Below are 59,588 nucleotides of genomic sequence, written 5' to 3' on the forward strand. Positions count from 1 at the left end.
TGGTTGTTATTTGAAAAAACAAACATAAAAAACTATCTTAAATAGGAGAAATTACTTTGTGCGGACGTCGAACACAGTTTTCCGTCCGTATGACAACCAGAATGCGCTATGTCAGTAATGCCAAGCTGGGTACCGAGCAGTACTAAGCTGGGTACCGAGCAGTACTAAGCCGGGTACCAAGCAGGGGCTGACGTGGAGCATTCTAGTTGATCTCTGTACGATGTTCAGCATCCACACAAAATAATTTCTCCCTAATTAAATAGACCCTTATTTAGCCATGCATTTTTTTTTCAACTGTATTTGCTTCTTCAAAACACATAACTTTTGGGTGTTTAAGACAACAATCTCTCTCTACTTATATTTTTTTATTAAAAAGCTTTGTTTGTAATGATTTTCTTCCTGCATTTTATAATAACTTTAAAATTCTTAAATGTAGCAAAAAAATAATAGTAAAAAAGCCGTCCCAAATGAAGCTTAATTAGCTTTCTTACTGTTTTTAAAGCAGTTTATTAGTATAAGAAATTTTTGAAATAAAATTTTTTGTACTAAAAAATTGCTTTAGAAAGCAGTGAGATCAAAATTAATGCTTTGTGTACATATACCTGCTTAACTCACACAAGCTCAGAAGAACCAATGCAATGATGTATGAGATGAATTATGAATATTTATTTGATCAATTATCCATATATTTATTTGATCGGATATGGATTTTAATATAATTTTAACATTTAAAAAATTATGGAATTAAATTTAGGATTGCTGGAACTTCTCGATGAGACGAACCTAATGACATAAAAAATGATTCGAGTTGAGTTCAAATGGACTCAAATCAAGAAATTGATGTGCGGTTTAAAATTTAGGATTTTAATTCGAAGAGCAAGAGATTTTCGATTTTGCAAGCTTATATTCAAAACGATTATTTCAAAGAGAGGAATCCAATGAGTCCAAGATCACTTAATTCTAAGAGCATTAAGGCACTTGAATTTAAAAGAACGGTCTATGATTAAAGGAATCAAAACGAGTCATTTAATCGAGTGTTTAGATATTAGGGCTAAAATTATCTAAATACTACTCAGTAAAATTATAAATAAACTCTTATTCTTGATAGCTTGGAGATTTGAATAATCCTAAAAAATTTTGCTCAACAATTAATGCTAATGAACATTGCCAACAATCATCACAACCTGATTAGGTTATCTGACCACCATTATCTGGCAATTGATACTCAACTATCATCGTTCGACCCCCATTACTCATCCGCCGTCATTCATCTAAATGCTATCATCTAATTGTTATAGTTTGACTACCGTCATCACCATTCATCACTTATCCAGTAGCTATAACTATAAGAGACCAAATTAGTGTTTTGTCCATACATTGTAATTAGGTGTTCTCCAATTAAGCAGATGGATGGCTTCTGTAATCCCTTATATAGTGAATTATTTCAACTTAAGTATATCTCATCAGTTTTCCCCTTTCCAGGTCTTTCATATAAAACTCTGATGTTTCGAGTGCCCTTTCTTTTTTATGTTTGTTTGTGAAATATTTATGCAAAACTAAGACGTGAGTAGGGGTGTCAATTTCAGGTCACGGGTCAAGTTCGGGTCGAAACCGGAACTGACCCGGGTTCAAACGGGTCGACCTTACAAACAGGTTTGAAATTCGAACCCGGACCCGACCCGGCGGGTTGTCGGGTTCACCTGACCCGACCCGATTTAGGGTTCTGCCGGCGCCGGAACGTCGGAATGGCGGCGGGCGGACGACGGGCGAGGGGGTGGACGACGGGCGACATGCGAGGGCGGTGGCAGCAGCTATAGTTGATGATATCCGACATACATTTCAAATATAATTCACTTTTAGCTTTTTTTTTTTTCTTCTAATTTTTATATTCTTAAATATATAACTTAAAAAAATTAAATATTTCACTTTTATTATTGAGCACTGTCGCTGTTATACAGCTATAGAAGCCTGGTAACAAACGATGGATCCAAAGTTCAATTCAACAGTCCTTTGATCCACTCTACAAGCCTATAATATAACCTTTTGTTACTTTCCTGATGTGGCTTTGATTCTCTCTTTCAAATGGAAAAATGGTGAAATCAGTGGTAAAGCAATAATTAAGGCTTCGTTTGAGACGGCATTTTTACTGCTTCTTGAAGCAGATTTCTAGTATAAAAATTAAAATTTTTGTACTAAAAAACTGTTTTAAGAAGCAGTAAGAAAGCCGTCTCAAACGAAGCCTAAAAGCCCAACATTGTTATCCATATTATTATGGAGATAGAAGTAGCCTCCTTGATTTCATTTGGGAAAGCTTTCTTACTACTTTTTAGTATAAAAATTAAAAAATTTGTACTGAAAAGCTCATCTCAAACAAAGCCTTTATCGATTTTGCCATTACTTGAGCAAATATCCTTTGAGGACTTGTTGTATTTGTAGCTTTTAAGGGATGAAATTAGGGTAATTTCAACAAAAAGAATGGACGTCATATGTGAAGGTCTTAATGGATTTTCTTTGATCGATGTAGATGATTATCTTTTTTTAGTTTGAAATAAAATGAATGCAATATAAAGTCCAACGATAATCGTGTTTGGTAGCCGGCGGCGAGGGACAATTAGCAAGACAATACATGCCGCGGCGACTATGCTGGCCAACGATTGGCAATATCAGTCGGAATGCAGTGATGGCAGCCTGGCAGGCAGTAGTTGGTGAAAAATTTTTTTGCCGAAAAGGAATTATTTTAGAAAATATAAAAAATCAAATAAAATTTTACTTTCTCATCAAATTTAATATCAAAATTTTAAATATCTCATATTTAAAATATTTTATATTTCATTTTCAACCAATCAAATAACTTATAAGAAAGTGGTGCATTTCCATGTGCGCTCACATGCATCCCTCTTCGCAGTCCGATCAATTTGTAACCGGAATCTCTGGTTTATGTCCCCACTTATTACCTGTATTGTTAGAACAGCAAACACCATAGCCTCCCAACCAAATTAGTAGAATTTTGTAAAAGTACACGTGGAACCTTATGATAGGATATCAATCACTGTGTACGATTTGGGTACTGGATTACTGGGAAAGGAAAAGGACACGTCAGCTTTCGCTGCCACGTGCCAAACCAAGCCCGAAATTGCGGGGCCCGCGGCTTCCACCCGTGATATCTCCTGGTTGCAGCGGTCCATTTGGCTAAAACAATGCGCTGCAGGGATGGCTACACGAAACTATTGGGTATGGCGTGGACGGTAGTTAAGACCGGTAGTACACGTGGCGAACAAATAAACCAGCTGTACGCTCTTTCGTCGGATTATTCACGAGGAGATTATTTGCAATTTGCCAATTATTAGATGAGATAAAAAAATAAAATAGCTCAGATATATTGTGATTCAAAATTGAGGGATATATTTCTATTTATATTTATTTATATAATGTTAAAATTACTAAATTACATCAAAATATTATTATTATTTATTTATTTTAAACAAAACAGTATCACAAATGATTATTTGGCTCATTCTTAATTTATCATTTTGTCAAATGCCATCAATTTTATTTGGAACAATTTTCTTACTATTTTATAAAGTTAATTTTTAATATATAAATTTATTGGCTTAAAAATTATGATCTACCATCCTTTACAATAGCCAACTATTTAAAGAGGAAAATAGAACTATCTAGACTAAGGAATGTAAACTAATCCCTAAGCATAATATAAGCAAAGATGTTCCTACATCATTCTCCCATTGCGTAAAAAAAAGGCTCGACTCCGTCGAGACGCATTATTGAAAGAGAGGTTGTTGCAGAAGACAGATTCCCGGATCGAAGATTTTGTTCTCAATATTTTCAAAATTAGCAACTTTTCTCTCCATTGAAGCCTCGGGTACAACAGATGCAAACTTTGCCATATTGCAATTTGAATGCTGCCTAGTAGCACTGAGCAGAGCCCCCCGCGTTTCTGAATGGGGGCCATCCGGAATGGAGTTGATCAAGTTCAATGCCTCTTGCAGGAGATCAGCACGGCCAAACAGATCAACCATGCAGGTGTAGTGATCAGGCCCCGGTTCAATGCCATGAACAGACCTCATAGAATTTAAGTAATGATTCCCTTCTTCAACTTTGGTACAGTAACCATATATGAGAGAACTGAGGGTGAGGCCATCTGGTTCCAAGGAGCACCCAGCCAAATCTTTGAATAGTTTTATGCCTTCCTCTAAAAGACCAAATCTTATATGTATAGAGGCTTCTTTTGCTGCTCGAAGGCTAGAATCCTCTGGTGGAAGTAGCTTACACAAAGCTAATGCCCCCACGAAATTCCCAGATGCTGTCAACTGTACAATCTGGGCACCAACAGGAACATGTAAGAGACCATAAATTGAACTTCCTACTGCAGCAATAGCACAGTTATTACTTTGTTGAAGGAGATGAACATCCCTGAGAACAATTGTCTGAACCAAAGGATATGGAGCATAAAGAGAGCATATCTCAACATGCCTAGGTAGGCGAGCTAATCCATATGGCTTGTGGTTGACAATAGAGCTGGGGGCCTCAGACCAACATATCCTGCCATCTTGTATAAGTTTTCCATTTTGGTCAACAAAAACTCCAACGTCATCCTTTCCTAAGATAAGCTCCCCAGAGGGAAGAGGAACAACTAAGGGAATGCTCCTTCCAGAAGAGAATACTTTTGACGTTGCTCCAGTCGTACTGTTCAGTATTATGTATTCCTTCCCAATCCCCAAGCAAATGTTTTCACCACACCATGCCATAGACTTCACCTGATCGGATACACCAAACTCCTTAACCTCCACAAATTCACGACCACCTAACAATCATAATTAAAATCAAGTCGACCTTTTGCTAAGGTGAGAAAAAGACGAAAAACCAGCCGCGCACCATAATTTTGAATCTAAAAACGTGTTATTCATCAACCCACGATTAGTTGCATGTATTAAAAAATAAATATTTAAAAAAATAACATTCTTGTGCATGCATACTATTTCACTTCCATGGCATTCACAATTTACAAAAGCATACCCGTTCCCTTCAAACATATGCAGCAGTTTATCTTAACAGGACACATTGCCCTGAATCAGAAAAGGATACAAATAAATAACAACATTTATCGCAGAACCAAACTTACAGCAACCTGCACAGTTCATCTCTTACTCTAAAGCTATGTGACTATGTCACCTAAATATTAACGCTCAGTCAAAATGGCGAATAAACCCTTTCGTCGATTCAAAAATGGTGGTCGGGCAAGGAAAGGTTCCATGTGGGGGTCGAGTGGTGGAGGTTTCTATGGTGGAAATCAGGCGATAGAGGTCCGACAATAATAGTCAAACAGTGACGGTTTCTGAGTTTCTGTGACACCTCCAAAATCAAAGTGTTATTTTAAACCAGTCTATCCAGACTTAAGTCAGATATTCCATTGAATTTTTGTGTTTGAACTCCTTTGCATGTGTTCGAAAATAATCTATGTGCATTAAAAAAGGTCTTCATGTGTTTTGGAGTGAATTTAGGGGGTTATGAATGCATGTTTGTGAAATTTAGAATTTTCTCCTATAGCGCTCGTCGTGGTGCTTTAAGGAATTTGGAAATTAATTCAAAGTTATGAAATTTTGAATGTGCACCTTGGCGCCAACCCAATTTTTTATATTAAAATTAACATTTTTTTGCTATTTTGTCTCGTTTATTTCATTGATTTTGGAGAGAGAAAAGATGATTTGAGCAACTTTGGGTATTTTTTAGTCGTTAGCCCCGTTCTGAAAGTTGTTCAAATCGAGGTAGTTCACATTATGCTAATATAAGTTTTCAAAAATATGAAAATTTTCTAATTTTTTTTTATTAAATTTATATTTTTGTTATTAAAAAACAAGAACTTTGCACTGATAAAACTTTCAACACGCAATTTTTTTTATGTTATACAAAGTGAGATTTTGGATATTTTCTAGAAATTTTACAATTTTAAAATATATGCAATTTTTATTTAATAAAAATAATCTAAATTCTTAAACTAGTATAATTAAAATCTTATTAATGTTTTACACAATCTCTAATCATTTGATTTTTTTTTAAAGTGATATTTTTGCTTAGTAAAGGTTTTTGTTGCTTGCCATCAAGGTATGTTAGCAAATTCTAGAATATATTTATTTACACATTAATCACTGCAATGCATTAAAATATGTGCCTAATTGATTGAAATGAATAATTATGTGGAGATTTGAAAGGAGTGAGGAAAGTTTTGTTCTGATAATATATGTGTATTCTGCTTTAGAGTTGTTGAACTCTGTATATTACTCAAAGTTGTTAAACTCTATATTATTGAACTTTAGTCATTGGTTCAATGTTATTGAACTCTATATGTTGGAAGGCATAAGTGTCAGAGTTATTTAACTCTGTTAGTTTAGAATGATATATAAAGTACTGGTGTATTTTGCCTAAATTTTTTATAATTGCTTTTATTTTTTTGCTCAGTTTTGATTTTAATACTTAGTTAATATTTAATAAAAGAAATATTTAAAAATTTAGATCGGTATTGTGGCTTGTTGAGTTGTTTTAGCTCACAATGATTTTGCGTTTTAATTTTAGGGTCTAGAATTTGGTTGGGTAGATGTTTAGGATTTGATTTAAGTGTGTATATGTATTATTCTATTTTAATTTTTGTATACTCATAACTAGCTTTTATTATGTTCTGCTCAGTATTCTCCTTTCCATAACATATGATATAGCATTATTATTATATATACATTTTGATGTGAAATTAAAGAAATTTTATGGATAAGTGCGTATTAACACTTTGGATTTTTTTTAATAGCTATGTAGTTTGTTTGTTGTTTTAAAACTTTAAATAAGAAGAAGAAATCTAAAAAATATTTAAACCTGGACATTGGGATTTGCTTGTTACAACTCAATAAAATAAAATATTTCCTATCAGTGGGTCTTGGCGGTTGGATTGTGATAATTGGGTGGTGGAGGTCCAATAGCAGCGATCAACTAATAAAGGTCCAATGATGATGGTATGGCAATCAACCAGTGAGAGTTCACTAGCTGTGGTGCTTGGGTGGAGGTCCTAGGTTCTTTATGCCTTTAAGTTTTCTTAAATCTTTAGTGAATGATCCTCCTCATGTAGAGAGTGAGTTTTGGGATTGACATGCCCTATAAATATGAAGAAAATTCATAACACTCTATTAGATGATATGCATTGTGTCCTTCTATCATAGATTGTTTCTTCAATATTTAATGTCTTAATGACATGAAAATTAAGCGATTCTGAGCTTTTTTGGATTTATCTCATTAGGTTGTACGATTCAATCATAAGTATATTAAATTTAGAGATCATTTGGTCAACTAATTAATGTTCTAAAGATTTCATTTTACTTGAGGCCATTGATTTGGATATGTCAGACTCTGATTGGACAACATTTAGTATTATTGAGTTCATATTGTTGAGACGTTAAGTTTGACTATAAGATTGTCAATGTCAAGAGTTCGAATGATTATAAATTTAATCTTAAAAGTTTTACATTCAAATAAGCCTTGAGATTTATGCTTGATTAACAAAGATTTTTGATGGCATACCATAAGTAAATGTAAAAGTTTCAATATTATTTTAAAATGATATAAATACAATATGAAAGCTCCCTATGAAAACATTATCAAAATAAATCTTACTCATTTAATTTATTATCAAATAAAAATTATATAACTTTTAATTTTTTAACAAAATATATTACATTATCTTAAATTAAATTCAATAACTCTTTTTTATTATATGATAGATAAAATTTTTGATGAATTATAATTTATAGCTTTGTCACCTTAAAATATTCATAGAATGATTCAAACTAACTTATAAAGAGACCGCCATTATCTAACTAAAAAAACTCACTAAATGATTATTTAAATTTTAATACAAAATAAAATAAAATTATATCTCACCCAAAATAAATTGAACAATTCTAACACAAAGTCAATAAATTAATAGACTTAGGGTCTTTTTTAGGTAGTTTTCTTGCTTCTTTCCTTTTCAAACATCAAACATAATTAATTTCGTTCGGCTATTATTTTCACACCATTTTTCAAAATGTTCTATTGTGGAAAGCTACTTTTTGACAACTAGAGTAGCAATAGTGATTTCTTTGCAATAATTTTACAACCAACTTTATAAAAAATTACAGTCATCCCAAATAGACCTAAAATTTTAATAAACTCAAGAGAATCTATCAATTTCAAGCGATAAAAATTTTACTTTTAAATTGTTAGGGGTACTGATATTTCTTAATTTAATAAAATATGAATAGTATTATATATATGCTTAGTAAATAATTTTATATTGATTTTTGCTTCATCCAATTAAAATAGGGGCTCTAATTGTATGTAAATCATCTTTAAATATTAAAGAAATAAGACAACTTAATTAAGATGACCTAATGAAAAAATTGATCACAGAGAGTTTTAAAGCCCTAAGATTTATTTTGAGATATGTGCAATGCATAAATAATTTATGTTGTAATTATCTCAAACTAAATCAAAGAACTTTAATGCTTATTTTGATAAAATATTTAGTCATCCTATCTTGATATAATTTTTTGTAAACAATTTTTTTCTTAGGATGAGATTTAAAAGTTTTGAATTTACTTCAAAATAAATATAGAATAAATTATTTATGTAATGCACTCATTACAAAATAATTTCAAAAATTTTAACGCTCATCATTAACATTTTTTATCGCAAATACTTAATACAAATTTTTTCCATTAATTGTGTTTGGGATAAGGGACTATTGGACATATTCTCATTGCTTTACTTTTTGGACAAAAAACTACAATTTCATTTAGCTATTGTTTTGTTGATGTTTTTTCACTTTATTTTAGAGCTTTTACTAGTAAATAGTTGATTTTTGTAATTAGAGAAGCTAAGTTGATTTATCTATAACAACATCACAATCAACTTTATATAACACTATAGCTGCCTCAAACAGACCCTCAATTAAACTATAAAACTTTTAGATTTTTGTATGTAAAGTTTAATTTTAGTGAAAATGAAATAATTAAATTTATATTTATAATTTTCTATTCAACTTTAATGAAAATGAAAATAAACTTTTATTAAGTCAACATTTTGAATATGCAACATTTTTGAATTATGTGTTCGAACTTTGTTCAAACCATGCATGGCCAAATATAATTCAAAGCTTATTTAAATATGTTTTAACCATGATAAAACAAAGTTCAAATAAAGTTATAACTAGATTTGAACTAAGGACCCTTTCATGGTGAAGTTATGTGGTGGCCAATTATTTTTTTATGGCAAATAAAGTATTGACAATATTGTATTCTATGAGAGAGAAAGAAAGATTTTTATTGAAAAATTAAACAAATATTTGATGGTACAAAGAAGAATTTTACTTGAAGATTGAAATTTTATTTGATGTACCACTTTAATATAACGCAATCCATAATTTCAACTCCTCAAATTGGCCTATTAATAGATTATGACCTTGCTTTTTTTTTAATAAGATATTTATATTCATTCAACATCAATCACTCAAATGTGCATGTATACATACATACATACATATATACATATACATATACATATATTTGTGCATGTATATTGCTAATGAGAATGATATATAGATTAGTCAATCCACCATCTTTTGCTGATGTATATGGTGATATGGACATACCACGTACAGATGTACGTGGTGTTGCAAACATATAAACTGTAGATGATGATGGCTTCATGAATACTTTAATATTATGATATCCAATGGAGATTACAATCTTAGTTTTTGATTTACCTAAAATTGATAATCATGTGAGAACTTATTCTTTAGGTATCTTGGGGCTAAAATCAATAATTCAATATACGAAGAACACAAGGATAACTCCCATACAATGAGGGCTAGTACTTGAAAGTACCTCTAATTCAATTGATACTAGCATAATGACATTATGCTTACATTTATCCTAAAATTGTGTAGAGGTTGGGAAACTTTTTGAGAGCAAAGAAGGGTTAAAGAGGATGTTACATCTATATATGATAAAAATGAATTATAGTGTTTAAGGTTAAGAAATTAAATAAGTATCTATAGTGTATCTATTGCACTTTTAACAAATATTAAAGAAACTTGTGAGCTATAAATATATTTGAGAGTAGAAGCCATGAATCATAACACATTTGCACTTTGGATGTTAGTTTGAAAAACTAATGAAAAACTCAACCATAGCTCAGTGAACAAATAATTGAGGACATAATCTTCGATTTTAATCTTAATTTAAAGCAAATGAAGATTATATTAATATGAAGAGGGAATATATTATTAATTTATCCTATGAAATGGTTTAATAATATTCTTAGTAATTTATCACTTATGTAAGTGGGTGCCTCAACACATCATTTCAAAATATACCATCTTATATACTTATTCTACAAAGAGAAAACTCATGAATAATTTTAGATCATCGTAATAACAATGAAGAACATTTCAAGTATGTTTACTTTTCTTTTATGTGTTTGTATTCAAGATTTCAAAAGTATCTATAGACAAACATTATAAATACATGTTGTGACTCGTGATAGCGGTGCCATAGATGAATACTCAGATTTATTAGAGGCATTTGCATTAGTTGAATTAGAAAACATTCGTTGCTTGATGACAAGACTGAGGGAGCCAAAATGCATGGTAGAAACTAATAATTTATTTTTTATTGATATAACATTATCAATAATGTTTTATCAACTATTTCCTTATAGGAACATCATGGAGCTTGCATATCACTTGGCTTCAAAAGCTTATAAAAAAACTATAGTTTCATTGCACTTTGACAAAATGCATGGCAAGAACCCAACAATAGCTACTTATTAAGAGAATAAAGATGACTTAACATTGTGGACTTGTGTTTGTTCCTTAAAAATTGATACAACTTACATATATACCCCTTAATTTCATGCTATTTATATAACTAACACCTAAAATTTTAATATTACATGTCTACCACCTATAAAATAATTATGGTTCCTTGAAATGAAATATTAAAATTTATTGGGTGGTATGTGTGGTAAGAATGAAATATATGTGTAATATATTTGTTAATAAAATTTTATATGAATGATATGAATGTGATATTAAAATTTTAAGTGTTAGATATATAAATAACATAAAATAAAGTGGTATGTATGTAATTTTTTTTTATTTATTATTCTTTTTTTAAGTGTGATGCAAATCACCAGCACTCACTCATGGAAAACACCGAAACTCGGAGAAAGAGATGCAGAGCTAAAACCTGAGAAGGATAAGGCAGAAGATAATAAGCAACTGCACGAACTCTCACAATCTCCAATGGCGGAGTCATCTCTCAGTTCTCCGTTCCAATCATCTATATTTTCTCTCTTTAGGCCCAAACCTCAACTCCTCACTCGGCACTTCGTCGCCCGACGGTCTATTCCCCGGCCTCCACTCTTCCGTGCGATAGCCGCCTCCGGTCCCGCTGCCATTGATACTACCAACGGCGCCTTAGTGACATCGAAAGCAAAGCAGGAGCCCTTGGAATCGTCGCTGTACGGACGAAAGTACTTCCCCTTAGCCGCGGTTGTTGGGCAGGTGAGCCATGTCTGCAACCCATTCACTGTTTATCTGCGTATCGCCTATGGGGTTAGGTCTTTGATTTTTACTGCTCTTGACTTTGTTAGATGCTCTCTATTTATCTTAATTTTGTTGTAAATGTAGATCATGAAGGTCGGTTCTTTCTTTTTATATGCTTCATTTGTTCATATGGACATTTCTAAGCAATATGTTGGATCCAAATTTGTTGATGGATGGCACCTAAATTTATTAGCAAGCCTACCTGTTGAGCTGAAAAGTTGAACTTGTGACAATGGAGAGTAGATGAAAGTGCTACAATATGCTTAAGAAAGTTATAAATCTTAAAGTGGCAGAGTATCTACTATCAATCACAAAAGATCAAGATCTAAAAGTACAATACCCATACAATATTATACATCACACTAGATGCGTGTCTCCTCCTGCCAACCTTAAGGAAAAAGAGGTTGGAAGGATTCGATGAGCGGCTTTCGGATGAGTTTAGTAGTGCTAAGTGGATGAGGGCGAGTGTGCTCGGGCGAGTTTTGTGGGTGATTATTGAGAGGAAAGGTAATCAGTGGTTGATGTACTTTCCGACTATGCCAATGACTTGTGTGTGATCTCTTGGAGCACCTAAGGAGAGAGATGAGTGAGGTGTTGTATTGGGGATGGAGAGCACTTGAGTTTGATGGTTACGGTGATGTAGGTGAAGGTTCCCATAAGTAGACACTTTATTGTAGCTGAATTTGGTGAGGATGATCATTTTGCGAGAGAGTTGAGTGCCCAAGGTTGCACTGAGGAGAAGTGAGTAATTGAGGTGGTGGTGTAACATCTATAGCTACAATGCTATGAATTGGTCTGAACTCTGTCTGATAAGTCTTGTATGTTTGAATTCTCTATTTTTTATTTTTCATACGTACGTGAATATTCTTTATGTGTATGAATGCATAAATTCTCTTCTGGAGCATGTCTCAAAGGTCTGTGAGTGTGAAATATAAATTTTGATTTTTTTCTTGGGAGCGCCGTGATGCTGGGGGTGGCGTTACGCAATGTTTAAAATTGCGTAATCGGGTATTAACGCGTTTTTCGTTCGTGAGGCGAGGCGTAAGCCTCAAGGCGTTTTGAGACGTAAGCCTCAAAATCAAAAGATTACGTAAACATAAAATGATAAATTTTTTATATACTAATGAGCAAAAAAATATAAAACATAAAAAACCACAAGTTATGAAGTGAAATCAAAATATCCAATAATAAGATAATATAAAATATAGTCAACTCAAATTCTATCTTTCCCAAATCACAGTATTCTTTTCATTAACATATAATTCCAAAAATAAATAACAATAAATACAAAAATATGCCGGACAGCCGGGGGTCCAAGGGAGTGCTGCCCCCTGGCGGGGTCTCGACCTTACGGGGGTTTCCAGGGGTAGTGCCCTCGGAACAAATTTTTATTGTAAGAGTAATTTTGAAGTTCTGCTTATTTTTAAAGTTCGTAAGTCATTTGTATGGAAATATACCGAGCGGTACCAAGCATGTACCTAGTTGTACGCCTGTACCGAGGATGTACCTAGTGGTACCAAGCATTATTGTACCGAGTGATACCGAGCATGTACCTAGCGATACCAAGCGGTACCGAGCAGACAGACCAATTGTGGAATCTTATTAGGTTAGGACTTTTTTTAAAAAATTTAAGAGGTGGATGCCTCTAAAACATGAGGCACACGCCTCAATGCCAGCTCTCATTGCGTAGGCTTTGAGGCTTAAAACTATAAAATTGCGCTGAGAGGCGTCTCTTATTGTGCAATTTTAAACCATGGCGTTACGACACTGAGCTCTCTGTCATTTTGGTCATTTAATTAGGGTGTTGCTGCATTGGTTCTAGGCGCTAAGGCTTCGTGCTCTCTGTTTGGCTAATAATCTATTGTAACGTTGTGCTACTATGTTTCTGAGTGATGCGGCATTGATCATAGGGCTACAAACGAACCAAGACGAGCTGACCTTTAGCCTGTTCGTGTTCAAGTTCGTTTGTCAAAATTGTGCTCAAGCTTAGCTCGAAGCTCGTCGTGTTTCTTGGACAGCTGTTCGAGTTCGAGCTCATATAAAACAAGTATGTACGAGCTTGGTTCGTGTTTAGTTTGAACTTGTTTAATTTCAAGCTTATCGAGCATCTCGTTTAACGTAAACAAGCCGAGCCGAATGTATGTATATATATATATATATATAACATTAGATTTAATTATTTTATTTGTTAAATAAGATATAATAATAATAATAATAATAATAATAATAATAAAATATAATATTTATTTTTAATTAAATAATGTATAATTGAGCTTTTTAATCGAGCTTCTTAACGAGCATATTCATGAACTCTAAATGATGTTGTTCGTGAACATAAACGAGTCGAACGCCAGGTTGTTCAAGATTGTTTATTTTGCTATTGAGTATTGCAAAAGTTGTTCAAGCTTGTTTATTTACATTATTAAACGAACATAAACGAGCTCTTATCAAGCCGAGCCACGAGTTGCTCGTCGAACGCTCGGTTCATTTGCAACCCTAGTTGATCATATATTTTCTAAATATTAAAATTCACTAAATTTTTTTTGTTACAAATCATTTTAATCCCCTTAAGCTGCTGGCTAGAGAGAGAGGAGGGTTTTTAGAGAGAGAGTCTATTTTTGGTTGCTTTGGATCAATTTCATCCATTGAGGCAGTTCAGAAAATTGTTCGGGTGGAGATACATTACGATTTGCTATCTCTATTTTTAATAATTTGAAGTTTTTGTGATTTTCTGAATTTTGAAATAAAATTTTCGCGGAAAATGAGGTAGATCTGATTATTGGGAAAACTTTTAATGCGTAACCTTTGATATGTCGTAGTTAACAATATTCTACTCATTCTGAGGCATTAATTGTGGCTTTTCATTGGGTAGTTTTGAAAATATACCATTTTATTGATTTAAAAAAGTATTATGACATCTATAAAGTGTTGTTGTGCAATAAAAGCTTCGAAACATAGTTAAGAACAATCTGTAGTAATATGGTGAAATTCTAAAAATATTAAATTTTATATGTGGCTTTTCCCCGAATATCTGATTGTTTGATTATAAATGAAATACTCTGTGAAAGAGTCATTTGGTCTATATTTAAAAATGTATTTATTTATATGTATATATTTTTGGAATGTATAAATTTAGATAAATTATGATGATTGTGGTAAGTTTTGATGTGCTAGCATAGGGAGTCATAAGTGTCTGAATTTTGATATTTGTTGGGAGGTACAAGTGCCTGAGAGAGATTCATTCTATTCTAAGATATGAATATGAAATGTTTATTGTTTTGTTTCCTTATTGTTATGCTATTTTGATTAAAGCTTTATAAACATCACCTAATTCTATATGAATATTTAGTTATTTTGAGAAATCTAGTTGGACTTCTGTACGGATGAATTTACTTCATCTTGCCATTTGTATTTCATTATTGGTGATAATTATTATTAAAGACCTAGGTAGATTGAATGTGGCATGCAGAGTTGTGATTGCTCATGCCTGCTTTCTGCATCTGTTTCACTTCAGGATAAGGGGGAGGGGCAGATAAGTTGGTAGAGGCTGCAGGATTTGAGTCTAAGTTTGTATAGGTATGTGTGGTTGGATTTTGACGGCCATGACTTTTCTGTTATGTTTTGTATTGTTTGAACCATATATTGTTTGTATAAAATTATTTTGATTGTAAATATTTTTTAGATGAATGAAAAATCTTTAGATGATGAGTAATTGTATGTTTTAATTGAAGTTTAGTGGCTCTGTTGTTTGGAAAATTTTTGGGATCTTTTTATTTCTCTCCAATTAGATTTTGGAATTTCTATTATTGTCACGATCCGACACAATATGGCATGTTCTGCTTGTGGGTTATATTGGGTTGGATTTTGACAGGTGATCTAGTCGTCCAGGTATATGGCGAGTTGCTAGCCTTATGAGGAATCCCCAGTTTGCCCTGTAGAGTGCATGTTCTTTGATAGTCCCGGGCGAGTAATGCCTATTGATTACTTTGGGCGTGTTCTAGGCGAGTAGCGCCTCTTGGAATGTTAGGCGAGTTCTAGCCATAGAGAACAAGTCCATATATCATGACTTGCCAGTTACTTATTGAATACTTGGGGATGCATGTACGAGTATACACAAGCAATTGTTTTTCAAGTAGCCAGTACAACTTTTTCTCCTCACTCCCATCTTCTTGTGATAAAGACAACACCTTTTTTTCAGATTTTCTCCACACCGTTGATCTCTAACAGTTGACTGTGTCCATGTCGTTGGCTGGCATCTACCTTCTGCATTTAATTCAGACTTTGTCCTCTGTACTTATATAAATATATATTAAGCTGTAGTTTGTATTACTTGAAATAAAAAATCTGCACCAAAATATTAATTATGATTGTCAAAAATAAGATATTTGTAAAACGTTAATTGATATGCATCAAATTTAATAAGTTGAGAAATATAAGCCTGAAAGTTGATATTATATCTCTTCCCTTGGAGCAAAGAGTGTCCCTCATTAGCGTTGTTCATTACAATTGTTGCTCCCTATGGGACTTGTTTCTCAGTTCCGCAGTTCTCATTGATTCCAAAATAAAGAGGATGAAAATATAGTGAGAAATTAAATGAATGAAAAGCTACCTTGCAATTTAATACAATCAGTGATCATCTATAAATAAATCTAGTACACTTCCATTTAAAAAAAAAAATGAAATCAAAATAACTACCTCCTGACTCGTTACAACTACTTAAGCCGCATATAAGGAAAAGAATAATGATAATTTTTGGGCTTTTGCACCATTTCAATTTTAGATGCATTGCTAATTTTTTAAAATATTTTTTCATAATAAAATCTACATTTTCACCACCATCATTTCTCATGTGTGAAGAGCCATTCAAATATGTAGAATTGATGTGGGAGAGTCACCTACTCTTAAATCTCACTCAACTATGTTTATGGCTATCAAAACCATGGGAGATAGAAATCGCACGAACCCCTTAACCAGTGTTGTTATGACTTATTTGATAGTGAGAATCAAAGTAAGACCAGAATTTGGCTTGAGACACAATGGCCAACATATATTTTCATCCCCAAAGCTTTAGCTTTTGAGTGAGAGTCATCCATTAGTATTTTTCCGCCAACTTATCTTTCAATAAATTTATGTTTAATTAAGCCTAATATTCTCATATGCCTTAACAATAAATATGTTAAATTTTGTTAAAAAAATATATGATTGTTTGATATAGTGTTGCCATACATCTCTTTTTAATAATCAAAAGGTGCTGTTTGTCCAATGGTGGCATTGGTTTCTAGTCTTGACATCTTTCTATGGCATAGGATGCAATCAAAACAGCTTTACTGCTTGGAGCTATTGATCGTGAGATTGGAGGGATCGCCATTTCGGGTAAGCGTGGAACGGCGAAGACCGTTATGGCTCGTGGATTGCATGCTATCCTACCTCCCATCGAAGTGATATTGGGCTCTATAGCAAATGCAGACCCGTCCTGCCCTGAAGAGTATGGTTACTTGAAACTTCTATTCCAGTTTCTCTGCGAATGGTTTTTGTTTGTGTTTGTTGGAACCATAAATGTTGAGACTATTGAAGATGCTGCGTGCTTTGCTCAAGCTACATTTCATTAATTCAAGCTAAGTTCTTGGCAAAGGTTTTAGCTCTTTATTTTTTGATTGGGAACTTTCTCCAACTGAATTTCTGTCTTCAGGCATTCTGCTCAACTATGTGAATTCAGGTTTTGCTGTTATTTGTCTTGTTAATCTAGATTTACTATTTTTCAAAAGCTTAATTAGTCTTGGAACTGGCACTGCGAGTTATTTGCAATTGAATGGCAAGATTATCTTTCTATTTGTTCTTTAATACTGGCGTTTTTGTTTGTCCCTGCATTCAACATGAATGTGGCTTCTTATTGATATAAAATATGCTTTATTTTGATTCATGCTGTTCTGTTGTGCTTTTGTACCTAACACTAGGTGGGAAGATGGATTAGCTGAACAAATAGAATATGATGCTAATGGTAATGCAAAGACTGAAATTGTCAAATCACCTTTTGTCCAGGTAAATGCTTATTGAGCTATCTCCGGATTTGACCGCTTTCCCATTTCACTTGAACTCATAAAAGCCGGCGGTGTTTAAATGCACCAGATTCCACTTGGTGTGACAGAAGACAGACTAATAGGATCTGTTGATGTTGAGGAATCCGTTAAATTTGGGACAACTGTATTCCAACCTGGACTTCTTGCTGAAGCCCATAGAGGTGTCTTATATGTCGATGAGATTAACCTTTTGGATGAAAGTATTAGTAACCTACTTCTAAATGTGCTTACTGAGGGGGTCAATACTGTGGAGAGAGAAGGAATAAGCTTCAGACATCCATGCAAGCCACTTCTCATTGCTACATATAACCCAGAGGAAGGTTCTGTACGTGAACATTTACTTGACCGTATCGCGATAAACTTAAGGTACTTATCTTCCATTGACACTCCTATACTGTATATTAGCTTCCAAGTTCATGAGTTCTTCCCCTGGTTAAAACGTGAGAAATACCAATATTTTGAAAATAGAATATTTCCTTGCAAGAGTTATCACATTGAAAAACAATCCATACTTTGAAGTATAAACAGTAGTTATTTTTCTTGGCCTTATAAGCTATCGTCATATGCAGTGCAGATCTTCCAATGGGATTTGATGACAGGGTTGCGGCTGTTAGCATCGCAACGCAATTCCAGGAATCTAGCAACGAGGTTCTCAAAATGGTTGATGAAGAAACTGAATTGGCAAGAACTCAGGTAGTCTGGCATTTAGATTTATCTCTGCTGCAATATTAACGAAATAATTGCACCATTTCCATAAGAATTCGCCTGTTAAACTGAACTGGATATGAATTTTGAATACCTTAATAAATATCAGAAGTATGTACTTCATACTGGTTTCTGAAATGTTTTGCGTGCATGCAAAATCATTCAACCTTTGATACCTCAAGCAAAATGGTTCCGTATCCTACTTTATGCTTTTCATTGAACAAAACAAATGGAATGGTCTACCACTTTCTGAATGGTTTCTGTTGTTGGCATTCTGATTTTGCATTTATATTACAATGTCTTTCTGGTCTTTTTTTTTTAGAGACTTGTGATCCACAGCTGTTGGTCTTATTTGTAAGGTCCATTTTGTTGCTGATAGGAACCCAAAGAATACTCTGCCTATCTAGAGACACGGTTGACTCCTATTGATCACTTCAAGGAGATCGCCTTCCGTTCTCAAAATGAAATAAAAAAATATTGTTGCTCAAAAATAAATCTTTAGAGCCATTTCATCTATTAAGGTTAATGCTGGTCTCAAAAAAAAAAAAAAGTTAAAATGAGATTGACTTGTTCTGAATTCATAATTCTCATTTCTCTGCGTTTAGTTCCAAAGATCTACCAGGTTTCAGGTTTGCGTTCATCTCATTATGGTTCTTTCTGGGGAATGTACTAGATTCCATGTGGAATAAGAGCCCATTGAGAGTCCACTACTTCAAGAAAGAGTATTAAAATGCTAACTTAATATTATGTCAAATCTATTGCAATTCTTGAATTTGAATAGCTAGATTAGTTTCAATGATATCATGAAACTAGCTCTTTGATGGTTGGCTATTTTTTTCTGATTGTTTTTTATTATTATTATTTATTTATTATTTATTTTTTTCTGATTGTATATCGCTAAGAAAACTGGCATTAGATTATGTGTTTGAAAGAAAACCTCAAATTAGTTGGAAGAATATGACAAATAATAACTAGCTGACCATCTACAGTACTTCATGTTAAGTGTTTTGCATAGAAAGGCCGAGCAATCACCTTTAATTAAAATAATCAACTGGTGTTACATATGCTCAAATTGAGGAAGAGTGCTTAATTGCAACAACATTCTATTTTTCTTGTGCATCTTTTGTTAATGATGCTCATAATATGTTACAGAATCAGCTTGCCTTAATGTAAAATATTTAAAATATGTTTACATCACCGAGGTTTGACTTTCTATTCTATGGAGGAACTAAATGCTATTGACTTAAAAAAATATTCATTTATTATTTTTTGTTTTGACTTATTTTATTGCTATAGCTATGGAGTAATGCATGCAAGTTTTCTCGTATAGAAGTATTTGATGATTCTGCTCTGACGTGAAGTTTATAATTGAGCTTCTTATAGGCTCTGAGTTATTTTCTTCTTGTTCATTGAAGCAACTGAAGTTTATTATTAGCTTTGGAGCTTCTTTCTTCATTCGTCACCTAAGTTTTGAGTTTGGTGATGCAGATCATTTTGGCCAGAGAATATTTGAAGGATGTTACTATCAGCAGAGACCAGCTTAAATATCTGGTTATGGAAGCACTTCGAGGTGGCTGTCAGGTTTACTTTATGTGCTTAGTTTCCCTTACCTTTAATAAAATGTATTTTATTTATTTGAACTGACCCTTAAAACTATCATTGATTTACTCTTTAAAACTATCCTTCATAATGTACGCAGAGCTTTCATAGATTGTTATTTAAAACTGTCCTCCTAAGGGCTCTAAACCTCTCCATTGCAAATATAAGCTACGTATAATTTTTCAAGGTGGAGAATATTTGTAATTGCCTGTGAGTAAAGCATTGATTGTAAAGCTTCTCTCTTTTTGTCCAGTTTACTTATCCTGACACTAAAGACCGTATTCAATTAACTAAGATACATATATTTATATCATGTTAGGCTGCATAGTAGTTGAATTTTTGTAAATTATGCTTTATATATGATGAATTGAGCTGACCCTCTTTAAAGTTATCATGATTTGGTTACAACCAATAATTCAAGCTATGAAATCAATTTGTCAGGGGCATAGGGCTGAGCTATATGCTTCTCGCGTGGCCAAATGTCTGACTGCGTTAGAGGGACGCGACAAAGTCGGTGTGGATGACCTGAAGAAAGCTGTTGAGTATCTTTATAAGCCAACTTCATTCAATTATTTTTCTGACCCTGACACAGCTGTTTTGATCTGCATATTTTGCAATCTAGGTAGAGCTTGTAATAATTCCGCGGTCAACTAGCAATACCAATCCACAAGAGCAGCAAAATCAGCCACCGCCACCTCCACCTCCACCGCCTCCTCCACAAAGTCAGGACAAATCTGAAGATCAAAATGAGGAAGAAGAGCAGGAGGTTTGTTAGAAAATGGGCATGGGATAGCAACGTTTTGAGTCCTGTTTGTTTCTTTTATGACATGATTTACTAACATTTTGTTCCTTTCATAACCCTTCTTGATTAAACATAAGAGCAGGAGGAAGAAGACAAAGAGAATGAACAGCAGGAGCAGCAAATTCCAGATGAGTTTATTTTTGATGCTGAGGGTGGCATAATGGATGAGAAGTTGCTTTTTTTTGCACAGCAAGCACAGAGACGGAGAGGAAAAGCTGGGAGAGCCAAGAATGTCATTTTCTCTGAGGATAGGGGTCGATATATTAAACCTATGCTTCCTAAGGTCAGCTTCCCTTACAAGATGTATTCAATATCTGAAGTAGTTCCAGAGGTCTGTTGAAGTACTTTATGGTTTTTCTATTTGGTATATCTACCAAAAAACTAGTTGGACAAACCTCGAGCTATGAGCTTTTGCATTGTTTCATTTGCTTAAATTCTATTTAAGTGGTTTCTTCCGCCTTTCTCAACCCTGGAGAAAATAGGAATATTTTGGGACTAGTATACTACCATAAGTCCCTGTTCAGTTTCCCCAAACGATGACTCCTTAACCAATGGTTTCTTTTAAGTGAGTAGCTATGCTAGATTATCAGCCTACAAGATATTAGAGTTTGAACTGGCATTTTTTTTGCAAACATGTGAAAAAACGACTACAATGCATTCTGATGAAAGAAAAAATCAAAGTGGAATAAAAAATGGAGCATGAAGTATTTAATTCCTCTTCTTATTTCTTTTTGTATAGCTATCTACCTACCTACCATTATTTTAACAAGAGGGGAAATCATAAGAAAGGAAATACATTATTCCTGATAAAAAATAAAGAAATAATTATGAATTAATATATATTTATTTTATAAAGTTAAACAAGTCAACTATTTACACATCAAATTTCAGATTTCACACATTTTGGAATTCCAGACATTGAAACAAAGATTCATTGTATTACCACCATGGATTCCTATGCCACCGTGTGGATCTTTGGATTGCCGCAGATTTTTTCTCTCCCACCAAGTGGAGAATAGATATTTTCATTCCTAGCTTGCATGTAATTTCAAAATTCTTGAAGTAGGTAGTCCTTCAATAATGAGGTTTGCAAGATTTTTATTTTAAGGACTTGAAGAGGTGCTATTTAAATTGCTGTTGAAATTTTCTTTAATGAAATGTTTGTCTGCCTCAATATATTTTGTGCGATCATGTTGTTCAAGATTTTGAGCAATATTGATTGCAAATTTATTGTCAAAATTAAGTCTCAAAGATCATAACATGATTTTGTGATCATCAAGCGTAATATTTAAGCCATATGATTCCATAGATGCCTTGATCCATACCTGTAAACTCAACTTCAACACCATAGTTCATTTCTTACTTTTCCATATTGTAACCTGATTACTTTGAGAAAGGTGCAGTAGCTAATCATTGACCTTTTGTCCTTAATTATTTTAGCATAGCTGGCATCTATAGAGACTTGAAGGCCAAGTTTTTATTTTTATTTTTCTGAATAAGATTCCTTTGCTCAATGTAGCCTTTAGGTATTGAAGTATCTTATGAACAATTCATAAGTATTTCTCTTTTGGATCATGTATACATTAATTACCATACAAATATCATAGAAAGTAGCTGGCCTTATGTTGGATAAGTAAATCAATCTCCAAATTTTATTTATTTTTGTCATCCTCAGTCTACAACACTATCATTTTGCTCTTTGTCCAACCTCAGCTTTGGTGCAAAAGGCGATGCAGTGGCATCGCTATACAATACTGCATCGCTATACAAAGTATTAGTTAATTTGAAGAGATCCAGCATATTTCTATTGAGAAATAATTAATAATATTTAGAATATGCATCTTTGATCCCCAAGACATATTTCAGACACCCAGTTTCTCGAAACTCAAACTCTTTTGTAAGATTTCTCTTGACAAACCAACTTGTGATGATCCACTGATTTTTCTATAAAAATTATACCAAGACTTGCTTTGTAAGTACCAACGAAACCGAATGTTATCCAAATATGGCATATTGATGTTGATACTGGACTTTCACCCTTAACTATGGCTTCAATTATGGGAATTTTTGCTTGTTGTGACTTGCGGCTATGCTTTTGTTCCCTCAAGTACTGTAGGTACATGTGGCTTGTGATCCCTTGCAATCTATACTTGTGACTTCGGTGTCTTTTGATATTCTAGTGGTTTCCCTGGTACATGATTTTGATTTGTAGATTCAATTATTTATAGGCCTCTCAACTTAAGATATTTACTGACTCTAAATTCTAAGTTTTTTTTAAATTGCAAATTATGAGATATTGCGTTTGTAATTAAGGGATACTTAAGTCATTTCAAATAGGGATTTAAATAATAATTATGCCAACCATTTTATTTCTTCTTTGTGATTAATTGTTGGTTGGATGGGAATCTCGTAGTGTATTGGAATTTGCAAGTGCTGATTATGAAATTTCAAGTAAGCCATCTTCTTGTATCAATGTGAAGTTTGGATTACTATTTTGGTGATTATTTTCCTTCACTGTATTCTATTCTAGATTTTAATTATGGAATCACTTGTGTGATTGGGATTCACTTGTGTGATTGGATCTAGGAAAGACTAATATAATTTATTTTTCTAATTGTGGTGCATTTTTTTTATAGTTTTCCTTGATCTTGAATTTCTATGCTAACTTTCTATTTAGAATATCATTAAATTATCATTTGCATGTTTTCTAATTCCTATCAAAACGGAATATTTTTTATTTTAATTGATGGTCTGTGAATGTTAAATTTAAATTTACCTGCATGCTTTTGTATGTTACATAATTTAGTTCTATTAGGAAATCCTAAAACGTAAGAAGTCTTGCATCACTATCATTCATGAGATATTCTGTCGCTCCCTTATCTAAAATCTACATCACAAGATAGAACACTTAACCAACTCTAAAAAATTTTTGTTCTTCATCAAATTTGCGACCTCTTGCTTTAGTACTATGGTATTATTTAGGAATACTTTGGCCTAAAAACTTGATCTTATTTTTTGCAACGATGCATTCATATTATATTCTTACTCTGTTTTTTTTATGATATTAGTCTTCCTCTCTATCAGTTTTCTCTTAATGTATGATATTAGATCATACTAGAGTTATCATTGTAATGCTTGGCATCGTGGCCAATGGCTTCTGTAGGGTCCTGTGAAAAGGTTGGCTGTTGATGCAACACTCAGAGCTGCTGCACCGTACCAAAAACTTAGGAGGGAGAAGGACACGAGAAAGAATAAAAAAGTATATGTGGAGAAAACAGATATGAGAGCAAAAAGGATGGCAAGGAAAGCTGGTGCCTTGGTAAGTTGGCTTTCATAAAATTAATAGTATTTTTTTGTTTGCCTTCTTTTCTTTGTCCGGTGATTTATTCAAGTATTCTCAAACGATTTAGTCAATGAGATTTCTCTGAGTTTCTTCCTTATTTATAAATAGCTTTGCCAAAGTTGCTTGAAATTAAACGTTGGCAAGGCAGAATAAAATCTCTTGATTGAATGCACCTGATTATTTATACCAAAAACATTTTTATTGTAGTGATTGTTGCATATATACCTTTCACAGGTTATCTTTGTGGTTGATGCTAGTGGAAGTATGGCGCTAAATCGAATGCAAAATGCTAAAGGTGCAGCATTGCAATTGCTAGCAGAAAGTTATACAAGCAGAGACCAGGTTCAAACAAGTTTTATCTATAAAATATCTCAAGATTCTTGTATATCAAAGGAATGTGTTGCTGCATTTTATGAATTAATTGAAAGGTTTATTTATTTCTTTCTTTTGGGAACCTCGAACTTCCTTTTGTAGATCAGCAGTAATAGCTTTATTTAGTTAATTATGATTTGTATGTTCTCAAATAGACCTTTCAGTTATAGAACTGTTTGTGGTTTTCCCTTGGAACTTTCACCTTGAAAGGTGGTATATGCTCTGTTGTTCTAACGAGCTAAGTGCTCAAATGTTGATGGTCAGGAGGATCCTTGTTGGCATATGAGTTGTGCATGGTATAATGATATGAGATGGTGTTGACCACTGACCAGTCACAAATGGCCCACCTACGTATGTTCCACCCAAACGAAAGGCTAGTTCGCTCGTAACTTCCCAAAGGACACAACTGCTCCGCTCGACTCGCTCTCAATTAAAAGATACGCATGGAGTAACCGATGCTTTTAGGTGTAAATGATTATGCTTTTTCATAGTTACATATTCTTGAGGATGCTCAGCTGATACCTGGCAAAACAAATTGGAAAAGGAGCCAACTCCTTAACACCATTTGGCCTAGTTCATGGTGCGTAGGATTCCATTTTCTGTGTTCATGGGGAGCAAAAGATGCTTTTAGGTGTAAATGATTATGTTTTTTCATGTCACCAGTCTGGGAAGAGGCAGCAGGATCAATGACGTTGATCAAGACTTGCATTAAGAATCATTAAGGTTTTGTTTGGGACAATTTTCTTACTGCTTCTTAAAGTAGCTTTCAGTACAAGAATTAAAATTTTTGTATTAAAAAATTGCTTTAAGAAGCAGTAAGAAAGCCGTCCCAAACGAAGCCTAAATCTCACTTTTTGTCTCAACTTTGACTACTGTCAAGCGTGTTGTACCAATCTTCCATTCTTGATGAAGCAACAAACCTCCAGAGTTTGCTTAGCCAGAATTTTTGTTCTTCTGCAAAAATCTTGCCAACAAAGCAAGTTGAATTGTGAAGTCACCAAAATGCAAATTACTTCGACATCTAGAACTTACTTGGCAAAATTATAATTTGCATCTCTTCAATCTAGTCCTATTTGTTGTATATATGGTTTCTTATTAATCCTGTCAAGTCGTTATTTCTCTAGCCTGTTTTGCTGGCCTACAGCCTCATGGAACCTGTAATTCAAACCTATGAAATTTCCAAAACGAAACTGTATTTTTTTATCAACAGGTGTCAATCATTCCCTTCCGTGGGGATTTTGCAGAGGTTCTACTACCACCTTCGAGGTCAATTGCAATGGCAAGGAAACGTCTTGAGAGACTCCCTTGTGGTGGTGGCTCTCCTTTAGCTCATGGTCTTAGCACGGTATCTTATTCTGCAGATCTTTTAACTTTTTTTTCCTAGTTTTTTTTTTCTTATTTACATTTGTTACCTTCACATTATTTCTATGCATAGTAGGCTGTTAGAGTGGGGCTAAATGCTGAGAAGAGTGGCGACGTTGGCCGTATTATGATCGTAGCCATTACTGATGGAAGAGCTAATGTGTCATTGAAAAGATCCACTGATCCAGAAGCTGCAATTACTTCAGATGCTCCTAAACCCTCTGCGCAAGAATTAAAGGTTTCATACAACTTTAAAAAATATTAAATCAAGAGTTAAATCCTAGAATTGTCCCCGCCTATTCATTTATAGATAATTTAGGCTTCATTTTGGACGTTTTTCTTAATGTTTCTTAAAGCAATTTTCTAGTACAAATTTTTTTTAATTTTTAATTTTGTACTAAAAAGCTGCTTTAAGCAGCAGTAAGAAAGCAGTCTCAAACGAAGCCTTAGTCTTCTTGCGTAACATTTCTTCAATTTAGTCCTTTGTCCATACAAAATCGATCCAAAATTATATGAAACTTGACCTAGATGAGCCGGGATTCATAAATTACGTGAAACTTGTTTCAAGTTCAAAGATTCAGGGAAGATTAGTAGAATAATCCATTTTTCATGCTCTTACCTCCCAAACAACCTGATTCATGATGATTGACATTTTTATTATTTTACAATTTTCTACTCTCCAAGGACGAGATTCTTGATGTGGCTGGAAAGATATACAAGGCTGGGATGTCGCTTTTAGTTATAGACACCGAAAACAAGTTTGTATCTACTGGATTTGCCAAAGAAATTTCTAGGGTCGCTAAAGGTATGCTTCTCCAGACTCTAGAATAGCTTGAGAGAAACATATTTTTATATTAAAGTTTCGTTTGAGACACTTTCTTACTACTTTCTAAAGTAGCATTTTAGTACAAAATTTTGTTTAACTAAAAACTATTATAAACAACAGTAAGAAAATTGTCTCAAACGAGAAAAATTATTCTGTGGATGCGGAACGCCGTCCGGAGACTAATCAGAATGCACTACATCACCCTTTTACTGTACCGCGCTCAGTACCGCTCGGTACCGCATCATCCGAACGTAGAGTTGCGTCTGATATCCGCACAGAATAATTTCTTTATCAAAACCTAAATTGCAGTCCGACCTAAATCCATTGCTCTTGCAGGCAAGTACTACTACTTACCAAATGCTTCTGATGCTATTATATCTGCGACAACAAAGGAGGCTCTATCAGTATTAAAGAGCACTTAATCTTACTGAATATGTTAGAAGCCGATGTCCTTTATAATTTTTCAGGCAAGGTTTGTGATTCATATCCCTTGACAGTTTCATCCATAATTTTGTAGACAACTTCTCTGAAAAATCATTTAGGCTTCGTTTGGGACGATTTTCTTCCTGCTTCTTAAAGCAACTTCTTAGTACAAGAATTAAAATTTTTGTACTAGCAAGCAGTTTTAAGAAGCAGTAAGAAAGCCGTCCCAAACGAAGCCTTAGATTCAGCAAAACAAGATTTTTTAGATAATGGCAGTCTGTGTGGTTGCTTCAGATGCGATGATCTGTCTCCTCTGGTTGTTGCAGGTAATATTGAAGCCATAGCCCTCTGTTGAATTTTTGAAACCCTTTGAACTGTATTGGTGTATCTCTTGTTTTTTTTTTTTCCTTTCCAGTTTGAGAAAGAGATGGATGTTCAGTGATATATTTTTATAAATTAATTACGTTGAAATTGGCTCGGTAAATTAGTAAAGAAATGTGAAATTGTGAACTAGAAATCAAAGTGATTTTATTTCATTAATGTTACTTGAAATATTTATTAGGATTTTTTTTTTTAATTTCACGTTTGCAATCATCTATTTTGTTTGATTAATTTCAGGTTTTATTTGGGGCAGTTTTTTTTTTTTTTTTTAAAGTAAATTTTTATATAAAAATTGTTAATTCATAAAAGTTTTGTATTAGAAAGCATTTATAAAAAGCAGTAAGAAAGTTGTTCCAAGCAAAGTTTTAGGTTTCGTTTGCGAGGGCTTTTTTACTGCTTCTTAAAATAAATTTTTAGCATAAAATTAAATTTTTTGTACTAAAAAATTTCTTAGAAAGTTGTACCAAATGAAGCCTTAATTTGTGCTTTGTTATATTGAGTTTTGCACATAAATTTGTGATTATGCATATAATTTAAAATTAAGCAATTTAGCATAAATCTTAATGTCTAAATGATTTATATAATTTGATTAACAAATGATGAGTCAATGCATCCTTAATCTTAAAAATTATATAATTAAATTTGATAAATCAATTAAATAATGAAAACCATCTATTGTAATTTATTATATAAATATAATAAATTTTATCTAATAAATTTTTTTATTATATTTATGTAGTTAGTTTGAAGAGAATATCAAATTCTATTTTCTAATTTATTCATATTAAAAAATAGAAAATAATTTTATAGTTTTATCATAAGGGCCTAGATGAATTTAATTGATTCAAAACATTACTCATGCAAATTTTATGTAGGAAGATTCATAATTTTAAATGCATGTTTTCTGACGTTCATTTCAAAGTCCACTAAAAAGTTAAAATGGCGAGGAATGAAAATAATTATATATTTCTAAAATAAAAAAATACATTTGTAAAATAACTACTCTCAATATATATACATATATATATATAATTCAAGGTGTTTTGAGTTATAAATTTATATTCAAATGAGTTAAATGAGAAATAAATTGAAATTGATTTAATTTTAACATTAAAAAAGAAGTTATATATTTGCTCAAATAGATTCTATTTGAAATAATCCAATTACAATTTTAAATAATTAAAGAAAAATCGAGTGACATAAGAGTGAAAATAAATGACCTGATATGATTGATATGATAATTCGATAATGACCTAATTATAAAATTTTTTATTTGAGTTGAATCAATTAAAATTATAGTTGAGATTAGGGGTGCGAGTTAGATTGAACTCGACTCGATAACGAGCTTGCGAGTCAAACTATTCGAGTTTCGAGTTTGAGTTCGAGCTTTTAATTGAGCTTGTACAATATATGAGTTTAATTTCGAGCTGAGCCCTACTCGACTCGAAGACTCGTCGAGCAGCTCGATTAATTAAATACACCGATCAAACGGCCCGTAGTCATTCCGTTGTCCGCTCCCAAGCCTCCGATATAGTGTCTCGCCTTGATGCCTAGTTCTATTTTGCGATTCTTGATTCTTGAGAGCTTTCGATTTTGTGACGGTTGTGACCTGCGAGGCTGTGATAGTGTGAGAGATTCTCCATCTGTGCCCTAGATAGACGCCGAGTGATTTCTTGGGTAAGAAAATATAAGGAGCTCCATTTCTCTAACTAGTCATTGCCCTAAAGCTTAGTAAGTTCTTGTCGAGTGTTATTTTTCTTCAATTGGATTTGAAAAAAACCAAACTCTCTGTGACTTTAACTAATTATATTATGTGATTTTCATCTATTATCTCACTCTTGTCATCTGGTGCTTTGCTCCTGCTGGCTTTTGTTACTTTCAGTTGTCGTTTGATTTTATATCTTTTGAGGTCTGTTAGGATTCTATTTTTTGTGTTTAATGATGGTGTTGTTCCATTAATAAGCAGAACTTCTCTCCTTGGATGGTCGATTGAGAACCAGGGGAGTGAGGTGGTATGGTAGGTATTGTCGGTTCTCCCTTGAGCCCCCTTCTCTGTTCGATCCTGGTTCAATTTGTTATTGGATTTTCTATTTTTTAAGCTATGATGTTTTGTTGCCACTAACTTGAATACATGATATATTGCCTTGCTATTGCTGCTGCCTTTCGAGTTTCGATTCTAGTTCGTGTTGTTGTTGAGTTTTCTAAATTTTAAAGTCTCGTGGGATACTGTAATTTGCCATGGATGATGATGATATTCCCTTAATAACCAACCTTACTTTCTCCACTTGGATGGTTGCTTGTTTTGCAACCAAGGGCGCATGGGGTGCCTATGGAAGTGCTGATTATACTTGTTTGATTAATTTTCTTTTGTCTTGAATCCTGGCATGCAAATTTTAAATGAATTTTGAAGTCAGTAGCTTTGTGTTGAAGTCAATGAATGTTTGTTGAAGTCAGTGGCTATAAGTTGAAGTCCGTGGATGTATGTTGAAGTCAGTGGATGTATGTTCCATTCCCTTCAATGTTAGTGGCAGTTTGTTGAAGTCATTGGCTCTGTGTTAAGTTGGTTGAGTACTATTTTGCTAGTTCACTTTAGTGTTTGTATATTCTTTGATTTTGGAGAATAATGCTATATTATTTCAATTTGTTTTTAGCCTGCCATCCCTAAGAGACACAACAGATGAATTCTGTGAACCAATGAATGTCAAAAGTACAAGTGTTCATGGACAATCTCAATCAGATATTGCTGGTGAGTATATGAATGAGGTTCTAATTGATAATGAGATTTGTAATGATATTAATGAAGTTAAGAATGATGGTGGAAGAGTGAATGATGGAGTTCTGAAAAATGGAATTGAAGAAATGGAATATGATAATGAAAATGCACTTGAGAGGAAAAAGAAAAAAAAAAATCAGAAGTCTGGGCTAAACGAGCTTAGCTTAATAATGTAAAAATTTGACTCTGACTCAACTCGTTTTCACCCCTAGTCGAGTTGAGCCCTGAAACTTGGATCCAATTAAATTTAGAGCCAAATTGGATTGTTTCAAAAAGTTTAGATTGACATAATTGTATTACATTTCGAGTTAAACATGTTAGATTTTTATTAAACTGGTTGAATTTTGATTAATCGGACAGTATAAATTCAAAAAGTTATGTAATTCACGTCATAAACATTTTAAATGGGTCGAATTTGAATCACACAAATTTAGTTCGAGTTGAATTTAGATTAACGGGTCAAGTTTAGGTCAAATAAATTTGAGTCAGATAAATTTTGAATTAGATAAGAATTTATAAATAAAGCTTTAAAAGTTGAATGCTTTGTTCCCGCAATTCCAAAAGCCGAAGCCAAGCGACGAAAATGGCGGGAAGAAAGCGCTCGACTTCCTCCCCAATTTCCATCGGTAATTCCAAAACCCTAGTTCGTAATATAGGGGGAATTCCGGATCGATTCTACTATCTACTGAGAAATGGCTCAAAGATTTCACTCATTCTCTTGATTTTCGATCGGCGGTTACTTTGTTTCTCATGTTTTCTTCGATGACAAATCAGGGAACTGTAAGGTCGAGATCGAAGGGGGAAGCGTCGTTTGTGAATCAACTGGAAAAGGCATCGTATTGTCTGCAAAAAACGATGCAAGGATCAGAATCTCAGGCAATTTCTTTGTTCCTTTTTTTTTCTATTTCGTTAGAAGTACTCCTCCCCAATTTAAAACTTCTCTAAGCGTCCTATATTTTTTTTGTGCGAGCAGAATGTGATTCAGAAAAGGAAACGTCCAGGAGATATTACAGTAGGAGGCAATCAAAAGATTGTTTGCAAGACAACGGTAGAAGCCGCGCCTTTATCTTACACTCATGTCAACTATGTGAACTTTCTATTATAGTTCAGTTGCTCGCCCATTTCTTTCTAGCCCAGAGAATTGTGATGTTGCATTTAGCTTACTACAGATTCGCTTCCTTTTATTCTTTCTACCAAAAGGTCAAGACTCGGAAACTGAGTACAAAGAAAGAATTTTTTAGCAACAAATGTGCCGTTATTGTTAGCTAGAAAAAATTTGTTTTTGTTTGTAGAAGTATGTTCCACTGTCCTAGTTTTCAGCGATTTCATTGTTTTTTTTCCTTATTATTCCTTTTTCTTAATGAAGGTATGAGGACGCGCACTTGGGCAGATCACACCTTTATGCTTCTGAACCCAAAAGATGTTGACAGTCGTAGTAAATCCCTACTCCAGGTGATTACTTCTATATCATAATGAGTATTCTTCCTGTTGCAATTTAGTAAATCCCTACTCCAGATGAACTTTTTGGATGAAAAATGACATCGTTATGCTCCTTTTATCTAGAATAGATGCATTAATTTATAATTTTATGATTGACACCTTATACCATCTTATTAATTTGCGCCTCTGAGTAATTTGTGTGCAATGGCACTTTGAATAGGATGTGCAGAGGATGATGAATGAACCAGCTTTTCTGTTGATGGTTTCTTCAAAAATCTTGTTCATGTGAACTTAATCGCAGGGTTGCGTTTGAAATATAAAAACTGTAATTTTGATCATGCTTCTGTTATTATATGTTATCATCTTTCCTCATATGCCTAAATGTAGAGAAAATACAGTATTGCTTTACCATATTTGACTTTGCCCAAGTTTTAGTTCTATATTGTTAAACAACACCCTCTTTATCTTGTTTTCTTATGAGAAGACTAAAACTCACCCGCCGCCTTTTTCGACTTGTTTACTATTATGCTCATGTCCTTTCTCTATTCTATATAAAAATTGTGTACTAGAACCAGAATGAGCCTCTTTGGAGGTAGATATAATAAGATTCAGGAAAGTTCAAGTGCTATGCATCAATATGACTCATTAAAGTATTAAAGTCTCATTCACTCTGGATTTGCAGAATTCACCCCATTCTTTTGTAATGGAAAATTTAAGGCTATATTATTGTGATATTATTTTTAATTAGACTTTTCCAGTATTGAACTTTACTGAGATGTATTTATACATGAATGTGTAGGAAGCATTAAAAATTTATATGGAAGAGCTTCCTACCATGAGTTATGCTGCAAATACAGGGAAAGCATCTCAATTTCTTGAAAGATGTTTGTCCAGTGGGTAGGTTATTATTATTATTGGCATATTCCAGCTCATAAATTTGTTTATATACTGCATCTGTTATTGAAGAACACTATGCATATGATGCCAATTTAAAGGCAACTTGAGCTGTCTAAGTGCTTTCTGTTCTTCTTATGTCTTCCCAGGAAATATAGTACACTAATGTTTTGTTCAAACTCGCTTGAGGTATCCATTAAGGTAAGATTTTGTTGTTTTTAAATTTGGCCACATCGTTCTTTGGTTTTATTTCTATTCGCGTAGTTATTGTTTATGTAGATAATAGATATAATATTTTTGAAACTGAAGTTTCTGCCATGGATGTTCCTACATTGAAACTTGCCAATTGGCATATAAACAACCATAATTGGTGTTAAATTGTCCAAAACTTCCACATGTTTTCCGAAGTATAGTACTTTGTGGCAGAAGATTGCTGATAATGTTTCAAGGAGTGGGTGTTTGAACATGAATGGAGATGATTTTATTTTGAAATGAAGCCATCTTAAAATTTTCAAGATTTTTTTCTTAGAAGTTTGTTAATGAGGCTAGAAATTAGATGACTCATTGAAATCATAAAAGGTCATTAGAGTGACTCCTACAACCCTTACCATTCTTTCTTTCTCCTTTCAAATAATCTATTAAAAGAACTTTTATATTTTAAGAAAAAATTACTCTCATCTGTTTTTTTGTACCCAATACTATCAATTCCTCAATATATCTATGTATAATAATTATCTTAAAATGTGAGAAAATTCTATTTGAGAAATTTCAATTCTACAAACAACAAGAGAGCCTCTTTTATAATGGGCTTCTCTCCTATAGCAATGTAAGATATGACATCAATTGATTTGATATTAGTGCAAGGCATTATAGCATGTAAAATTTAAAGGGGAATTGATATTTATTAAAATGTAAAATAAAGAAGTTTTTATGTTCAAATGAATCCCTCTCAAAGTTTCATTTTTTTTTTTAATGTATCTATATGTTTGTATACTATATATTTATATAATAATATATAATGAGATAAAAGGGAAGTAGAAGCCCTCTCAAAAGTTTTAGATTTTTTTTTAAATTTATAATTGATGAAGTGAGAGACTAGATGGCTCATTGAAAACATAAGGTTTGTGAGAGACCCTTGCAATCCTTACTAGTAATTCTTTTTTCATGCCAAATCATTTATCTGAAGGTTTTTTGTTTTTTAAGAAAATTTTCTACACTCTCTCTCATATCTCGAATTCTCTATATCTATATACAATAATTAACTCACAAAATGAAAATATACCATTTGAAGCACTTCAAATCAACATCAACAAATAAGGAAAGATCTATATTTTATAATGGTCCTCCCCTAAATAGGATAATGTAATGATTACAATCAATTGATTTGATGTTAGTGCCAATTCAAATCATCTTATTAGAATTATTGTAGTGTTGCAGTTGGGATACCGTGTCATTTGGTTAAACATCTTGGTAGAATGATTCCTTGCTAAAAAAATTCAGCACAAGTATTAAACCGGATGTCATTTCCTTGGAATTTTTTTTCTGGGGTGAAAATTAAAACTGAACTAAATCAAAAGAAGAACTGCTACAAAAATTTATTACTGAACTCTTGGTAAATTTATTTAACGCATAGAAAGCAATTGTGGATGTTTTAGTTCCTACAAACGAACTTTTCTGTACCATACAGGTGATCGCTGCAGTCACATTTCAAATAATTCCAGTTGATACACAGTTTGCGGAGATTCCCCTTGCTGCAGTTGCGTCAAAATTTCAAAGGAAGGTATGAATATGATGCATAAATTGTTAGCATGACATCCAAAAACCTTTTTTTTTTTCTTCTTTGTAATTTTCCTCATCATTGTTTTTTGTGATATCCCTTCTCACGAATTTCATAATTTTGTTTCACTTGATGTAAAATGGTATCTCTATTCTCCAAGTGTTTAAAGATAAATTATGTCTGGGAAATTGATTTATAAGAAAAAATCAATCCATAAAAGCAAGCTTGGAAGTGCAGTTTTAATCACACCAGGCAATATCTACCTTATCAGCCATAGGTGCAATCGTCAATTCATCCAGTTTGTGATCACATTGCAAGAGCATGACATTGAACAAAGGTGGGTCACGTGTCTCTATGGTCACAAGGAGCAGCCCTTCCATTTTTTGGGGGACTATTGCCTTCATGAAGGTGGTGGAAAGGGAGAAGAGGTGAGAAGTGCATTTTAGGAAGAGAAAAAATTGTTTTTGGAGGGAAAAGAAGAAAGAAATAAGATTACCATGGCAGCATTTTTGGCTGGTATTGCACTTTTTCCATATTCTTGAATGAGAAGTAAAAAAGAAAATAAGCACATTTATGGCGGGGCATTTGTTGGAACAATTATTATTGTTGGAACAATTATTAGGTCAGGTGATCTGACGTAGCTCTACGTTCAGACACCAATAATATGTCGTCATGTGCTCTTACTATTTACAGCGCGGCCCGACTACCTAACCCGGGATTGCTATGTTCGTGTATTGCTCTAGGTATTGCTCGGTATTACTCGGTATTGCTTGGCAATAACGAGAAATATCATTCTGTGAAGACCAATACCGAGCAATACTGAGAAATACCGAGCAATATCGAATTTTTTCTTAGTATTGCTTGGTATTTCTCGGTATTGCTCGGTATTGATCTTGACAGAGCGATATTTCTCGTTATTGCCGAACAAAATCTACCAATACCTAGCAATGCCGAGTAATACCTAGCAATATGCATATATAGCAATCCCGGCTCCGTTCAAGGTTGGGTTGTCGGGCCTTGCGGTAAATAATAAGAACACGTGGCACTAATTTACTGACGTCCGAATATAGAGCTATTAGGTAATGGGACCAAATAAAAGTTCCATTTGTTGACCCTCGTAAAAAAAAAATAAAAAAAATCCCATACCTGCCGGCCAATCCTCCCACGTAGCTCAAGCCCTACGTCCACGACCTACGCACGTCAACGTTGCATCCCCCACGCCCGTTGCACGACCTCGCGTCGTTAAATACACGAGAGAGGGAGGGCTTCAGGTGGTTAGCGATAAACCGACTTCGCTCCTTCTGCGACTCCCCTTTCTGTAGGATCGGAAGTTACTACCTTTCGATCGGAAGCAAAGATTGAAGCTCGCTAGCTGTGAGGATGCACGCGTCGCTTCCTCGGCTCCTTCAGGGTTGTTCGACTTCGCACCGACGATGACTTTCCCTTCCTTCGAATCGGAAGTTACGACATTTTGTTCGGAAGCTAGAACAGGAGCCCGCTCACTGTGAAGGCGACTTCCCCCTTTGGCGTGCCTCTCCGCCTTCTTCGTGGTTGTCCAACTTCGCTCTCTCGACGGCTTTCCCTTCTCGTCGAATCGGAAGTACAACATTTTGATCGGAAGCAACTAAGGGAGCTCGCTCGCTGTAAGAGGCACGCGTCACTTCTCCGTCTCCTTCATGGCTGTTCGACTTCGCACCTTCGACGACTTTCCCCTTCAGTGGGATTGACAGTTACGACATTTGATTGGAAGCAACAGCGGGAGCTCACTAGCCGTGAAGATAACCTGCTCCCTTTCAAGCGCTTCTTCGGCCTAATCCCTTGGATATGCTAACAGAGGGATCAAGGGTTTATTTTATTTAAATCAAATTAATTTTAATTAGTTTTTAATTATAATCACTTTAATTAATTATTGTTATTACTTACAATTAATTTTAATTAAATTATTATAATTAATTAAAATTAATTATATTAAATTTAATTTTAATTAAATATAATTAAAATTTAAATTGCAATTAATTATTAGTAATTAGTTGTAATTAATTTAAGTTAATTACTATTAATTAGCTATGATTAATTAAAACTATAATTAATTATGTTAATTAAATATAAATAATTATAATTAATTAGAGATGATTATAATTAATTAATGTTAATAATAATAATAATAAGAAAAAGAAACGTGCAAATGCCCTCCTCTTGCCTTGATCCACGTGCCACGTGCCTCCATCGCCAATCCACCTACGCAAAGGTATAATCCCTAAACTTAAATCCTGCTTTCAAGGTTTGCGACGAGCCGGCAAATCCCCTACGCGCTCACGTAGCGTAGTAGGGAGGGAAGCCGGCACGGCACTTGCGATGAGGTGGGTAATCCTCGGACCGCTCATGTAGCGTGAGTGAGACAAAATTAAGTACCCATACGTGGGGAAATCCTTGTGCTCTTTTTAATAAGTGTCTAAGACCCTTAAACGCTCATGTAGCGGGTGGGGATTGAAGAATTTGCGGCGCGGTGCATTAGACATCTACCCGAAGTGCTCAAGTAGCGATGAGGGGAAGGCTAGTCTCTCAGATTTTTTTCTAAACAGGGGAGATGTCGAGAGGCTGCCGAAATTTCGACTGAAGACAGGGGACTTGAACAAAATTTGGACAAATAAAGGACTTGATTTGGACAATGAACTGAACATAAATTTGACCCTAAGCCAAACTTAAATGAACTCAAATCTAGATGAAATCAAACATGAGTTTTGACTTGCAACAAATGACAATGAATTGGACTTAAACTGAACTTAAACTGGAACAAGATGTGGACAACAAGAACTTGTGGACTTAGATGTGACATAGTGCATAGGGACTGGACTTGCAAGTGAACTTGCATATTAGACTCAAATTGAATTTAGACTTGATATGAACAATAAAGAACTTGAGCTCAACTGAACCACAAGAGGTTTGAATCTCCAAAGGCTTCAGGAGACCTGAACTTCTACTCAAACTCAATCTAGATCTTGAACTCACACAGACAACAATGGACTTAATTATCTCATCATGCATATGTTAAATCCTCCTTGAAGGTTAGGAGTTTTACAAGTGGAATTTGTTCATAAGCAACAATGTAAGATCTTGATGAACATGGTGATTATGTCAATTAATATGACAATAAGTGGTCTAAGATGCATATAAGCACCTCCGAATTACTATAAAAGAGATTCGTCATATATGCAACACCTAACCTACACGTAGCAAAGAAGGTTGTAGTGATGGACTGATGGTAAAGAGTATGCAATGAATATTATAACACTCATACAATCAACCATATTCAACCTTACAAGCAATACAATAAAAGAGGATGTATGACTTGGCCGCAAATAGACGTACAAAACCTCTTAAATGAATTGCATATTAACTATGACAATTAATGTGTAAAGTTTTCACAAGTCATAAAGAAGGAATGATGAAACATAAGACCAGTATGTAGTGGATATAACACTATTCCGTGGTCAACATCAAAGCATAAGCAGATATATCCAATCCCACAAGCAAAGAAATTGGAATTAATTGTATTCTTCATAGCAATCATGTAAGAAGACATAGTAATCCCCAATACATCCACTTGCAAATATCACAAATATTGATAGAAGTTCGTACTGTTTTGAAGATGCAAGCAGCAGTTGCAAGAAGAATTTGAAAGAGGTACAGACAAATACACCAAACCCTGACAAGCCACGGTGGTTAGTATGCGATGGCCGCATAAATGGTCTTACAGTCAACATGTAAGGATGAGACAATGACAAATGCAACTATATTAAGGACCAATAATAGTATGCAAGCAAATGTATCGGTCCCCTACGAAAATAGGAGGATTGATGTGCAGCAAACAAACACACGTGTAATGACGATAATCAACAGCATATAACAAATGCTACAATATGTTTGCAGTCAATAATCAATTAATGGTTGGAGAATACATTGACTCACTGCAAGTAAAGATGGAAGATATGCAACATATGTAAGCACCTATGAATTATCGTAGAAGACACATTATACGCCCGATGTGTTGTTCACAAGCAAAATACAAAGTGAATATATCAAATACGAGTTCCTATGAACTATTGTAGGAAACCTCCTATGCACAAGAAGTGCCATCTACGAATAAAATGCCAAATGATTACATCAAACCTGTAAAAGACCCATAGTACGCCACCGGATCCGCAATGTTCGTATTAGCGGACAAAAGGTGTATATAAGTTCTCAAATGGAATGTTGTGTGCATTCGAACGACAGTTACCTGCACAACTAAAATATTACAAAAATGCCCCCGTACATGCACCATAATTTGTATACACATACGTACACAAGGGATAAATGCAATTAAACATTTGCATGTGCCCCGACGAGCGTGTTATTTGTATACACATAACGTTTAGAGATGCTGCGCGGGTCAATAAATTTGAACCCGATGCTCCTAAGCAAGTAAAAAGTCGACAAGATTCAATAAATAATTATAAAAGGCCCCCCAAACACTCGCATGGGCCCCGACGAGCGTGTTGTTGGTACACACGTGACGTTTAGGGATGTTGTGCGGGTCAATAAGTGAATTCAAGTTTGAACCCAATCATTCTATGCGGATCAATAGGAGTCGACAGGGTTTGAACCATTAAACAAATATATAGTTGCGGCGACCGGTATATTTGTCTTTATACATTTATATTAGGCCTTCAAGGCCCTCAATAAAGAAAATTCACAAACAAAGACATAAAGCCTATGAAACTCGATCCCTTATCAACAAGTTGATAGTGTCTACACGGCTCAGTCAATGATACACGAATAACCCCACACACCCTGATGATGGTCATGTTGAACATAAAATCTCAATCAAAATGGTTCATTTCAAATAATTCAAAATGCTACTCCAAATATCCGATAATCCGAAATTCCAAAATCTAAAAAATCTAAAGATATTTAAAATTGAAAAATAATCCATCTAATAACTTAAAGTAAAATCCATCCACCCTCCGCAACAGTTTGTCGAGGTGGACAAATTAGAAAATTACTTCAGTTTACATAGAGCTAATGCCTAGTTGAAAATATTACTAAGATTAATTCTTAAATAATCTCCCGCCAATAAGGATGTGATACGTGTCCTCTAACCAGCGATTTTGCCGTCAAATGACACCGCATGATAAACCGTTATGACCCGGGGCCCTCTAAACCGAGTGGTTTTGCCGCCAAATGGCACCATGAAATACCAGTTATGACCAAAGCCACCATGTTCCTTAGTGGTATCAAATACTTGAGATATGAATCAATAGTATATGATCGGTAGGGCACAAAGCCCTCTGTTAGCTAAGGTGGATTCAAATTTGTCTCGTTAGACAAACATTCATCCCAGATCTACAAGATCCCCTTAGACGAAGCAACCCATGACTGCCGATATGTCTGATATTGCCCATGCTTCTTGCCAAATATCCATTGCCCATGCTGCTACTATATGTCTGATATTACATATCTATGGATACAACGTATCTGATTGACGACTAGCCTTAATCGAAAGTTCTTTCTCGTTATCGAGAGGGGTAATTAATTATTGGGGCTTGTGCCTAAGGAAACCATAACTCAGATCATAAAGTCCGCGCAAAATGAGGGCGAAATCTCTAGGGCGAAATCAAATTTTGCCTTCCCAAAATTTACCCCAAAACTAAATCCGTTAAAACTAACCCCCCCCGGTGAAGAAAGCAACAGTCGGGCGGAGGCCGGGGCCGAATTTTCGGAGCACATAGATATCTTTGTTCATAACAAATTTCCATTTCTGTATTTTGTATCATCTCACCTAGCACAATTTTGTATGATTTTTTTAGAGTCTTCATGTGTATAGAAAAGAATAGTTCTCGCTTAGAGATCTATCAGCCTAGACTTTTGAGTTCCAACTTGACCATACTTTTGGCGAATTGGTTCGCATATGAAATGGAGACACATGCATGGATGATGCTGAAATATGCATGCAGATATGAGAAAAATAAGGTCTAAACAAGCACATTAGTTTAGGTAAAATGTACTGTGGTAAGCTACATACAGATTGCTCTCATTATTTTATGCTATCATCGAATTTTAGTATTTAGAAGCTTCTTAGTTTTTTCATGGTCGTATTTCCTTCTAATGAGATAATATATATCTGCTTTTCAGGGCATCGGTTGCATGATGTATGAAGAGTTGAAAGAAAGACTTAGAAGAGTTGGGGTTTCAACATTATTTTGTTGGGCTGATATGGAATCTGAGCAATTTTGGCATAAACAGGTATCAATAAATAACACGTATCCAGAAGATGACATGATTTTCGGTATAGCAAAATACTTTTTGATAAGACACAAGCTCCTGATCTGAACTACATTTAGAGAAAGATGAATTACTTTTAAAGACTTCCCTTGTTTCTAAATCTTTGTTTGGTACTTTTTTTAATCTAGTTTGCTTGCCTCCTTTTTCATACTAATTATATTTCATATTCTACAAATATTTGGAAACTTAGCTATTACCATTGTCATTATTTTCTCCTGTGGCATACCTTCAGTTTAGACTTACTTGGATTTAATCCATTACATAGCACTCCTCAAATAGAAATTATATTGATGTCAAACCTTTTGTAGACACCTGACTAACTTAAAATTGATGTTAGGTAAGTGTTAGAACTCTACTGTTCTTATATCTTATGCTGTAATAACCCCATTGCCTTATCCGTTGATTGGCTAAAACTTGTATTTTTGTCTTGCATGCTTATTTTAACTATTTGAAGATGCATTGTTGGTGCCATGCAGGGTTTCATAACGGTAGGAGTGGTAGATGGCAAAGGAAAAGCTCGCAAACTGCCAGTAAGAGCTGATATTAGGAGGGCATTGTGCTTTCCTGGAGATGCTACACTTATGGTTGCACATCTTAAGAAGGATATTGTTACTTTCATGGAGTCCTCTCAACATGTTGAAAAAAATTTATCTTCCAAATCCAACATGATAAGATGCAGATTTAGTGAACCTTCTAGACTTGGCGCAATTTCTAATTCAAACACTTCATCTGTCAAGGAAACTGATCAGGAAGATTTTTCTTTGAAAGATATGATAAATGCAAAAGGTATTTTCATCTTAACTTTTGCCTAGCTTTTTTTTTTTTTTTTTTTTTGCATGAACTTCTGGAATCAGTCAAGAAATGAAGAAACTTGTCGTTGACTTCTTTGTAACTAAAAGCGTAGTTTGATTTGATAACAGATCCATAAGCTTCTCATATTACATCTTTTGCATTGCTATTTTGGACTGAGTACTTCCATCCAATTTTTTGTCTATAGCTTTTTTCATTTCCATAAAATAGAGTGGATACATGGCCATCTGTTAACAGATAAACTTTACTTAAAACTTATTTATGGCAGGATGTTGGTAAATTTCCACATATTGTGTGCTGAAAAGTCCTCTTGTAGCTCCCATTTCAAAATATTTCTGTTATATTGATGTTTTTGGGATAAAGTTGATGATAAAAGAAAGGCAAACCTAGCACAGGAGTTTTCAAGCAATGCAGAATCTGAGGATTGATGTATGCTGCCTTATCCTTGCATTGTTGAACGGTTATTTCCATAGTCTGACCTTCAAATTATAATTGAGGCAACAGTGTCATATAAAGTTTAACAGTGATGATGGAAATGGTCAAGCACTTAAAGCTTGGTAGAGAAACAAATTATTGTTTCACATTGTATCTAGAGTTATTAGTTTTGATGTTCTTGAGCCAAGTTACATGTGGATATATGCTGCGGAGAACAAATATCATATTCATTCTGAGAGACAAAACCGTGCTATACTATCTTATCATTTAAAAGTGAGTCGCAAAACCATATGTCATACCACTATCATTTACTGCTTTGGTTGTTCCAAGGTTTTTGCTGTCATGTTGGCACTTTCATTCTGTGTAACATACTTATTGAAGGTCCTTTGCATTATGATGTTGCAAGGATTCCATTCTTAATACTGAATTTGACGGCAATATAATTTCTATAGATGTTGCTGATGAAAGATTCTTCTCTTCTCGGCTAAGAGGAAAGAGGCTAGTATGGGAAGCTTCTGTTTCCTCTTTGAAGTCTAAGAGAGTTAAAGGAAGTCATGTGCCTGATGATTCTTCGTTTTCCGATCAAAATTGTGACTCTCTTAATGATGAAGGAAATTATGATTGTTTCAGTGAGCAATCTTTGGCAGCTTTGGGATGTCCTCAGTTGTCCAAAGAAATTCCTAATTTGATCACCCATTCTAATTTGACAACTCATTCTCAAGGGGAAAGGTTAGCACAGGAAAGTACTGGGCGTGATATTAAAGGAAACTGCCCAAGAATCATGTTCATGAATATTGCTGATGATGATAAGAAATCAAAGCTTACAAAGGTATGGACTGTCAATATCACTTGTTAATGCAGTGCTGGTTATTAATTATTTTCTGATCTTTCTTTTTGTTGCTCATCCCAATACGTTGTGCTCTCAATTGGTGATGATTGTGTATTGAGGTTTATATGAAATTTCTTAGCACAACAAACCCTCTTTTCTAAAAGAATTACATGGATTCATCAAATCCTATAATTGCCTAGCTAACGTTTTTGTATCTGGGACTAGCATGTAGCACTATCAGACCAATAATCGGGAGTTGCCTAACTTCTAGTTAAATTGGATTTGCCTACAAACTGTTTACTTGGGGTTATTAAGCCAGTAAGAATGGCAAATTCCTCATTATTGTTTAGAATACCTGTTCGCTAGACTGCTGGGTTCCATATTTATTGGGGATGGCTGCCTGATAAGAATGTAAATTTCATCAATGGACATTATGCATTTCCACTGCGATATAAATATGTTAAATTGAAACTACTTGCTATTATGGTTTACTCCATGAGCTACAAATTTTAGTGTCCAAAGTCTCCATTTCCTATGATAATTAAGGCTTCATTTGGTTCTTCCTCTTTTTTCGTAAAAGACAGTTTTAAAAACAATGGTTAAGGGAATGGAGTTTTTCAATGGAGAAGCAAATATCAAAAAGCTTCTCAAAACAGTAGAAAAATGAAATTTTCTAAAAAGCATTTTTATAAAAGCGTCCCATCCAAACAACGACCAAAAAATAATTTCTTTGTTTCTAAAAGGAAAAAATTGCCGAAACAAATGAGGCCTAAAGCTGTAAAACCATTCAATTTACAATATTGATGAAAGGTTTTAAGATTTTACAAAATAAAAGTGCACCAAATAAACTTGTAGTTCTCAGGAAAAATGAATGCATAACGAGGATTTATAAAGCTAGTCCAAAAAAGTTGTGACCTGGGATAAGGCTAATGATGGGGATGATGAATGACTGAATTTTAGTTTAAGAATACATAAAAACTTGGTAAGAAACTGACTTTTTCCCTCTATTATGCTCCAACGTGTATGCCTTGCCGTTCTATTGCATTTTTCTACCCAGGTTGTGTGAGTTATCCTCATTCTAGCATTTAATTTCATTTCCCTCGGAGCTAAGCTTCAGGTTTTCCTTGCAGATTGTAGAGGAGCTTGGCGGCTCTGTAACATCAAGTGGAAACTCTAGCACGCATGTAATAACGGGGAAAGCAAGAAGGACATTGAATTTCTGTTTATCGTTATGCTCAGGGTTCGTATCATATCTGTGTGTGTATTAAGTTGCCATTTTTGCTTAATTTCTTACTTGTTTTCATCCAATTTTTACCACTGAGATATGGTGAATATTTTTTTTTTCTCTCTATGCAGCTCTATGGATGTGTAATCTTTGAATCAGATTACAATTTTAACCCGCTCTAGGCATTGATTAAATAAAGCTGCAAAACATTTTTTTATGTGTTTGTATGATGAATGTGCAATAGGTTAGATAACTGTAAAGAAAATACAATTCTAGCTTTGATGATCCTGGTCATGTATATTACAATCTCTAATAATCCTCTTATTGCGTATGTTTTTTTACACAATTTCATGCTACCTAATAAAATAATCATTATGAACACTTCATTTTTCACATGGCATTGATTGCTTTGTACTCTAGCAATGGCAAATGTGGAGCCTAGATGATATGTCGTTGTCATGCATGTTTTGGAAGGTGAATGGCTCATGGTGTTATGTAGTGGCTAAGAATTTGTTTGAGGTTTTTTTTTTTTCTCTTCTTTTCTATTCTGTGATCTTTAAATAATTTTGTATGCTTTAATCGTTTTTGTCTGATCATTCCAATGGATAATGATTTTGTTGACGCAGATGGATTTTCTATAAACCATCTTTCTATTTAATAACAGCATAACTTAGATTTTTTTTTTGTATTTAATGGTTGTGAGGGGTATTTTTATACTGAGATGTATTTCAAGCAATACCTACTGAGAAACTTATATAAAAAATGGCTTCTGTCAACTAAATAATGTTAACTCTTGCAGAGGTCTTCTGATTCAAGGATGATTATTATGCAGTTTTAGATTTATTTATTATTGGTTTCTTAAAGCAAACCAAACCAAGTGATATGATTTTCCATGAGCATACATTTCACCTTTTGTTTCCCTATACTAACGGGTATCGTTGAGGAGATTTCTCATCAAGTGGCTAACTTCGTATGGGACGTAAGTTTTGGCCACATTGGGCTTTTTGACTGTAGTAATTGGGCATTTGCATTATAATAGTACCAAAGCTTCTCATGATCTTGTAGGAATATGTGTTTCTCGCTTTTCATGATTTGCATTATAATAGTACCATTGACTGCATTGTATGGTACAAGTTTTGCAAGTTTCTTGAGTTGCTTCTTGGGTTTCGTTTGGAACAGTTTTCTTCGTGCTTCTTAAAATTACTTTTTAGTACAAAAATTAAAATTTTTATGCTAAAAAGTTGTTCTAAGAAGTAATAAGAAGGTTCTCCCAAACTAAGCCTTAGTTTTCACAATTGAGGATGTCTCTGTTATAACATTTGCAAGCTCCTTGTTTCTTGTTCTTGATCAACATAAAGTTCTTACCATGTGCAGGACTTGGATAGTTTCTGCCAATTGGTTGAAATCTAGCTTCCGAGAAGGCAAGTTCTTAGGTGAGATTATGCAAATATATCTTGATGCATTGATTGTTTGAGTTTTCCATGTGTCCTCTCTTTTCATAGGGAATATAATTGTGCTGCTTAGCAGTAGATCCAAATATTTAAGTCCTTTTTAAAACAAAACTTCAAACTGAATTATTTTAAAACCTTTCTCAGATGAATCTCAGCATATATTAGAAGATGAGGACTATCATGTTAAGTATAAATGTAAGCTAAGTGATGCGGTTATTAGAGCAAGAGCAAATCCTCATTCATTACTCAGAGGATATCAAGTCTGCCTTTCTAAGCATATCCAACCATCCGTCAATGACCTTTCATCCATCATATCATCTGCTGGTGGCAGTGTAAGTGTCACTATGACCCGCTTGCATCAAACTGTTTATATTGTTACTCATATCATTAGATCAACTGTATTTTTATGTTGTTGGATGAAAAAATTAGATTTTAGGAGGTTGATTTTTGACAAAATTTATTGGCCAAAACACATCTCTTTTATGTTGGGAGGTATATTGACTAATTATTGGCCATTTTTGAATTTTTTTTTGGTTCACTGAACATCCTACTGAAGCACCCTATCCACAATATTTAAATGTTATCTTTTAGAGCCAGTATTTACAAAATATGTATTTGATCAACATTTTTTCATTTCATTATCATTATCTTTTTCTTAATTAGTTAATTATAAACGTGGTTAGAATTATTTATATTTCTTCTCCATTCATTCTTAATGTGTAGGTGATGCTAATCCTAGTTTATATAAATCTTTGTGCATGATTATTTGCCAAGTTATCGTTGGTCTATCTTTTTTCCCTCACATTCCTTTCACATTACTTTTATCCCTTTTTTTTTATTGGTGTATTTTTTGTTCGTGCTTGTGCCAACAGATTCTATTTTTGATAACTTCATCTTCATTCTTCAATTGGCATTACTTTCTAAATCTTCAATATATTCATTCCACACTAGTTTTGTTGATTTACCAATAATCTATCTTAATATTCTCATTTCTATATCACTTGCCTTAAGGGCTAGCTTGTTTCACCTGAAGGTATCTGGAATTGTATAGATCATAGTTCCAAATTTGTGTCACATTGATATGATTTGCAATGATACCTACTTGTCTGGCAGTACGTAAGTCATGAATTTGTTTGCGTTGTGATTTTCATTTTTACCATTCTTGCATTAATTTTTATTACTTTATTATTATTATGAGGAAAATAATATTGTTACCAATCACTTCATTAATTTATTATTATTATATTGTTATTAAAAGTAAAAAAACACTAGTGAAGGTGACTTTTCCTAACCCTCAAGATTTGAACTTTTCAACCTTTTAAAAGTGACTTCTATGAATGAGAACTTTGTTCTATCCACTTCAACCAATTAAACACTTGAATTCATTTATGATAATGAATTGAATCACTTTTGAACCCTTACAATGAAACAATCTAGCCTTAATTGCAATGACTTTATTGTTGGACTCAAACTTATACAACATAATTTGTCTTATTGCTATTTGTATAAAATTTCTTTTGGTTTGCATATTATTCTCTTTTTTTCTTTAATTTATGTAAAACTAAATTCATTTCGTATGGAATCTTTTTGATATAGTATTGAATTAATTCTTTGATATCCATATGATATTGTGTGCTCCGAAAATTTGTGCCCAGACCTCTTCACGTCTTTTTTTTTAATCGATGAGGAGAGTTTTAACTAGTTTAGGTTTCGGGATAAATTTTTAGAAGAAATTGAATTTTAGATAAGACACTATTCAGAGATTTTGCCCTCATTTTATGAGAATTTTATTATATGAGTTGTGGTTTCCTATAGGCGCAAGTCTTTATAGTTAATTACCCCTCCTAATAATGGGATAGAATTTTTTATTAAGGCTAGCTGTTGAACAAATACATAGTATCCAATGTATTTTAGTACATGAACTAGATATTGAAAATTGAAAATTTATCACAACACACTTAAAATGAATGTTGGGTAGAGTGATGATGAACCTGATCAATATCTCATTGGTTTTGTTTTCTCGGGCCATTAAGGTCCCTAGTCTACTTAGTTAGATGAGAAAAAACGTGGATATAGATCCACCCATGGATATAGGGCTAGGGAATCTCTACTTGTGTGGTGTATGACTGTATGCAGCACAAATCTGCCCCAAGCTGTGGTAAATCTGCTCAAGAACTGCAGGGGCTAGTGAAACTATCCTCCCACTCGTTGTCAAACTAGCTATCAAAAGAATGTTGGGTCAAAAAACTCTGCTCTTTCTAGGGAAAACAAAATAACAGAGCCATGTAGCAATGAACGACACAAAAAGCATATCATATGAAAATCCCCTAGCAAAGATGGATTGTAATTCATCTACTGATCTTGGCTCAAACATATCATTTGAACACGGCTCTCTATCATGTGATCTCTTGCTGAGAGGATTCTGAATTCATGCAAACTCTGCAACAAGTGCTGACGAATGTAATAAGCTCGTAACCGAAACATCTAATGAGATAGTCCCTCTGCGAGTACGACCTCTCCTCTGCTGATAAAGGTTGTATTAGTATCTCAAACTCTGGTGAAGTCCAATTACAAACTCCCCTTTCCTCTGTTGCCTTGCTAGTCAGCTACTAAATAAGTAATAATCTAAAGGGAGATATTCCGCATATGGATTGTGATGTGAAACATACATGCAACAAGAGTCCCTTTGGATTTTAACAATAAAATTGAGCACGAACTTTGCTAGCTAAAACTTATGTTTCACTCAAGTCAAATTCTTAGAAATTTCGTTAGAAGATTAAGTGATGTCAAGCGGTTACAATGAGGTTAGCAAGACAATCAAAATAACAACGAAAATAAGATAATAACACTAATAGCAAATAAACAAGAATCCATGGCGTAACATCAAGAAACAATAACCATGAGTTCCTTCTCACTCGCTCTTGGGGTTGGGTTTAGCGGAGGAATGGTAGAAGCAATCTCAATGACGCCACCACAAGACAAATGGCCCGTAAGGTCTTGTTTGCCGGACAAGTAGCTGGAGGAGAAGAAGTCGTTGATCGTTCGATGAGGAGCCAAGGTACTCGGGGTTGTTGGAGTTCAATCGTCTCGGCGAGGAAATGAAGGATGCGATTGATGTAGCTTTTCACCGATTCGTCGTATTCCCAATTCGGTTCGTAAAAAGGGGAAAGTAGAATATCAATTTCTCCTTGGGCATTGTAAGAAAGACCGTGGTCAACCTCAGGATCAGCCATACACCAATGGCAAGAGGGAGGGAGGAGCTTGTTTTAATCTCTTGGCTTCCACGAACATGAGAGATCTCGGGTTTCCAAGGGCAAGGAGGCAAGAGGAGAGGGACGACCAATTGGGGGGGGGGAGGGGCGGCTTGATGAGGGAGCTCTAGGTTAGGTTTGAAAAGGAGAGGGAAAGTTTAACCCAAATCTGAAATTAATTTCAAATTTTAAGTATAATTGGAGGGATTTAATTTGAAATTTGAATTCAAATTAAAGAGAGATGAGGGCCTCATTAGGAAGCAAAGGGGGAAAACCCATTAATGGGCCAGCGACATCAAGAGAGAGGAGGGAGGGGATTGGGGAGGAGTTGAGTGCTTTCCAAACAAGCTATGACAAATTAGGAGGGAGAATAATAAATCCTCTCTAAATTAAATTTAGATTGGATTCAAATTTGAAAACTTTCCTTATTTGAAATTTTGTAAATATGGAAAGTTTGTGAAATTCAAATTTGAATTTCAAAATTTTATAACTCTTTCCTTTATTGCTTAAGCCAATTTAGGGGGTCATTATGATGATTGGAATCATCATAATGACTTGGGATAATGAAGGGGCCGACGGCCAAGGAGGGAGAGGGTGAGCTTGGCATCGGGTTGGGTGGCCAAGGATTAGGCCGACAGATGGGGTTTTGGGAGGGGAATTGGATTGGATCAACAGGAGGTATTTTAGTTGCGGGATGGTGGAAAAAATGAAGAGAAGCGGTGGGTGATAATGAAGATAGAATAGAGAACGTATAAAAAGACCATGAGTCACGGACTCTTCCGGTGACTAGTGGGTGTTGCGCTTGCCCACACGTTGGGCTCTCTTCCCTCTAGTGCACTTACAAGAAGAAGAAGAAGAAGAAGAAGACAACAAAATTTCATTTAATCATTCATCATCCTTTTACAACACATAAGACCACTATATATAGGTCTCAAACATGACAAAAAGAAAAGTACACAATTGCCCTCCGGGCTACAATAACAAAACACTTCCCCATAGGGGTAAATTCGGAAAACAACAAAACTAAATAAAACATAAAGAAATGCATCAAAAGTAGAGACGTTGAATCATAGCCATCGATCAACGATTCTGTCGCCGGTACACGTGTTTGAATCTCTGAACGATGTCCTCATCAGAATGCCTAGAACTTGCATACCAGAAACAATATTCAAATCCCAGAGTGTGATCGTAGGTATTCGCGGCAATGTCCTAATGCTTGATAATGTTCTGAAGCCAGGAAGAAGAAAGACGGCTATAACCAAACAAAGAGATATAAATGGCTTCGTATATCCCTGTCTGTTTCAATACATGCTGATGCATCCTGAGTGTATAACAGGGCCATCTGACAAAACCACTCAGAGCTTGAATGGGACTTCCAAACACTGGATCATGACAAGTCATAATTTGAAGGGAGATATTCCTCATATGGAGTGCCTAGAACTTGTAAACTAGAAATAATTTGCAAATCTCAAAGTGTGATCGTCATCTCGTTGGGTCCAACCCAACAGGTATTCGTGGCAATGTTTGAATGATGGATGATGCTCTAAAGCTAGAAAGAAGAAAGACGACTGTAATCAAACTAAGATATGTAAATGGCTTCGTATACCCTTGCCTGCTTCAATACTTGCTGATGCATCCTGAGTGTGTAACATGCCCATCTGATATAACCACTGAGAGCTTGAATAAAACTACCAAACACTAGATCATGACGATGCTCGTCAACTTCTTGATGTAGTACTTGATAAGCAAACGAACATCACCCGCATGCTCTGCAAAGTCAGCTGCTGGTTGTAAAATGCCCTGATCCCCGTAACTCAGTCCCTCGGTGATACGATCTAAAGAAGCAATGTCATTGCGCTGCAATCTAAGTGTAATGATCTATTTTACAAGGTCGTGACCAACTGACAAATCTGAATCAAAGCAATGCATGCAATGTGATCGGATAAATAATCCATCATAAATATCTCGGTCAACCAACATTTTTCTATGCCAATAAAATCGATCTAAAATTGAAGTTGACTGTGAATGATCAAAGTCATCGATCTTCTTCCATATATCCTCTAAAGGCTCAGTATGAGGTAATGAACAAGCACAACCTTGGTTGTTTTTATTATCCTTATGGTATATCTTTTAGTTAATAATATCACATATTAATACATATTTTTATTTATAATTATTTAATATTGTGTGCCACATTTGAAATGACTCACATTATGCTTTGCTTACACAAATCTTTTAGTAACTTTTACAACAAAGGTCTGCTCTACTTGCTTCATTACAAGGATGGGCATCAAGCACCATTTGTGTTTCCTCACTCCAAAGAGTGCAACCTTAGAGCATCTCCAACCGAAAATCCCATTTTTCACTCCAAAATGTAGTGAAACTAAAAAAATGTCGTGACTCATTTCCAATCGAATTCCATTCTGCGTGTTTCTGCGAAGGTAACGGTTTTTCTCCTCTTTCGCGCATTTATTCGGCAAATCCGGTTGAGACAGAAAAATCGTGTAGGTGCACAATAGCGGAAGATTTGGCGTTCGGCTGGAGTGACCGAACGATGCCATATGCATGTTTGACGTTCGATTGGAGATGCTCTTAGTGGGCATCATGCATGCATATGGGAGAACTGCACAAGCATTATTCGACGATAAATACAATCCTCTCTCTTAAATAATTTGTGGCAAATGTACACTTGCAGGTGATCCGTGATCTGCAATGTATGATCGAGCCATCAAAGACCATATTTCTTACTTGTGAAGAAGACATGGAGCAGGCTCTTCTTGCAGCAAAAATGGGGGTCCTAACTTTTAGTAGTGACTGGCTTATGAACTGTGTAATGAGACAGGAACTTGAGCTGGCTGCTCATCAGTTTGCAGAGTCACTCTAGAAATCAAAATTTAGTATATAAATTTTTTTGATCTTAATATATTTTGTGCCCTGATATAAGAGGCATGCAGTAGAGGCCAGTATAGCTGTGATATATTATGATAGAAACGCAAAAATCTCTTTATGCTGTATTAGTTGGATTATAATAAAACAAAACTCATTAGAATGGCTTTTTCGAAGTAGATTCAAGCTTCGTTTGGGATTGCTTTCTTATTGCTTTATTTAATTTTTATATTTCAAAGTTGCTTTAAGAAGCAACAAGAAAGCCGTCCCAAACGTAGCCACGGACTTCGTTTGGGACGGCTTTCTTCTTGCTTTCTTAAACAGTATTACAGTACAAAAATTTCTTGAATTTAAAAATTTTCTATTAGAAAGTTGTTTTGAAAGCAATATGAAAGTTGTCCCAAACGAAATCTTAATGCCTTTGAATCGTCTTTTCTTTGTTTTTATTCTGCGCATCTATGTTTTTGAGGATTTTATTGTGTTTATGAACCATTAATCTTGTGGATGGTGCATAGCAAAGGGTTGATTGTTCTTAAAGTTCATTTAGTTTGCTATTCGGATTCTTCTTAGTAAGGGTGTTTGTAATGGCTTTCTCAAAATAGATTATTACTCTTGGTATTTGTTATGGGAAAAAAAAGGTAGAAATATTTTAATTAAATTTTATACCAAATTTTAAAAATTTGAAATGCATTATAAAATAAATGTAATGTAAAATTAATTAATTATCTACATATTATATTTGTTTTCAAATGAATACAAGTATTTTTAAATTTATCATAAAAAAATTTGGATCAAATATCTCTTTCTTTATGCATTAAAATTTTACTTGTAAACTAAATATTATGCAACAGTTACGAGTAGATTTAAGGTCTGTTTTTGATAAAGTTTTTTATTATTTATTTTTTAAGCATAATTATTTAGCTATTATTTTCTTGTTATTTTAGAAAAATTTTTTGTCATAATAATCTGCTTTTATTGATGGTTTTAAATAATTGTATTTTAATTACAATTTTATAATCACGTGTACCAAACAGAAAATCCAAGGTCCAGTAAATTTAAGAGAAAATTTCTCAGAAAAATCGAGAGCAATTACTTGATTTCAGTCACTTAAAGCTTAAAAAATGATTGATTTAAATTGCATATATGATTTTTAAAATCATTTTTTTAAAACCTCTTTAATTAGTTAATTAGAGTAATTAAACTGTTCTAAAGCTTACAAATTTGAATAAAATTGATCACGAAATTGATTGAATTGCTTGATTTTGATATCGAGCCTATAAAAGATTTAATTTTGAAATTTGACAAAATCTGAAAACTTGTTTCTAAATCGCCGGTGCATAGGATTTCTGTACCTTTTTGATGCGGCCAGCCGTTGGATTTCAACGAGCACGCAGCCCAAAGGAAGCAGTCCCTCCTGGCCTTACATTGGAAGATCACGACCAAGTGAGCGGCAGCGCGCCAGGTCTCTCTCTGATTCACAACCCAGGACTCAAAGGCGGTTCTTATCATCGCTGCTCTAATGGCGAAAGTGCTGGCGGAATCGCTCTCGGCGGGAAAGCCGACGCCTTTCCGGCTGAGAAGGGTCCCTCCGGCGAGAGCCCATTCCTCCTCCAGTTCCTTCCGGGCTGCTCAGTCCTTGGAGGGAAGGAACGCCAAAATCTACAAAGAGTTAGGTACGTTGCTTCTCACTTAATTTATCTTTTTTCTTATATAAGTTTCCGTAGGTTCTCTTTTTCTTCTACTGCACCGGAATTGGACATTGCAGTGAAATGGAAATAGATTTTTGCTTTTTTGTTCGCAAAAACCTATTGCATGTGTTGATAAATGTGCTAACTATTTCTTTGAACGAGCTTGAACTATTATCTCTCTGTGAGGATAATGTTAAACTTCTTCCTGAACTTGTAGCATAATCTATGGTGGATGAGGAAGACTTATCTTTAGAGGAATAGTTGATAACATGAGATGAATTAATACTTTACCTTAAGTTAAACCCTGAGCCTAGATATGATGAGCATTTTGATTTTGTTTTATAGTCTATATATGATCTTGCAAGGACAATAATGATGCTATGATGATTATCATGGACATTAAATTTATGCTCTTGTTTGATCTTTGTCCTAGTAACATTTGAACTTGGACACAGAAACAACTCAATGAAGCTTCCTCCAAAGAAAGGAATGAAGAAAAGAGAGATGCGTTTTTCCTTCCCTCTTAGGGGATATTTTTAGTGTTGGAAGTATATATTTGTCACCACTATGAAGTGTATGGTGGATAATTGAACCATCTCATACTTGAGATCCATATTAGACCGAAAAAACCCCTTGATTGAGGGGTTTTTTTCATCCTCTGAGCAATTGGATAATAATAGCCACAACATATTGGCCTTAATATTTGGGTTCGACATCTCTCCCTTTGGGATAAATGGAATTTAGATGGATTGACGAAGGTCTTTGGCCTTAGGATTGATGCAACTAAAAATTCATTTTGGACAGTTGAATTTGAAATATGTACTTAAGTTTATGAATTTGATGAAGTTTTATTCTTGAATCTTGATATATATTCCAAGTCAAGAGGTATTGATCCATTTGTTCATCGTTGCATGTGGATCACGAAAGTAGGAATCTTTATATTGTTGATTGGAAAATTGACATTAAACAAGAGCCTTTTAAGTCTAATGTGCGCATCAGCCATTTGTGTTGGTCCATTGACTCCCTACTATGATAAACCTTACAAATGTAACATAACCATGAAGGTATCCACCCTTCATCAATGCCATTGCCTGAAACCATCATGTAGGGGAAGGCAGCGCTTGTGGACAACATAACAATCCAGTCGGATCGGGATAACTCGATCTGGTTTAGGCTGTATCAAATTAGTTCGGGCTCATGTGACCTCCAATTTGATTGGTTCATGAACCGAGCTCAATGTTTCAGAGTTTATATCGGGTTTGATCAGACTAACCTTGCTTATATGGGCAATTATTCAGTCTAACCAAGTCAAATTGGACTCTGTTTTGATATTTATGGGGGGCCTTAAGATCAATACTTTGCTTAAAAATCTTCTTTGATCATATATAGAAAATTTTGTTTCATCATATATAGATTTTTATATGCCCTTGGCTATCATATTTAATTCAGTATATTAATTGGTCTGATAAAATTCTGAATTGAGATTTATATGAAATGAGAATGGGTCTCCAATCTCCATTGCATTCTCGGCTTGCACCAAGACCCTCCCTAAACGGATTGTGTTGTGTGTGAGCCTAAAGGGATCGGGAGAAGCATTAATCAGGTCATATTTGGCATCAGGTAGTTTTGCAGAGTTGTCGGGCATGCAAACATGCTTCATGGTTTTATAATCTGGCTCAATCTGGTTTTATGACAACTCTTTTTGTCTCTTTTTGAATCAACTGACCTTTCTTTCATCTGAAACATTCTATGTTAGGCTTATTTTCATTAAAGAAGAAGATTGAAGAGACAGTCAATCGCGCTGAGATGATAACTCCAGTGGCAATGGAGTTTGAAGAAGAAAGGAGGATAAAGCAGGAGGAGGTTCTACGGGAATCCAATCTGTGGAATGATGATCTAACCACATCAAATGAATCACTTACTGCCTTAGCTGATGCCATTAGAGTTGTCAATGATCTCAAAGACATGCGGCATAAGGTGCTCTCCTCTGACAGAGTAGGATGATGTGAGTTCATTAGGTCTTGTCAGTTAAACCAAAGTTTAAATTCAATGTTTGTTTGCCTCTTTAGGTGCTTTAGAAAAATTCCTTGTTCTAGATTTAATCAAGTTTACAGTAACTTAACTTCTTGTTTGAGAAGTGAAGCCACCATATCTATGTTAATAGCACTACAGGAAAACGTGCTGTTACCGGCGGACAAAATCCGTCGGTAACACTAGAAATCCGTCTGAAATTCCTTATTTCTGACGAAATACCGGCGAAAACTGTTCGGACCGTAATTCACGCTCCAGAGCACTTGAATATGCCGTACCTTTTTGCATGTTTGCACGGCTACATATTTGTCTCTCTTTTTTTGTGTGAGGTTCTTTTTCAAGATATAATTTGGTTTTGCTTAGTTTTTGCATCTCGTACAGGCTGAAGAGGCAAAATTGATCACCCAGTTGGCTGAAATGGATATCATAAACGATCAACTTTTCCAGCAAGCATATACTGCATCATTGGATGTTAACAAGTTCCTGGATCGTTATGAGATGTCTAAACTTCTTAGGGGTCCATATGACAATGAAGGTGCTTGCATGATCATCAAAGCCGGAATGGAAGGCACTGCTTCTGAGGTTCAAATGACCCTTTCAGTTTTTTGTTTTGAATATGCTGTAGTGCTTATAGATGAAATTGTAAATTTTATTTTCATGTACTTGCAGAATATGTAATTTAATCTCTAAAACTGCTTTTTTTTTTCCTTCTTGTTGCAGATGTGGACTGAAAAGGTCCTGCATATGTATGCCAGATGGGCTGAAAATAATGGTTGTAATGTGACAGGTTTGGAGACATTTCCTTCGATGGAAGGTGGCACCAAGTTAGCCACTATTGAGTTTGAAAAGGAGTACATGTATGGCTACCTTTCTGGAGAGAGAGGAATCCATAGACTGATCCACAGCTCTCTTGATGGATCTACTATTCGTGAGGTAATCATCTTCCATTCCTTCTAATTCTTCAATTCGCCTGATGATCTAAGACACTTATACATGGAAAATTATGTGATGATTTAAATCATCATTAAGAGCAAAAAAAAAAGGATGATTAACATACAAAACACACCAAGTATTTTGTACAAGTTCATGTAATTGATTGCTGCATCCTATTGTCATCATTGTAAATTTCACAAAAGTTTTGATTGTGGAGTTATTATCATCATAGTTTTAAAAATTGGATTAGACCGGCCAGTTAGACTGGTTCAACAGTGAACCGATTAGATCTTCGGTTTAGTCCATCTTAAAAACCGGCTTCACATCAATCGAATTAAACTAGCTAGAATCACTGGTTCAACTGGTGAACCAATCCTGAATTTTTAAATCTAGCTGGTTCACGTATTTTTATATTTAAATAATTTAATTAATTAATATAAAATATAATATTGAACTTAATTAATTAGTATAAATTTAGTCTATTATAACTTTTAAATTAGTATTAAATACATATAATTATGATTTACCAAAAAGCACCCTTCAAGCATTCTCACATGACCCCATCACTCATGAATTCTATTTATTTTTAAGTTATAAAATTATATGATTATATAATTATTACATCAAAATTATTTCATTTAGACCTTTTTAAAATAATTATAATATTTATTATGTCATCCGATTCAATCCCAAGTTCATCCCCGATCAAACCATTGATCTTTAAAACCTCTCTCTCTTTCGTTTTGATGTTTGGTCCGATTTTCACAATCTTGATTATAATCATAATATCTCATATATCACCCAAAGATGCCTCCCCCATAAAGCAAAAAAACTAAGGCAGCTTAAAAATACAGGGAAAACCCAAACCACATGATTACAATAGCACAATATGTCTTAGGAATTCATCATTGTTTCTGCACCTCTTCTTCTATCTACCAAACTACCATCATAGTACCTTACTATTATAAAATAGTAGAAGGATTCGCGACCTAGTTAATAGAGAAGATTGTTTATCTAAGATCATAAATTTGAATCACATATTTTACAACTTATTGCACATCATTCCCAAATAAAATTATATAATAGCAGCTGACAAAACTTAGCTGCTAAATTTGTATTTGTCAGACTTGGTCGGCAAGCATAGATGTGATCCCCCTTTTCCTTGAGAAGATGATTGATTTTCACATAGATGATAGAGATATCGAGGTATCATCTCCATCTCATGGGGAAACTTTCTGCAGAAGCAAAATTTCAGTCAGCATCCATCATATTCCGAGCAATACGATTGTGCAATGCTCAGGTACTATCTTGCTAGTTCATGCTTGTGCGGTATTTTATTTAAATGTTGGTTTCTGGTTTCTCTTAGAAGCCTCACATACGATATATATGCTTGAGGTGTAAAGGAGCAAATTCAAGTGGGCTCAAGCTTTGTTCTGCTGAACTGCTTTAGTGAGCAGTTTATGATTTGTGCAAAGGATATATAAGTTAGCCGTCAATGATTTGTGCATAATTTTCATGCTGTTATCGAGCAAAGTATGATGTGATGCTAATGTTTGGCTCCTGAAGTAAAGGAGACATTATTCTGTGCGGAGACTAGACGGCGAGAACCGTCCGGATTTGCTGTGCTTTAGCTGTCATTTTGCTACGTTTTTGCAAATACTTAGCAAAAATCAAAAGGGCAACAAAAGTGCAATTATGAATGCATATTTGCTGCTCTTTTGCTGAGTATTTATAAAAGCGCATTAAAAGTGCAGCAAATATTCAATTAGCAGGATATTTGCTGTGCTTCAACTGCCCTTTTGCAAATACTCAGCAAAAGGGTAGCAAAAGTGCAATTATGAATGCATATTTGCTACCCTTTTGCTGAGTATTTGCAAAAGCACAGCAAAAGAGCAGCTAAAGCACAACAAATCCGGACAGTTTTCGCCATCTTGCCTCCGCACAATATAATTTATCGAAATAAAGAAGCTAATGTTGAGCTACTTATCAAGCCAATCATTAACTATTTACAAACATCAAGCCCGATTTATAGGTGCACCCAGATATCCGGATCAAAATTTGATCATGATGGATTAGAATTCATTAAATTTATTTTAAAATTAATACAATATATGATTAATTGATAAAAAAATATATTACTCTTATTAGAGTAAATCCAATAATTTTGATATCCATTCTAACCAAATTTCTGTACTAAATCTTTTTTTCTTGCAGTGATGTGTTAATCTATATTATTGAATAGAATGTGATCATAACATTGAGTCACAGCTCCTACTGCTACTGTTTTTCTCTTTTTTAATGCCAAATTGTGTTTTTTGATTGCATTGGAGATGCTAATCTGTGTGGCTAAATAGAAGCTAGGAGCTTCAAAACCATGAATTTCTTGCGTATTTTCATAATCCTGACTGTTGAGCCTAACCTTTATTTCTTAGACTGAACTTACAATTCAAAACTGTATGGTTTGTTCAAGTGAATCTAAAAAACTGGAAGGTTTCTTTGCAGGTGAAAGGAGCCAGTTTGCGAACAAGATGAAAGCTCTTAATCGCCTTAAAGCAAAGCTTCTCGTCATGGCAATGGAAGAGAGATCAGAAACAAACAAGATAAAAAATGACGATTTCTTGAAAGAAAACAAATATGAGACAAGGAGGTATCTGCTTCGCCCTCAGAAATCAGTACACGATATAAAAACTGGAATAATTCTCCCTGACCTCAATTCTGTACTGGATGGAAATATAGAGCCGTTTATAAGAGCTCATATCTGTCTTAGACGAGGAAGAAAGCTTGGATAGTTATTCATATTTCATTTGCTCTTTGAACGTCTTTATTTATTTATTTATTTATGATGTGATTGGATAGTCTGAATATCCATTAAAATTTTGATGTTTACAAGTGAATTACATGTGGAATGCTTTGAAATCTAAAATGAAAAATAATATATATTTTTTAAATTTATCATTTTATTAAATGTAAATTTAGATGTTAAAGTTTCTTTCAAACTCTTTTGGATTTTTGAATTTATCTCAAAAATTATATTATCATTTTTTACATTTAACTAAGTTAAATTATTATCCTTTAAGTATATAATTTATTTATAAGTAATCAAATGAGCTATGATAAGATAAGATGGCAATGCATGCAGCCCACTTTGATCTGTTTGTTGAGAGCTTATTATATGTGGTACATTCTGGTTGCTGTTTTGTCTCAAGGTACGTGCGGACTCCATATGTAGCTGGCACATGAATTCCAATGAGATTACACCACATGACTTGTACATATAGTGCGTACAATTTGTACATTTTTTACA

The 59,588-nt window shown here is 34.3% G+C and overlaps 4 protein-coding genes across 10 annotated transcripts; 3 read left to right on the plus strand and 1 right to left on the minus strand.

Moving 5' to 3' along the window:
* Positions 1 to 3,779: 3,779 nt before the first annotated feature.
* Positions 3,780 to 4,766, minus strand: LOC110105743 (vacuolar sorting protein 39-like). Its single transcript, XM_020835351.1, has one exon. It carries the CDS (start codon positions 4,764 to 4,766, stop codon positions 3,780 to 3,782), a length of 987 nt encoding a protein of 328 aa, XP_020691010.1.
* Positions 4,767 to 11,215: 6,449 nt separating this feature from the next.
* Positions 11,216 to 27,710, plus strand: LOC110105738 (magnesium-chelatase subunit ChlD, chloroplastic). 6 transcript variants are annotated; one of them, XR_003702420.1, is made up of 16 exons: positions 11,216 to 11,605; positions 16,954 to 17,132; positions 17,602 to 17,686; positions 17,774 to 18,090; positions 18,294 to 18,417; positions 19,918 to 20,010; positions 20,470 to 20,565; positions 20,651 to 20,794; positions 20,913 to 21,113; positions 23,994 to 24,149; positions 24,408 to 24,515; positions 25,756 to 25,890; positions 25,984 to 26,145; positions 26,592 to 26,712; positions 27,070 to 27,205; positions 27,451 to 27,701. XR_003702420.1 is itself a non-coding variant. In XM_020835347.2 (16 exons), exons 1-15 carry the CDS (start codon positions 11,222 to 11,224, stop codon positions 27,153 to 27,155), a joined length of 2,391 nt encoding a protein of 796 aa, XP_020691006.2. In that variant the 5' UTR covers positions 11,216 to 11,221; the 3' UTR covers positions 27,156 to 27,200; positions 27,483 to 27,701. The 6 variants fall into 6 exon arrangements, 1 of the variants encoding a protein (XP_020691006.2); XR_002304175.2 differs by having other exon boundaries at positions 27,483 to 27,701; XM_020835347.2 differs by having other exon boundaries at positions 27,070 to 27,200; positions 27,483 to 27,701.
* Positions 27,711 to 30,774: 3,064 nt separating this feature from the next.
* LOC110105727 lies at positions 30,775 to 55,210 on the plus strand. Of its 2 annotated transcripts, XM_028699562.1 has the most exons (15): positions 30,779 to 30,936; positions 31,085 to 31,186; positions 31,284 to 31,358; positions 31,677 to 31,762; positions 32,550 to 32,647; positions 32,794 to 32,845; positions 34,332 to 34,424; positions 40,596 to 40,706; positions 41,222 to 41,531; positions 42,443 to 42,819; positions 43,950 to 44,059; positions 45,419 to 45,477; positions 45,640 to 45,827; positions 52,974 to 53,305; positions 55,077 to 55,210. In XM_028699562.1, exons 1-15 carry the CDS (start codon positions 30,849 to 30,851, stop codon positions 55,102 to 55,104), a joined length of 2,109 nt encoding a protein of 702 aa, XP_028555395.1. In that variant the 5' UTR covers positions 30,779 to 30,848; the 3' UTR covers positions 55,105 to 55,210. The 2 variants fall into 2 exon arrangements, with proteins under 2 accessions (XP_020690991.2, XP_028555395.1); XM_020835332.2 differs by lacking the exons at positions 52,974 to 53,305; positions 55,077 to 55,210 and adding an exon at positions 51,442 to 51,800 and having other exon boundaries at positions 30,775 to 30,936.
* LOC110105728 (peptide chain release factor PrfB3, chloroplastic) lies at positions 55,190 to 59,111 on the plus strand. Its single transcript, XM_028699564.1, has 5 exons — positions 55,190 to 55,325; positions 55,733 to 55,933; positions 56,072 to 56,284; positions 57,410 to 57,584; positions 58,787 to 59,111. The coding sequence occupies exons 2-5, from the start codon at positions 55,769 to 55,771 to the stop codon at positions 59,071 to 59,073; spliced, it is 840 nt and encodes a 279-aa protein (XP_028555397.1). The 5' UTR covers positions 55,190 to 55,325; positions 55,733 to 55,768; the 3' UTR covers positions 59,074 to 59,111.
* Positions 59,112 to 59,588: the final 477 nt, after the last annotated feature.

The sequence above is a fragment of the Dendrobium catenatum genome, unplaced genomic scaffold (genome assembly GCF_001605985.2).
Source record: "Dendrobium catenatum unplaced genomic scaffold, ASM160598v2 fragScaff_scaffold_133, whole genome shotgun sequence".
Classification (NCBI taxonomy): domain Eukaryota; kingdom Viridiplantae; phylum Streptophyta; class Magnoliopsida; order Asparagales; family Orchidaceae; genus Dendrobium; species Dendrobium catenatum.

Excerpts from the sequence above, each read along its gene's own strand:
- LOC110105738 (XM_020835347.2), top strand. The coding sequence starts at position 11,222 with ATGCAAATCACCAGCACTCACTCATGGAAAACACCGAAACTCGGAGAA. Across the intron at positions 11,606-16,953 it reads TAGCCGCGGTTGTTGGGCAG|GATGCAATCAAAACAGCTTT; the intron begins GTGAGCCATGTC and ends TCTATGGCATAG. Across the intron at positions 20,795-20,912 it reads ATGAGGAAGAAGAGCAGGAG|GAGGAAGAAGACAAAGAGAA; the intron begins GTTTGTTAGAAA and ends ACATAAGAGCAG.
- LOC110105728 (XM_028699564.1), top strand. The coding sequence starts at position 55,769 with ATGGATATCATAAACGATCAACTTTTCCAGCAAGCATATACTGCATCA. Across the intron at positions 55,934-56,071 it reads TGGAAGGCACTGCTTCTGAG|ATGTGGACTGAAAAGGTCCT; the intron begins GTTCAAATGACC and ends TTCTTGTTGCAG. Across the intron at positions 56,285-57,409 it reads ATGGATCTACTATTCGTGAG|ACTTGGTCGGCAAGCATAGA; the intron begins GTAATCATCTTC and ends TGTATTTGTCAG.
- LOC110105743 (XM_020835351.1), bottom strand. The coding sequence starts at position 4,766 with ATGGCATGGTGTGGTGAAAACATTTGCTTGGGGATTGGGAAGGAATAC.
- LOC110105727 (XM_028699562.1), top strand. The coding sequence starts at position 30,849 with ATGCTTTGTTCCCGCAATTCCAAAAGCCGAAGCCAAGCGACGAAAATG. Across the intron at positions 32,648-32,793 it reads GAAAGATGTTTGTCCAGTGG|GAAATATAGTACACTAATGT; the intron begins GTAGGTTATTAT and ends ATGTCTTCCCAG. Across the intron at positions 45,478-45,639 it reads CCGAGAAGGCAAGTTCTTAG|ATGAATCTCAGCATATATTA; the intron begins GTGAGATTATGC and ends AACCTTTCTCAG.